The following is a 72,089-nucleotide window of genomic DNA, read 5'->3' as shown; positions in this document are numbered from 1 at the left end:
ACAGAAGTCACTATGGCTATAATTCACTGGACATCCCAATTTTCTGTAGTCTATCTACGAATATTCATCTTCAATTAACAATATTTGACATTTCATTCTATAGCTAAAATATATTTTATCTTAGTGATTTCTGCTGTAGTATGGTTAAAACAGTCAAATCTAAAGCAAAAATGTCCCTCATTCCACCCCCGCTTTTTTGCTTGATACTTTAGACCTAAAGTAGATACTTTTTACACACACTAATTGTTTCACACACCTGTTTATAATTGTTTAATTGTATAATTATATAACTGTATCTCAGTCAGTAATGACTCAAAACTTAAAAAAAAGATTTACCAGTAAAATAACTGTCTTTAATATTAACAAAGTCATTAATATTTTTTGATGTTTTATGATGAGGAATACTACAACAATAAGAAGAAAGCTAGTCAGTATAAGACAGTCTTTTTTCAGAATGCATCTACAAAAATTATAAAACTGTGCAATGCTGAAAAAGATGGAGAATTTAGCTTAAATTATATGGAGGAATTGTAGTATCGGGTAAAATAAATATATAAAAACATTACTGTGTGAAAAAAATCAATAAAATTAAATCTGAAATACATATTGGTCTAAATAAGTATTTGCTTTTATGATCAAAGTGTTTCTCCTCCCACCAAGACATTAACAAGTAATAACACTATATATTTATCACAAGATTTATCATCATGTTCCAGATCAGCTTTTGGAATAATATTTTCTCTCAATAATTGTTTAATGAGTCCTTGAATAAGGCAAATGTATTCAGGTAAACAATTACCTCTATTCAGAACGAAAATCTAGATGGTATTATATACTGTAAAACCCTGCAGGGATCAGCGGGGGGTCACACACCTTAATTTTATACTGCATGCAAACACACACATACATGCATGCATGTAGTCATTAGCTATGCAGCCAAACCTACATGATTCCTTATTTTATTAATTTGTAATAATAATTTCATAAAAAAACACAGCTAAACATGTAGTGCCTTTTTCAAAATAGATACAGTGTCTTCAATAGCAATAGTTTTTACAGTGGATATTTTCGGTATACATATATTTTTGTATATGTTTGACTTTTTTTTTATCACCCAGGATGTGTTCCTCAAAATACATGTATCAAGGACTATTACAAACCCAGAACTATTCTCAAACTACCAATAACCACGTGGTGCCTTTAGAAGGAGAGTAAAAACAAATTAAAAATATATTATAATTAAAAAAAACAGAAAATGTAAACAGTATGTTGATATGTTTAATATACTGTATTATAAATGAGAGTCTCAGCAGAAATTAAACTACTTACAAAAGGTAAGGTTTTAAGCAAATCTTTCCTGAACTTAAAACTGCATGCAGTACATAAGGCAGCTAATAAAGTCACTAATTTAACTCAACTTTTAAGTATACCACGTCTTTCTACTTCTCATCAGGCCATATAAAAAGGCCGTACTTCACCATAATGCAAAAACTGGTATTTAGTGCATGAATAATTTGTTTAATATTACATTAATATAATGTGAGTATATAGTATATCTTTTGCATTGGTACACATAGGCCTTTTTTTTAACTGTGAGCTGCAATACAAAGAAATATATTTCTTTTTTAGGGTGACACAGTTTCGCTTCCGTTCACATGTACTCTTATCTTCTGATTGAACATAAATATCCATTTTCTCTATTTTAAATAAGTTTATGCCTTTCCAGAGCATTTAAATCAATAAAATTGAGATCAGAAGATGGTAAACTTACAAAGTTGAAGTGGGTGTCTTTTAATTCCAGTAGGTCCACAGCAGTCTTCTGAATGAGTGTATCAACTAAACCTGCAGATCAGAGTGTCTCCTTTAAGTACACCTCAGGACAAAGTCACATGGTTGGCCAACAATAGGACATTTCACAGTCATTAGCCAACTATTACCACCAAATCATCGAGACTGGGGTGTGGTAGCTCAACATCTAGAACTATATTGTGAATGAATGATATGCAAAGTAGTCTGTGATTAGATGTATTGTTCCTCCATTAGGGTAGGGAAAGCAAAAAATGAGATATCTAATAAGATTAGATTTTCTTTATTACTATAAGATTCATTCAAATGTTGATATATATATATATATATATATATATATTAGTGCTGTCAAAATTAGTGCGTTAACGCATGCGATTAATTTGAAATATTTAACGCATTAAAAAAAATTAACGCAATTAACGCGGTTGCAGTTTTTTTATTTCCTGTTGTGGCCGACGTGTGTTCAACGTGCAAAGAAGTATGGATAAGACCAAGGAAGGACTTTTAGACGGAAAGTTTCAGTATAAAACTCTGCCGGATGGTTCTGTGGATAAAACAAAAGTAATCTGTACATTTTGCAAAGCCGAATTTAAATACCAGAGAAGTAATTCGTCTTTGACATATCACTTAAAAGCAAAACACCCCACCGAAACAATCTCTACAGGGCCTCGCCAATGTAAATTGCATTGATTGTTTTGAAATTCAAATGACACAAATGGCACATACCTGTGTTTTTATTTCTGTAATAAATATGGCTTTCAAGCCAACAGTTAATTTGGAGAATATTGATGGTTTATTGCAGGTATGTTGTTTACATGAGAAAATCTGTGTTACAAGTTAAACAAAAATTCCAATAAACAATCATATTTGAATTTAAATAGTTTAATTGTCTTGAGTTTACATTAATTATTTACATTTAAATATCCAAAAAGTTTCAGTCTTTTAATTGTGATTAATCGCGATTAATTGCAAAAAATTGTGCGATTAATTAGTTAATTTTTTTTAATCGATTGACAGCACTAATATATATATATATATATATATATATATTTTTTTTTTTTTTCACTTTTCAAATATTTGATTAAATGGAAAAAGATTTAAGAAAAATTAACTACACTGAAAAAAGTGAAATTGCTGTGTCATTGATACAAAGTATGTTTCTACATTGATCTTATGGAAATTTTTTATTTCCTATACAAAACTGATATTTTTACGTTGTTTAAAAGCAAACATCGCACCCTGGTTAAACTTAAATGTAATCCGTTCCCTTAAAGGACATTTCTACTTCAAACCAAAAGTTTGCCGTGTCACGTGACCTCATGACGTAGTATTATCACGGACTGAATCACATTCAAGTTGGCGGCCATAGTTTTTCAAGGAAAACTCTTTTAAACCAGGTAAGAAAGCAAACTCATGTAATTTCTATGTTAAATGTATCTTCTATGAGCAAATTTATGATTTATGTCAGGAACCACTACTTTTGCGTCCGTAATTACTAACTAAGTTTTTTTATTTTTAAAAACACCTACGCTAAGTCGGTTGTGCCAAATAACATGAAATTAATTATATTTAAGTACTGTAAAAATTAATAGGAAAGTGACCTAAACATAGAACAAGTCAATTAGGAGTGAGTGCTGTTTGTAGTGTACTTATAGTTATGCTTAAAACCTTTTGGACTTGCTAACGTGTAAGTAATGTAATATCGCTAAAACTATATTCCCTCGTATCTAACAGGGCATGACACTCTATGAGACGTTTTTAATGTTATCAGTATATAAACACTGGCAGCAATTTGACAACTTGATTCAATGTACTACAAGTAAAGGTACAATAGTCTACAAGTCGACCGATTAAATTAACCATGTAAATTAAATGTGAAACAAAACACAAAACCGTTAATTATTTATATATACAATTATTAATCAAACTTCCAATTTGCTTGGTAGTATAAGGTTGGATTAATGGACAGAGGACTGTCCCACTTTCAGCTAGTGTTTGCACAGACTAACAAGCTGAGGTTAGCCATTACTGTGTCATAAAGTTTAAAAGTAAACATGAAATCTTTATTCACTTTTGTGTTATGTTCTGTTAGCTTTTCTGAAAGGGCAGTACTTTACCCATACTGCAGAAATTAAGTCCCCATCATTGTGTGAAGCTGCTTTGAGACAATGACCATTGTTAAAAGCGCTATATAAATAAAATTTAATTTAATTAAACAAATAAAAACATTATGTGGATAAATTTTAAAATAGAAATGATACAATAGAATTGCCTTAAATTTAGTAAATGTCAGTGTAATCTATATATTCTAAAAAAAACTCCCTTGAAATGACGGAGCACAGAAAACTAGTAGTTGAATTATCTGATAATATGAGAGAATAATTTCAATTATCTTGCGAAACTGAATTATGCTCATGGGTTTACTGTATTATCAGTAGTAAGCACTTACAAAGCAACAAAATGCATTTATTTTAAAGGTGTGTGAGAGGTGGTGATTCTTTCTATACATAAGATCTGCTAAGAACTTGAGCCAGTCCATTTTTTTTTGTCTTTTATTTTTATTTTTTAGAAAAGTAATGAGTTTCTGAGAATTATAATTGCTCCACTTCAAACAAGATTGCTGGTTTCCTTGAACAAGCAACACTACAAACTCATTGAGATCATTAGAAACAAGGTAGGAACTGTCAGAGAGAAGACCAGAGATATAATCTTAATCTTTAAGTTCTTGATCTGGTATGTACTTGCTCAAAAAAATCAGAAATTAGCCTGGTGTCAAATGTAATATTGTGAATGGAAGCCACAGGAGCTGAGCAAAACAAACAATTAAAGTGCTGAGCATTAATTAAAACATAACTAGCAGAATAAAACATTTTAGTTTAACTGCTCTGGACATTGGTGGGGACCTATAAATCCACCACCCAAAACCCCCATTCCCTGTTTCTTCCAGCCTTTTCTGAGTCTTATTGTGCAAATCTTGAATCAATTCATTAATATTTGCCAAGTCAGTGAATGCATTTTTAAAAATAATTTGTGCAAAGTGGATTGTCTATTGGTGACCTGTCAACAAAATTCTAGCCATGGCAATATTAGTATGTAGCATATCAAAAACAAGACTGATTTCTGACAAATAGTTGTAATTAGATTAGGAGAATTGACAGGGATCATATTTATACCTTTACATTTTGCTGTTTATTCTGCTGTTAGTTTTAAGTCCGTATTTACAGACTATAGCCTGCCCTGCTATAATGTGCGTCAAAGCCACTAGCATTAACGTTAATGTTAACATTACTTTGATGGATTTACTAGCGAACTTGAAGTGACTTACACTTTTCTTTAAAAAAAAGGTCCTTATGTCCAGCTTCTTTTTTTTTGCTGCGGCCATCCTCATATGTATGTCACCCAACACACCTTCTTGCACGGGAAAAAAATCCACTGCATTTGGCGCTGCTTGTATTTGAACGCAGCCATAGCCTCTCACATGATAGCAGGGAAAAGCATAGCCAATCAAAATGTTCATATGTGTTTTGGGGGCGGGAGGACTCAAGGAGAGAACGTGATTTACCCCTTTCTGCATGTCTAGGTTCATGTTGACAGCACTTTTGGAAGTGGATTAAATTATTGGTGGGGACATTTCAATGGTCGGAGGATATTGGTGGGGACACATCCCCTCCGTCCACCCTAAATCTACGCCCCTGGTTTAACTTGTTCAGAGGTTAGTGTATGCTGTCTGCAGTGGCGGACTGGCCATCTGGAGCATCCTGGTGGGCCGCACAGTCAGTACGCAAAAATATAAAAAATGACGGTAACCATAATATTGCATCTCTTTCCTACTCATATGGATGAGTGCGTCGATCGCACGGACGCCGCCGACAAAGAGCGTGTTGTTGCGGGAGAGAGAGGTTGATTTACAGCAGCTGTTTATGGGAGTGTAGTCCAATGCGGGAGATGCATTGTGGATAATGAGGTCCGTTGTGTGTGAACGCAATGTAAGCTGGGATATAGAGCCTGAGTTTTGTTTTCTTATCAGTAGTTTTTAGTTGGATTTAAGTGCGGGATCCACCCGAAAGGTTGTACTATAACCTGACAATGCAGCAAATAAAAAAACGGGGGCATACACCAGTTTGTCCATCTTATCATTACACCAGCTTGAATTAACGGGCTGTTACGCTGCCGCGAGCAACATAAAAATAAAGCGGAGAAGCTAACAGTGTGTTCATGTTACCGAGCATACGGATGTATTGCCCTCCCTCAATATTTATTAGACACTTTCACTTTTTATTTACAGGGGGGAAGATATTAATCCTTTCTCGATGCAGCAAATTTCTTTGAGGATAATTAATAATAATTTTAATGAATAATAGAAGAGTTACGGAGAGAAGAAGAAAAGATCTCTTAGCCTTATTTCGAATTAATATTGACTACCATAATAACTGAAATAAGTAACTAGTTTACTAGTGTGAGCTAATGCTGCTACTGATTTTATTTCAGCCTACCTGTTCAGTTTTATTGCCATTCTTTTTAAAATATTGTCTTTATAGATTTATATGTTGTTTGTCTTGATGTTCTTTTCTTTGTTTCATTGTTTTACTAATATGACCCAATAAATGTGCATCGATACTTCAAATAATATTTTAAAAGCATTGATTTCTATGAGGCGCCGTATAGGGCTTAAATCAAACTTTACTCATGCACACACATATGAAACACTTGCATACACATATATGAAACACTCACACATACATATATACTACTAACTGCTCAAACAACTACATATGAAATGCGCGCGCACATACATACATACTTTCCGCGCACATACATACATACTTTCCGCGCATATACATACATACTTTCCGCGCACATACATACAAACTCTTCTCGCACATTCACCTATGAGATTCTCAGTGTAACCGGAAGGCATTTCAGTGTAACCGGAAGGCATTTCAGTGTAACCGGAAGGCATTTCAGTGTAACCGGAAGGCATTTCAGTGTAGACGGACTTGTCGCTTCATTCTCCCTGAATGGTAGTACTGGTTTGTATCATCACTGCTCAATCACATAGCATATTCAGAACTATCCACATAATGTCTGAATATTTCAGCGGAAGAAAACGCAGGTGATGATTTGCAAAAAGAAAATTGAAGCACGGAATCTGTGGCTAATATGTCGGATCCTACAACAGAAAGAAATACTGTTTTGTGTTTCCTCGCCTTCGCTAATATGAACAATAACTCATCGGAATCCCACGGGACAAACATTGTTCCGACCCCCCATATCACCCACTTTTGTGGTGATAAATAAATCACTCGTTGTCTTCTAAACTGTCCATTAATGGTCTATTTAAGAAACGCTACTACTAATCAGGGAGAATGAAGTTCATATACATTGAAATGACTACTCCCTACACCCTACTCCCTGCGCAGGAAATGTCTGAAAGGGGAACTTCACTCTACAAAATTCCCTCATTCAGAACACCATGCAACGTCACTTCCTCCTTGCGCTACCATGGTAACACAAGCACCTCGGATACCTGTCGCTGCTGCTGTGGAAATTTCACGCTACAGACATTAAATATAGATTATTTATTGAAACAAAAACTGATACCATAAAAAAATATAAAACGTATTGTTAATTTATTTATTTTTACAGATTACTAGCCTATATAATACGAATGGTTTCTTTATTAAATCAAAATGTAAATTATTGTGTCCTATTTATATGATGTCCTCGCCTCGATAATAATTATAATAAAAATATAAATTCTTTTTCGAGTAAAATTTTTTCACACTCCAGCGATATGTAATGACTTATAGGAAATTATCCATTCCATTTTTCGCTAAACTAAAGATCCGTTGTTCACTCGTTTCCTTACACCGCTACAGTTGGCTTTGTGCGCGTGCACAGAAAGTATGTATGTGTGTGTGCGTGCGTGTGCGCGGAAAGTATGTATGTATATGCGCGGAAAGTATGTATGTATATGCGCGGAAAGTATGTATGTATGTATGTGCGCGCGCATTTCATATGTAGTTGTTTGAGCAGTTAGTAGTATATATGTATGTGTGAGTGTTTCATATATGTGTATGCAAGTGTTTTATATGTAGTTGTTTGAGCAGTTAGTAGTATATATGTATATGTGAGTGTTTCATATATGTGTATGCAAGTGTCTCATATGTGTGTGCATGAGTAAAGTTTGATTTAAGCCCTATACGGCGCCTCATAGATTTCTGTATTGTGTTATATTTTCATACTTGTAACTGGTGTTAAAATTTTATCTATATTTTAATGAGCCAATGTATTATGATGTGGGCTGCTGTAGGCCAAAAAGTCCAGGGCCACTTTTTGGTCCCAGTCCGCCCCTGGTCCAATGCCTTAACCGCTGAGCTACCCTTGGCCCACCATATAAATAAATAAATCCGGGTCACATAAATAAATTCGCGTCTCTCTGTTTGTAACGAGCGGTGGGCGGAATTATAGGGAGCGTTAAAAAATGGCGGAGACCCAAAGTCCGTTAATGTGGAGCGAGGACGAAACAAACGTCCTTTTGGACATCCGCCGAGATTCAGCAGAAATTGGAAAGTGCTTTAAGAAAAAAGTGTATGAGTATGAGTTACTATTCATAATAGTCGCAGACATTACACGAACCAAATAGTGAATAAGCTAGTTGTCGATGTCGATCTCATTCAGCGGTTATAACACGTCGAATAAGCTGCCTTTGGATACTGAAATACATTTTCATAGTTTGGAGAATAACCAGTAAACTGACTTCAGAAACTTCCATGTTCGTTTCTGTTTAGTGGGCGTGACCTGTGACGTATTATCATGCAGCTCCCGCTGAGCTCCTGTCTAGTGTAAATGCGGCACCTATGGCAAGCCGTTTTAACATTTAATGGCAAAATTTTACTATCCGGAATAAACCTTACAGATATCAACAACATATTTTTGACAAGTTGTAATTGCATTCTGACAAGTCAAAATGACAGTTAGAGATATCTGTAATTCAGTTTTGGATAGTCACAATGAAAGTTATGGATATCTGCAATTAAGTTTTTAAGAGTCAAAACTGAATTATGGATATCTGCAATGACGTCACTGAAACTGATATTCGACTTGTCAGACATTCTAAATTACAATAACAGATATCTATAACTGAGTTTTACCTAGGCAGAATTAAAGTTAAAGATATCGTAAACGTCAGCATTGTTGTGTCCGACGTTGCTCGTGAAAGACTTCTCATTGGATATTTGCCCAGCAGACAAATTATTTGAACAGTTAGCAGAAGAAATGGCGGTCGCTGTTGTAGACAAATTATTAAGAATGCCATGCCATAGAACTTATATACAATCAAGGAATCTGTGGGGAACAAGAGCTTAGTTGTGGGAAAAATTTACGTCGTATTTGAACAGTAAGCCGCTCCCGCCAATATCAAACCCGTCCCGTCCTCCTATTTGCCGTAACTTGTGACACAATTACAGATATCTGCAACGTTATTTTGCCTAGTCAAAGCTCTATATTTAAGATATCTGTAATTACAATTTGACTAGGCAGAATGAAAGTTAAAGATATCTTTCATTTGAGATATCTCTAATCAAAATTCATTTAAAGATATCTAAAATTTAATAACAGATATCTGATTCTAAATTATGTCTATTCACAATTCCTGTTAAAGATATCTACAATTTCATTCTGACTAGTGACAATACCAGTTCAAGATATCTATAATCCAGTTTTGACTAGTTAAAGTAGATTTTAAGATATCTAAAAAGGACATTATAAATATCTTTAATTGAGGGGAGTTGATGATATCTTGAATTGGAATTGTGACTAGTCAGAATTAAATTGTAGATATCTCTAACAGGAATTATGGATAGTCATAATTTACTTGTAGATATCCACATTTCACAATGTGAATATCTACAACTGAGTTAAAGATATCTGTTAAGGAAAGCTCCATAGACATGAACGGTAAAAGTGACGTCATTCCTCCTAGGAAGAACGACGTTGTGGATATCTGGAATGGTCGTTGTTGATAGGAGGAATGCTATTGTGGATATCTAAAATTTTCATTTTGCCTAGGAAGAACTGAATTACGGATATCTGTAATACATATCCAGACTTGCCATTAAATGTTAAAACGGCTTGCCATAGGCACCTGGCACCAGCACCAGTGTAGTGGAAATTAGGTATTTTTGATCCCAGTCCGCCCCTGGTCCAATGCCTAAACCACTGATCTACCCCTGGTCACCATATAAATAAATAAAACCGCGTCTCTCTGTTTGTACCGAACGTAGTGATTTTAGTTTGGATTTGAATCCGGATTATAATGAACTCACCGGGTCAGCGCGTGTTTATATCCTCCGGGTCTGCAGTACAGTCTCCACCGTGTTTCTCAGGTTTAACTCAATCACTGGATTTGCGAGTCTCCGTCATATTATATCCCTTAAAGCAAGTGTGCACAAATCTACCAGGTTTCCCCGCCTTTAAGAGATTATTATTATTGTTGTTGTAGTAATTTTTAAATAAGTTTGGTTTGAAGAAGCAAACAGGAGTTTTAGCAGCGTGGCCCCGCCATGTTGGATCACGTGACCTCTCGCGAAGTTTAGGGTTCATCGCAGAAAAATCATCCGGTGAAATAAATTTCAGTAGTTTGTTACTTGAGATCTGTACATTAAAATAAAAAAAGTAATAATAATACTAATAATAAAATTTTTTTTAGTCCCATTAGAATTAAACACTATTTTATTAGACAGATGATTAAATATTAGAATTGTTCTGTTCCTCATTTGAGTGTGATGGTAGATATAACTTCGTCATTGCATAGTTCAGGTACTTCAGCCATGAAATACAGTTTAATATCTACTAGAAGTGCAAATAATAATGTATATACATCACCACCGTGCCACCAGTTAGCCAAAAAAAAAAAAAAATGTATATACACTTCAGAAAAATAGTATGATGTATATTATTTAATATATTAATAATATGATAATAATATTACCATATATATTCATATATAACATATAGAAATACATTAAGTATTAAAATATTGAAACATTGAAAAGTTAATCTAAATGTAAAACAAATAAATAGATTCATTACACACAGACTGATTTATTTCAAGTGGTTATTTTTTTTTATTTGGATGATGATTATGGCTTACAGCCAATTCAGTACTTCAGAAAATTTTAATATTACTTAAGACTAATTGAAAAATAAAAAGATGATCGACACAGAAATGTTGGACTTTTAAAAAGTATGAACCTGGACAGCACTGAAGTATTGAGTATACAAGTTCATACTTTTCAGCAGTCTGGACTGAATTAATGCAGCAATGCAGTGTGGCATGGAGGTCTGTGGCACAACTGAGGTATTATGGAAGTCCAGGTTTCTCTGGTTTCAGCCTTCAGCTCTTCTGCTTTGCTCTTCTGGTGTTTTGCATTTTCCTCTTCATAATACACAATAGATTATTCATAGGGTTTAGGTCTGGCGAGCATGCTGGTCAATCAAGGACAGGGATACCATGGTCCTTAACCCAGGTATTAGTACTTTTAGCAGTGTGGGCGGGTGCCCAGTGCTGCTGGAAAATGAAATCAGCATCTCCATAAAGCTGGTCAGCAGTGTGAAGCATGAAGAGCTCTAAAACTTCTGGGTAGATGGCTGTGCCGACCTCGGACCTGATAAAACAAACAGCAGGTGACATCACTCCAAAACCCACGAGTGACTGTGCAAACTTTACATTGAACCTTAAACAACTTTGATTCTGTGCCTCTGCTCTCTCTCTTCACAATCATTTGATTTTCAAATAAAATGCAAAATGTACTTTCATCTGAAAAGTGGACTTTGGCCCACTGAGCAGTCCATGAACAATGCATGAATTACTGTGCATTAAATTGATTTGTACATCCTAAATTTGTTCATGGCGACACCTGGAATTAGGAAAAATGGCTCAAGCTCGTGCTGTTTGCTGTATGAGTGGTCCTGAAAGCCTTCAGAGGGTTGGGGCAAAATAAGGAATTTGTCATGGGCACTAAAATACACTAGGCACCTAGACCATGTTTAAGTAAATGATCCATCTGTGGTTAATTGGTGTTCCCTTAACTGGATTTGCTGCATAAGGATGCTGCCTAACTAACATGTGATTTCATGCACTAGTTGATAATGTTTGTCTTTCGGCTGCTCCCGTCAAGGGGTCACCACAGGGGAAAATTTAATCTGCACAAAACTTTCCACATTACATCTTCCTGATGCAACCCTCCCATTTTATTGGGACCGGCACTGCATCCAGTGGCTAGGATTTGGGCATTGAATGTCCAAATGAAACCCAGGCCTTCTGCATGAGAGGGAAGTAACCTACCATTGTCCAATACACCAGTGTCACAATCTCTTAATTTTGTACAAGATGGACACAAGAAATGGAAACCAGAATAAAAAACAGAATAGGGAACCTTCTAATCAGTGACAAACGCTTGTTTGTGCCTAAATACTAAACTGTTCTTGGATGGTTGGGAGAACCTTTCAACCTTAGAACTGCACTGTAAAAAAACCCCATAAATTTTACGGTAAAAAAAATGGCAGCTGTGGTTGCCAGAAGTTTACCGAAAAAAAAATACGGTAGCAATGTTTTTAGTTGTATGGGATTGCACTCATTATACTGTATATTTTACAGATTTTTTTTTTTTTTTTTTACAGTTTATACCTTTCTAATTAACAGTTTATTCCCGTCAAATTTCAGGGTTTACATTGTAACAAATACAGATAATAACCATGTTTTTTTTTTACAGCTCATAACTGTCTAATTTATAGATTTAAGTTGTAATAATAATGGTTTATTTTCATCTTTTTTACAACTCAGAACTCACTCATTGTCTATACTTTGGGGGGGGGGGGGGGGGGCGGTGTATTGGTGTTCCTGGAGGTAACCCACCAAGAACAGGCAGAACATACAGTACAAACTTCATGCACACAGAGATGGGAATCGAACCCGGATCCTGGAGGTGGAAGGCGACAGTGCTACTACACTACACTCCCATGCTTGCTACACAAGCGCTATCGTTGTTGGACTATTTTTTAATTATGAATAACCACAATTAATTCATTCAGCAATTCTGTGAAAGCATCATTTTATCACACTAGCTGAGAGCTAAAAGAGATAGAAGTTACATTGCTAAGAAATTTGAATTTTACTATTAAGAAACTATTAAGAGTACTTTTATACTAATTGATAAATACAAACCTAAATTCAATGATCAAAACCCATCAAAATTTATTCAGGACTTAGAGCAAAACATCAGCATGGTCCCATGTATTTTTTTAATAAAGACAGCAAAACAATATTTAAATTCTCAAAATCAAATATACAAATGTCAGGGTGGACATTTTTAAGCATTTTGGGCAGACAATCTAAGCATATAATTTTATAGAAGGACTTTTATTACAATTTTACACAAAAAATGATTTAATCACACACATGCAAATACACAGTGCACTGGGGTGTTAAATACGTTCATGCATTTTGTAATGGGTTTGGCACAAGGGGGGCAACAACAAACATGGACGAGGTCTCACGGAAAGGGGGTAATTTTACTTAGGGAAGGAAAGGGATAAAGGAGGGAGGAAGGAAAAAAGAGAAGAAAAGTTGTGTACGTGCAGGTCTGGTAAATTTCTGGCAACCACAGCTGCCAGTTTTTACCGTAAAATTTACAGTTTATTTATAAACCGTAGAAAAAAATATTAAAATCCATAAAATATACAGTATAATGAGTGCAATCCCGTACAACCAATAATGTTGCTAGCGTATTTTTTATGGTAAATTTCTGGCAACCACAGCTGCCAGTTTTTTTACCATAAAATTTACGGTTTATTTTTTACAAAGTAGATTTTTTTTTTATTTTTAAACTATTTATCAACAAAAGTTAGAAAAATATAAACTGTAGTAATACATGATATTAGTAACATAAACCTTCTCTGAGAATTTCCTTTTTATAAATAGAGTATATCATAAATTTTACTGCAATAAACCATATTTTCATATGTTTTTAACTGTTAAATTCAAGGTCTTACTCTGAAAAACTAATTAAATTTTTTTTTACTGTAATTTCTACGGTTATTCCAAGTTTTGTAAAATACCGTTTGATTCTGTAGCATTTATATTGTATTTCCCTGTTAAAATTACGAAAAATTTTTACAGTGTAAGTGTATTTCTCGAACTGTCCCTTAGGAGTCTTCTTAAATCGCTGCCTCTTACGTCCGGCGTTACAAGGTGCTGTCTACAGTGAAAGTCCTGAATTAGCTGACATTGATTGCTTAGGAATCGATTTTTGACTCCTTTTGCATGACAGCGTTAAGAAAGACGGCACTTTCTATGCAATTAAACATTGCATTAAATTCTTTTAATAGCGTTTATTTCGACATGGGTTGAGTTATCAATAGCATGCGATAATAGACAAATATATAAATTAAATCACCAAACTGCTGCTAATATTTTCATGTAATCTGTAGTGGCGGTGAAACGAACCGGGTATACAATCATAGTTGACAAACAGCTGACAACACTCTTCGCCAGCTTCAGAAACAATGTGAAGCATGTCAGTTGTTGGGGTTGTAAAGCGCACTATGGAATAGTGAGTACAGAGTAGAGGTTTAATACCCCTATCTCACCTTCGCGGTTTCGCGCAGGGGCCGTGAATTTATCATGATTCAGCGCGTGTTTTTGTCATGTTTAATTTTAATTTACATTTTTCAAGCGGAAAGATGATGATGGCTAATGATCAATAAATCATGTTTTAAACAAAAAGCAGCAAGCAGCTGGACATCAGTAGAGCATAAGTCCGACGCGTTGGCCTGGCAAGCGCAGGTCTGAGCAGGTCAAGAAGCTCCATAATCTGCTGCCTTGGTAGGCAAAACCTTTTTTAAAATGCAAAATATGAAAAGGGCTGAAGTTTTGCCTAAAAGAAAAAATTACATGAACCACACGGCTCCACTGACGGCGCCGTCTTTGGTTTTGCACAACAACATGCTGTATTGCTGCCAAATTGTTTGCCACCTGTTTAATATTTAAAGTGATTGCCAATTTTAATGCATTAGTCACATTATTAAATAGGCTAATTAAAAGTCACTCTATTTGTTCTGCTATCAAATAAAATTAAATTCTTAAAAAGGCCTACAGTATATTGCATCATTAATACGACTTTGATAACGTGCCATAATGTGCTTGCAAGCACCTCCAGGGTCCGGTTTCAATTCCCGGCCAGACGCGATTTCCATCTCTTTGTGCATCGAGTTTGCTTGTTCTCCCCGTGCTCGGTGGGTTTTCTCCTGTTTTCACCCACAGTCCAAAGACCTGCAGATTAGGCAAATTGGCGTTCCCAAATTGCCCAGAGTGTGTGTGTGTGCCGTGCCATGGATTGGCACCCTGTCCAGTGATGTCTCCTGAGATAGGTTCATCCCGTGACCCTGAATACAGGATAAAGCGGTATAAACGATGAGTGAGTGAGTGAGTCAGTGAGTGAGTGAGTAAGTGAATAAATAGAATTTTTTTTGCCTTCTCCCAATATCCAAGATACATTGCACGGTGATTTATCAACAAGAACTAACCCTGAGACGGAAAGAAAATTCAACCTCTTCTCGGTAACATGGAACAGTAATAACAACTAACATACCTACATTCAGCATGAGCATAATGTAAATCAGACTTCAGTCATAAGCACAATACAATATTATCACAAAACCAAGAACAATAATACAATAAAAACTAACATCAATAAATCTCTAGAAGAATATTATATTTACCAGCATCCTATAGTTGTGTAGACAAACAAGGCTTATCCTGTGTCCCTATCTTAAACTAGGCATACGTTCAGAAAAATCGGTATTTTATTAATGATTAATGACTAAAAAAGTTTTTATCAAACAATTTTTATCAACTCTTAACTATTAGTGAACATTTTATCCAAAACCACATAAACCACATGAAATGTGATTAGAATAGCTAATCAAATAAGACCCCATAATTCAGTTATGTTGTGCCTCTGCCATGCGTGATTAGGAGCTAGTCTTTAAGCAGTGTAATGGCATGTGTTTACTCCTCCAGTAGTGTGTGTTAATTTATGTTGTTGCATGTATATAGCACAGCACCTTGGTCCTGGAGGAAGGTTGAAATGAAAATAAAAGCCTACTTGATCTGACCTGATGTGTAATCCTATGTGTGTTTGAGCTGATGGCATTTAAATTGACTACTTAGAGGAAATCTAACAGATGCTAAGCAGAAATACAGCTTCTTTCCTGTGTAAATGATTATTTAATTTAAGATTAAAGCTTATATTAAAACATGAGACTTGTCACCTATATGAATTAGTGAGTGTTCTATACAGCCCTTTCCATAGTGCGAAGAGTAATATGGCAATTTTTTGTGTAAAGTTCATCATGACTTTTTAAGCTACTTTTATGTTTGAAGCTCTTCCAACAGTGTGAGCAGAAATGCCGCTATCCTTTGCAAATATGCTCATGTTTATTGAGAGAAGAACTATCCGTAAAACTTTTCATACACTCTGAGCATTGATATGGTTTCTCTCCTGTGTGAATCCGTTCGTGTCTTGTGAGATGACTCTGCCGGGCAAAACTCTTCCCACATTGGGTACAGAAATATGGTTTTTCTCCTGTGTGAATCCGTTCGTGTTTTGTGAGATGACTTTGCTGGGAAAAACTCTTCCCACATTGTGAACAGAAATATGGTTTCTCTCCTGTGTGAATGCGTTTGTGATTTGTGAAAGTACTCTTCCGGGAAAAACTCTTCCCACATTGTGAACAGTAATATGGTTTCTCTCCTGTGTGAATCTTTTTGTGTTCTATGAGACAATTATGCTGGGCAAAACTCTTGCCACATAGTGAACAGAAATATGGTTTCTCTCCTGTGTGAATCCGTTCGTGTTTTATGAGAACACACTTCTCGGAAAAACTTTTTCCACATTGTGAACAGTAATATGGTTTCTCTCCTGTGTGAATCCGTTTGTGTTTTGTGAAAGAACTCTTCTGGGCAAAACTCTTTCCACATTGTAAACAGTAATATGGTTTCTCTCCTGTGTGAATCCGTTTGTGTTCTTTGAAAGTACTCTTCTGGGCAAAACTCTTTCCACATTGTAAACAGTGATACGGTTTCTCTCCTGTGTGAATCCGTTTGTGTTCTGTGAGAGTGCGCTTCTGGGCAAAACTCTTTCCACATTGTGAACAGTAATATGGTTTCTCTCCTGTGTGAATCCGTTTGTGTTGTCTGAGATTACTTGGGTGGGTAAAACTCTTCCCACATTGTGAGCAGCAATATGTTTTTTCTTTAATGGGAATGTGCTGGTGATCTTGAATATTATTCTGCATAGCAAAACTTTCCCCCTCCAGTGAGCAGTGAATTTTATTCTTGTCCATTTCTGAAGTACTTGCTCTGCAATGGTTTTTAGCGTGAAGAGAACCAGATGATGACATTTTAGTCTGTAACAGAGCAGTAAACAAAAGGAACATTACATCTGCACACATGAAGTTTATCTATTTATATTAAGTCATTGGAATTAAATTGATCAGCTCGGATAGATAGCCGGTTGTACTTGTCGTAAATACATTGGCTCTGACCTCTTACAATTACATTTCCTGAGTACTATGCTAATATCAAAACTCAAATGATAGATTGTATATATTGAGACATTAACCCTGGTTTTCTGTATAAAGAATTGGGTGATTTGGGTCGGTTTATTCATAAATTCCAGGGAGGAAAAAACAAAAATAGACAAGTAAATAACCATAATAGACACACAGATATATTCTTAAAATTTCGTCTTAACTGTGAATCTCAATTTATTTGCTTTATAGTGTTTCTCATTTTCTATAACTAATTGAACTTTTAACTTTTAAAGGTTATAACTGCTTCAAATATAGTGACATTGATAGTTTTGAGCTCATGTCTGGTTATTCATTTGTTGCACTTAGAATGGCTGGTTTAATATAACTTTCTTTGGTAACGTGTAATAACATTTCTCACCTATTTTTCCATGTAATTTCCATAAGTAATTAAAAAGAAAAAACAGAGGAAGAAAAGCATACAGAGAGTCATTTCTTACTTCTAGACACAAGCATGTCTGGAGTATATAAAACAGCATGTGAAGCAAACAAACAGATTAGTTTTGGAAGAAGATGATGTGATCTGATTAATTCCGATATTAAAAAGAAAACAATGATAAACTATTGTCACAGCCAAACATGGTGGAGGATCTGATGTTTCAGGGCTAATATGCCTGCATCAGTCACTGGAATGGAAGGATAAAATAATACGTGTGTAGCGGAACGCTGAGGGGTTTAAGATAAGGTCGGATTACGCCTTGATTAAATAAAATTTCGTTGTAGGAAACACGAGTCAGTTCATGGAGAAATAGCAGGAAACGTAGGTATCAAAAAGTCGAAGTTTTATCACAAACATAACATTAAAAAATTATTTATTACAAAAAGTAAAGAAGATAAAATAAGTAATCACTGGGAGCAACAATTCACATATGACTCATGACTCAGACATAGAAATTAGTAACCTTGAACATCCAGAGCTCAAGGTCCTGGAACCGAGGCTTGACAGCAGGGCATAATGGCACAATCAACTTACACAGCAAAACAATTATGCCTGTAGCACACATTCACGAAGAAGCACCAGCAACAGGAATCCACCCCCTCCTCCACCCTCGAATGATCCACTTGAACAGATGCAATCGCTCACAGATAAGAAACGATACAGGTTGCCCACCCACACCACTGACCCACAACAACAAACACAATATTAAAATAATTATATTGGCTGGCTACCTGTTCAATTTAGAATTAATTACAAAATAGTACTACTTACATACAAGGCTTTAAATGGTTTAGCTCCCTCATACCTAACCAGTCTTTTGATACGCTATAATCCACCACGCTCCTTAAGATCACAAAACTCCGGACTTCTGGTAATTCCCAGAATTTTAAAATCTACAAAAGGGGGCAGGGCATTTTCATATTTGGCTCCAAAGCTTTGGAATAGCCTTCCAGACACTGTTCGGGGAGCAGACACGGTTTCCCAATTCAAAAGTAGGCTCAAGACGCATCTCTTTAATCTGGCATACGCGTAACTCAACCCATAACCTCATACTCCATTACACTTATCCTGAATGGCAACTACGCTAATTCTCTCCATCTTTTCTGTATTTTTCTACCCATCCTGAGACATCTGGAGATTGTGCCAGCTTCAGTAGACAAAGGCCAACCCTGCGAGGTTTCTAAAGCATCTTGAGAAGGACCTGCTCCAGCTAGATTCTGCTTTATGATGGCTGGAGCTACACATCCTGCTCCTGTGCTTCCAGTGATCTGACCCCATCTGCCCTCTGCACCTACTGCTGAACTGAATCTACACAACTTCTGATATATTGAACTTTCACCTGCACAACACACTTGATGTTATTTCTATCTGTTATCACCCAGATGAGGATGGGTTCCCTGTTGAGTCTGGTTCCTCTCAAGGTTTCTTCCTATTGCCATCTCAGGGAGTTTTTCCTTGCCACTGTCGCCGTCACCCTTGGCTTGCTCATCAGAGACATTTCATTCATCATTCATTCATTTAATTATTATCTAGACACATTTTTCTCACACATACACACTTCCAAATATTTTCTTTTCTTTTCTTTCTTAAAAAAAAAAAAAAAAAAAAAAAAATCTTTAATTTTTTTTCTTGTGAAGCTGCTTTGGGACAATGACCATTGTTAAAAGCGCTATATAAATAAAATTGAATTGAATTGAATTAATTAAGAAATCAAAATAAACAACTCTTGGTAAGTATTGTACCTAAAAACAGTATGCATCCACCCAGATCCATCCAGCTACAGCTGGAATAACTAGGCCTCTTCTGAGACTATGAGCTATACTACAAGAAATGAGAGCAGCACCTTCCCGAGTGGAATGGACACCGTTCAGCCCTAACAGGCCAGTTTTGCCCTTGAAGGTCTTACAATTGTCTATGAAGCCTACATTTTTTTCAGAGCACCACCTGGACATCCAGCGGTTCAGAACTACAGGAACCGTTTGACCTCAGGCTTCTGTACCAAAAAACAATATTTTTTGGCTCAAGTGATCAAATACTTATTTGACACAGTAATTTACAAATAAATTGTTTAAAAAAATCATACAATTTGATTTCCGTTTTTTTTTTTTTGGAAATGCAGCTATGCTGAAAACTGTAGACCCCTCCATGTTTTCCGAGTAAGAGAACTTGCAAAATCACAGGGTGATCAAATACTTATTGACCTCACTGTATTTGAAATCTATTTGAACGCATCAGTTATAAATGTATTAAATATATATTACTATATATTAAATGTGTTATAAATGTATTTTACATTGTTAGTGCAATACAGATAGAATATAATATGAATTAAAACTGGGAATACAATATAATTAACATGCTAGGTTATGAAACATGGGAATTTTATGTTTGATCTTTACCACCAACTTTTGAATAAAAAAAAAAAATAAAATATTCAATATCTAAAATTATAACGTTTAAGATACACCTTTAATTTTCAGTTCTTTGAAAGACTAAATTTAAATTAAATAACAACAATGTTATCCCTTTTAAGTGTGTAGTTATCCTCTTGTTCTCCCTACTTTTCTTTTGCTTTTGTCTATTTTCTCTATTTGCAGTGCATTACCAAGACAAATTCCCTGTGTGTGTTAACTGTACTTCTCAATTATCCTAATCCTAATAATCCTAAGAAAAAATGGCAAGAGAGGAAATTTACCAAACTGAAGTCAGATGAGGCCTTTAAATCCCAGTATGTTTATATATAGCAGTCTTCTCTCCAAGTGTGTCAACTTTAGAATCTGTATAAATTAAAGATATCTGTACATTGGCCAGAACTCACTATATCAATTATATCTTAATGTTTCACACATTGGAGGACCCGAAAAAAGATTTAGGGATTTTTCCGAACCACCAGAATTTGTCACAGCATCACGTAAAACTGGTGGGACATAATGTAATGAAACTTTGGCAGTAGTTTGGTATTTGCTAAACCTGTTATGTGCCGGATTAAAAACCATAAGTTTTACCGTACATGCGTCAAATTGTGGGCACATATTAAATCAAGCACTGAACAGAATTTATATCTACCTGAAGTTTAACCTGCACCATAAGAGAAATCTAAATGTTGAATAAATGCAATATTATAATACACTTATGTGCCATATGATGTAATAATCTACTTTAAAAAAGCTTTTAATGAGCTTCTTGACAAACACCTGCACCAAGAGATAATAATTAGAAAATCCAAACTGAATACTTCTGAAGTGATATAAGTGAATTTTAACACGCTGGAGTCATTTTAAAACAAAGCTTAATCTTTATCCGATCTACTGTTTCGATTTCTCATCATGGAATTCACTTTTTGATTACCAACCAAGAAGTTTATTCGGTGACAACGAAAGAAGTACAACTTAACGCAAACAAGGCGTAAGATACTCAACCTTAAAGTTAAAACTACATGGATTACTTTCTGATTTTTTAGCAAATTTATATGTTCCTTGATAGCAGATGTAACAGTTTTATTTATATTTTGTTATGTCCCTGTTCTATGTCTCACGTTGTCTATTGTTATGGTTAATCCCCCCCTTGGTTGTTCACGTTACTGTGGTTTCGAGGTAAAACTCCTGGGAAATCCCAATGAACAGCAGTGCTAACCACAACACCACTGTGCCATCTAAACAGCAATTAATAAAACAAAATCAACAATTAGTGTGGTGAGCCTTTGCTTCAAATATAGTTTTAGGTTCAATTTGTGCAGTTTTATAAGTAAATGAGCTGGGCCCGGTTTCTCGAAAGCTTCTTATCGATAAGTAGTTCTTAAATTGTACCTTAACCTCTCTCTTAACGCTATGGTGCATTTCTCAAAACTTTTGTACTCTAAGTATCTCTTAGGGTCTGAACCAACCTTAACTCACTCTTAGCGTAGTTTCAGCACAAGACGATAGTCGCCACCACTGTGCAGCAGTCTTTAAAAATCAGCAGTGTATGCAAGCACATTATGGCACGGTATCAAAGTCGTATTAATTATTAAATATACTGATTCCATAATTAATACGCAAGCGTGTTTAAGAACTTAATTTTTTTCTACATCAGTCCTGATAGAGTGACTTTTAATTAGCCCATTTTATAATGTGACTAATGCGTTACAATTGGCAATCACTTTTAATATTAAACAGGTGGCAAACAATTTGGCAGCGATACATCGTGTTGTTGTGCTTAACTAAAGGCGGTGCTGTCCGCGGAGCCGTGTGGTTCATGTAAATTATTTCTTTAGGCAAAACTTTAGCCTTTCATATTATGCCTGAGGTGGCTATTAAAAAAAAGGTTTCAAGGCAACAGATTATGGAGCTTCTTGACCTGACCAGACCTGCGCTTGCCAACGCGTCGTACTTACGCTCCAGGTCCCGATGTCCAGCCGCTTGCTGATTTTTGTTTTAAATAAGTTTCATTGATCATTAGCCATCATTCTTAATTGGATGGACTTTTCTTTTGACAGTTTTATTTTATGATGATATTTGATTTAGTTAAATGAGAAAATAAACTTGGGAGTTTCAAACCCCGCATCTATTCATTTTTCTGAGTGATTGTAATGCTTAATACACCTCTCACCAATGCGATTCGACTCGCTGTGAGATGCGGTGTTATACCCCTATCCAACTGTAAAGTTTTTCTAAAGTTACGTAGTAGGAGAGGCGAGTTGCTCGGTCTGTCCGCTGTGCTTCGGTAAGCTTCTCTGGCGCCAGGAGAGACTCAGTCAAACACACACACGTTGTCTGTTAGAAAGGTCTCTCTTTATTAACAGCAAAAGATGGGGTTTATATATGTTTGACCAAACGCCTGTGCCATAGACATATGTTACTACAAAGAACATGAGCCATTGTAAATGTCCTGGTGAGATCCTGAAGAATCAAAGTAGAGGATGATAGAGAGGTGTCCGTCCAGAGACAGATCACAAGATATTGGCTCGAGTTAGGGGGAGAGGGGGAAGGAGACAGAGGGGGAGAGAGAGAGGGGGAGAGAGACATAAAGCGAAAATGAGAAGGTGAGCAGGGGAGCGTTCACACCTTAAAAAGCAAATGTAAGAGGAGACAGGAAGATAGCAGCAGGAAAGATTTACCACGTTAATATTAGATCTATGAGGAAGAGAGCAAGAGAGTGGAAATTACTCCTTTATATATAAAATTATTCTAACACCCACCTACGCGGTTTCGCGTGGTAGCCGTAAGGTTCATCATGATTCACCGCGAGTTTTTTGTGTTTTTGTTTAATTTTTTTGCCGGTCCTCGCGGAAGCTTGCGGACCTTGCAGAACTTCGCGGAACATCAGCAGAATGTTGGCGGGCAATCGCGGCAGCTCACAGTGCCTAACATCGCATCTCACCCTGAGTCAAAACGCATAGGTTAGATAGGGGTATGAGACACCATAAGCCGCCTCGAGTGACCGCCCGACGTTTTACGAAGATCTGCAAGGTCCGCGAGCTTCCGCGTGTTAAACGTTTAATTGTTTGCGTGGTAGATGGAAACGTAATCACGGCACCAAAACTTGCGCTGAATCATGATGAACAATACTTACCGCCACCACGCGAAACCGCATAGGTGAGATAGGGGTATTAAACCTCTACTCTGTCATCTCATCGTATCCATTCCATGAGTGCGCTATACAACCCCAACCACTGACATACTTCACATTGTTCCTGAAGCTGGAGAAGAGTGTTGACAGCTGTTTGTCAATCAACTATGATTGTATACCCAGAAATGCAATTTCACCGCCACTACAGGTTACATAAAAATATTTGTGACAGTTTGGTGATTTAATTTATATATTTGCCTATTATGACATGCTATTAATAAAGTAATCACTTTACATAAGATATATCTAAGAGTCTTCTTAGCGCGCTAAGAGTCTGCGTTATCGGGAAACCGGGCCCTGCTTAGTTTTACTGAGAAATTGCGTCTTTTGCTGCTTTTTTCCTGGCCAGATATTTCTTTTTTTTTTCTCCCTTGTTTTGTGTGAACCCTTGATATTTCTAAATGACTCAATCCTAATGATCTGAGTGGTCTGTCAGGTCTATATTTAGTGAGCAGGGGCCGGTTTCTCTATACCTACCTACCTCTCTCTGCAATTTGCTCTGCCATTGAATCAATCAATTTCTGGGCCAAAAAAGTGATCAAGTGACAACAAGGTCATGGGCTCCCCATGAATACTGCCCGATCTTGTTTAATCACACAAAAAAACTGAAAGCTGAGCTTTATTAGCTGAAAAACTTGCATTGCTATCACAGTGCATTTCTGTGTACTGATGGCATAGCTGCAGACCAGTCAGTGTACCTATGCTAGTCCCTGTCATACGTATCAGTTCACACTGGAAAATAGTTCAGGAACTGTTTGAAGGACATGACAACAAGATCAAGCTACTTATCTGATTTTTTCATAATGTTACAAATGATTATTGGTTAAACAATGCATAAATAATAAAGTTAATTTGGAATAAATTACTTCTACATAAATTGAATAAGTTTTCTTAATTAGAATGGAATTTCAATCATTCACAGATTTTTGCACACAACCACATTTACACATTCTTTAATTGTCTACCTTGTGATGTGCCTGCATAAGTTTGATTCAGAAAATTTAAAATGTTGAAATGCTGGTAGGAACAAACATGCAAAGAGTATGCAAGAATCTGTTAAAACAGAAATTTAAAGCAAAAATGTCCCTCATGCCATTTCCCCCTTTTTTGTTTAATACTTTAGATTACCTAATTTTACATACACTGGTTTAATTTTACATAAATCTGTTTATAATTGTTTAATTTCATTACATATAAGCTGCATCTCAGTCAGTCATGACTCAAAACTTGAAAAAGGATTTACCAGTAAAATAACTATCCCTATAATAATTATTTTACAATTAAGCATTGTATATACTATTTACATTTTCTATTTAAAACACAAAGTTATTGTATTATTGTGTGCTTAAAATGTAAGCATAACTGAGGACAAAGACAAAGGACAGTCCAACAAGAGGGCATTTGAGTGTCAATAGCCTTTTATCAACACCTCATTAAGTCAGAATCGGGTGTGGGTAGTGGACATCAAGAACGATCTGTTAAACATATGCAAAGAAGTCTGTGACTGGGTGAAATATTCTAACTTTAGGGTGACAAGTCCCCAAAATTGTTGTTCACACTGCAAAGTCATTAATATTTCAGTATTTGTCATTAGCATATAACAAAGATTTCTGATGATTTATGATGAGTACAATAATAGGAAAAAAGCTAGTCAGTATACGACAGCCTTTTTTTTCAGAATCCATCTACAAAAATTGTAAAACTGTGTAATGTTGAAAAAGATGGAGAAGTTAGCTTAAATCATACGGAGGAATTGTAGCATCGGGTTAAATAAATATATAAAAACATTTATGTGTAAATAAAATCACTAAAATAAAATCTGAAATACATATTGTATTTACATTACATGTATTGAAATACATACACCAAACCTGGAACTACTGTCCATCATGTGTCGTCCTTTTTATCTACATCGGTCATAATCAGTGCCGTTTATATTCCACCACAAGCGGCCACGGATACTGCCCAACAGAATGACTCTAGGAGCCTGTGGCAGGGATTAAGGACAATAACGGATTATAAAGCACCAACATCCGGTATGATAAATGCAGACGTGTCTCTGGCAGACGAGCTGAACACTTTCTATGCTCGCTTCGAGGCTGCAGCTAAAGACGCTAGCGATGCTAATGCTAGCGGCGCTAACGGCTGCAGACAGGAAGTCACTGCCAGCACCGGAAGCGCGTTCATCATCACAGAGCATGACGTGAGGAGAGCCTTAAGAGAGTGAACACCAGGAAAGCAGCAGGACCAGACGGCATCTCAGGCCGCATTCCCAGAGCCTGCGCAGACCAGCTAGCACCTGTGTTCACTGAGATATTCAACATCTCTTTATCTCAGTCGGTGATCCCCACATGCCTTAAAGAGTCCATCATTGTTCCTGTCCCAAAGAAACCTCATCCTGCTTCCCTCAATGACTATCGCCCTGTAGCCCTCACCTCAGTAGTGATGAAGTGCTTTGAACGCCTGGTCAGAGACTTCATCATCTCTTCACTACCAGACACACTGGACCCACTACAGTTCGCTTATCGTCCAAACCGTTCCACGGACGATGCAATCTCTCATCTCCTCCATACATCTCTCACTCACCTGGACACTCGGAGGGGAAATTATGTGAAAATGCTCTTCATCGACTACAGCTCTGCATTTAATACCATAATTCCCTCCACACTTACCACCAAGCTGGAGCACCTGGGACTCAGCTCATCAATGTGTCAGTGGATCTCCAATTTTCTGACTGGCAGACCACAGGCAGTAAGGATGGGCGGACATGTCTCAGCCTCCCTTACTCTCAGCACTGGAGCCCCCCAGGGTTGTGTTCTAAATCCCCTGCTGTACTCTCTGTACACCCACGACTGCGTGGCCACTACCAACTCCACCACCATCATCAAGTTTGCTGACGACACTGTTGTGGTGGGCCTGATCACGAACAACGATGAGACGGCCTACCTGGAGGAGGTTGGAAATCTATAGAACTGTTGCCAGAGAAACAATCTCCTGAACGTCAGTAAGACAAAGGAGCTGATAGTGGACTTCAGTACAAAGCAGGTGAGGAACTACCAGACCCCCGACATCAACAGGAGCCCAGTGGAGAGAGTGGACAGCTTCAGATACCTCGGTGTTCACATCACGCAGGACCTGGCATGGTCCTGTCACATCAACACCGTGGTAAAAAAGGCCGGGCAGCGTCTCTACCACCTCAGACGCTTGAGAGACTTTAGACTGCCCTCCAAGGTGCTCAGGAATTTCTACTCCTGCACCATAGAGAGCATCCTGACGGGAAATATCACGACCTAGTTCGGGAACAGCACCATGCAGGACAGACGAGCTCTACAGAGGGTGGTGCGATCAGCTGAGCGCATCATCCGCATCGAGCTCCCTGACCTGCACTCGATCTACAGCAAGCGGTGCTTGACCAAGGCCAGGAAGATCGTGAAGGACCTCAGCCACCCCAATAACGGACTGTTTACTCTGTTGCGGTCTGGGAAGCGATTCCGCTCCCTGAAGGCTAACACGGAGAGACTGAGGAGGAGCTTCTTCCCGCAGGCGATAAGGTCTCTCAACCACAACCACACCACTATGCAGAACTAACACAATCTTTTCATAATTGACCAAATTAATCAATCTTTTTACATCCATGGACACTATGGACAATTACACGCACACCTTCCTTCATATCTACACTACATGTTGTACGTTTACATCCTGGACCATTGCACAAAGACACTTTAATAACTTTGCACTCCTACCTTCACAACTACACTACATGTTTACGTTTACATCCTGGACCAGTGCACAAAGACACTTTGTTCTATGCATATTTGCACACCTAGTACAGTATATTTCAAATTGTACAGTATATTTCTATTTTTATGTACATCATATTTCTATTTTTATTTTTAGTTCTATTTTTCCTAGCACATTTCTATTTTTATTTTTAGTTCTATTTTTCCTAGTTTAATTTAATTTTTCTATTTAATTTTCTATCGTATTTCTTTTATTCATATTTATTTCTTATTTGTAAACTTTAATTCTCTTTTAGGGTCAATGGCAGTCGTATAAGCATTTCACTACATTTCGTACTGTGTATGACTGTGTATGTGACAAATAAAATTTGAATTTGAATTTGGTCTAAATAAGTATTTGCTTTTACGATTAAAGGTTTCTCCTTCCACCCAGACATTAACAATTGAGAACACTATATTTGATTTATCATTATGTTCCAGATCAGCTTTTGGATATATATAATATTTTCTTTCAAGAATTGTTTAATGAGTCCTTGAATAAGGCAATTGTATTCAGGTAAACAATTACCTCTGTTCAGAACGAAAATGTATACGGTTTTATATACTGTAAGACCCTGCAGGGATTAACAAGGGGGGGGGTCATATAACCCAATTTTATACTGCATGCATACACACACATACATGTCATTAGCTATGCAGCCGAACCTAAATTTAAATTCCTCATGTAACATAACAGATTCAGTGTCCTCAAAACTAATGCAAGTGGATATTTTCAGTACACATATTATCCTCATATATCTTTATCTGACTTCTTTTATCACGCAGGATGTGTTTTAAGAAACACATGTATCAAGGACTATTACAAACCCAAAACTATTCTTGAACTACCAATAACCATGTGGTGCCTTTAGAAGCAGTCCAAAAAAAAAAAAAAGAAATTATAATTTAAAAAAATGTAAACAGTATGTTGATATTGATATGTTTAATATATTGTGAATGAGAGTCTCAGCAAGAATTAAACTGCTTACAAAAAGTAAGGTTTTAAGCAAACCTTTCCTGAACTTGAAATTGCATGCGGTACATAAGGCAGCTATTAAAATTACTAAAGTCAAGAATTTAATTCAACTTTTGAGTATACCACGTCTCTCTACTTTTCATCAGGCCATATAAACACTTCACCACAATGCAAAGACTTTCTTTAAAAAACTGGTATTTAGTACATAAATAAATTGAATGTTTATTAATATACTGTGAGTATATAGTATATCTTTTGCATTGGTAGACATAGGCCTTTTTATAACTGTGAGCTGTAATACAAAGAAACATATGATTGTTGGCAGTTTTAGGATGGGTGAAAGTTTCTTCTCCCTTTACATATACTCTTATCTTCTGATTGTACATAAATAACTAATGATCTTATCATAATGTGAGCAGCAATACCGTTTTCTCTATTTTAAATAAGTTCATGCCTTTCCAGGGCATTTAATCAGTGAAATTGAGATCAGAAGATGGTAAACTTACAAAGTTGAAGTAAGCGTTTTTAAATTCCAGTAGGTTCACAGCAGACTTCTGAATGAGTGTATCAACTAAACCCGCAGATCAGAGTGTCTCCTTTAAGTACACCTCAGGACAAAGTCACATGATCGTCCAACAATAGGACATTTCACAGTCATTAGCCAACTATTACCACCAAATCATCTGAGTCTGGGGTGTGGTAGCTCAACATCTAGAACTATATTGTGAATGAATGATATGCAAAGTAGTCTGTGATTAGGTGGATTGTTCCTCCATTAGGGTAGGGGAAGTAAAAAAATGAGATATCTAAGATGATTAGATTTTGTTTATTTCTATAAGATTTATACAAATCTTGTAGAAAGATTTCTTTAATTTTATAAGATTCATACAAATGTACTTTTTTTTTACTTTTCAAATATTTTATTAAATGGAACAAGATTTAAGGAGGATTAACTAGTATACTAGTACATCACAAATTTTTATCGAAAAATACAGCCAATGACAACTGAGAAATAACTGCATTATTTCATAAAAACAAACGAACATCTTCTGACACTGCTGCGCACACACAGACAAATGTGTCAATATATTAATCCATTACATAAGATGTTATTGGTGATTCATTAGTTGAAGATTACTTGGATTATAAAGATCATATAAGATCAACTTAAATATTTACTAGAAAATTGTATTGTGAAAATCAGTAAAGTGAATTTGAAATATCTATTATTATAAATAATTGAAATATACCTCAAATATAGATTGTAATTGGGCTTGTAAATTCACCACAAATAACATTTCTTTTAACTCTTTACCGCATTCTCATTAGGCTTTATGTCATTTTTTTAGTTGCAATGCTTTTTGCTCTGCTAGAGGAAACTGTGACTGCTAGAGAAGCAGTTTTGCAATAATTGTTTAAGTAGTTGATGATTGAAACTATTTTTAGTTTTATCTCTTTTCCTGGGTTGGTTTCTGCAGTATTCCTTGTAGGGTTTTACACCAAAGCTCATATTCTCATGTAATAGGGAATAATATGAATTTTATCTGTCACTGCATTAGAAATGTAGCTAAATTTATTTTCATTTATATTTATTAGTTTTTTTTATTGTAATGACATATAGAGCTAGACAAAATGTACATAAGATGATACTTAATATGATAATTAATACATTCATAATTATTTAATGAGTAATAATGATTTTCAAGCCTGTCTGCACTTGTATTTTACATATGTTTACCTTGCCCTGATATGACCTAATGACTAATATGCCCCAAGTGTTATTGCAATACTCAATAACATAAATATCTCGTATCTTAAAATTCTGGGGGGCACAGTGATGTAGTGGTTAGCACTTACTAGTTCACAACTGTTGATAACAAGTGAATAGTGTAATTTGCAGTTTGTATTTATTTGTGGTGTTGTTAGCAACAAGATAACTTAGGACTTAACTGATCCGGGTAAATGAAGAGAAGAATTCATGAGTCATATAAAGGATTGGGTTATGTAACCCGAATTTATATATTTGCTCTATAATATAATTTTATTAACACCAAACATAATTGTTACATGTTGTAGATGTATATTATGACAAACTGGGATGATGAAACGGTTCTGGCATTTCTATCACATCAGGCTGGTTTCCAACTTCACAACACAACTTCACCAGAATGTTAATGCTAACGGTGTGACACTTTAGTTTAATGTATATAATGACTGTATACATTTACTGTACATTAACTTTACTGTGGATTTACTGTATATTTAAATCCTGTCTTTACCACCTGAACTTTTTTTTAGCTATCTAAAACTTTAAAAATGAACTATACTCGATATCCTATTCGTTTTAACCCATAAAAATTAAAATAAAATGTACTGCTGATATATTTATAATTATTTTATTCATTTTCTTTTAATTTAAATAAAAGGATATATATTTTTATTTTCATATTTAACATATTCATATTATCCTACAAGCCAGATTATGAGTGACCTATACTTTTACATTTTGTTATATTGTCTAACTTATTTCTATGTACATTTGTCATTAAAATAAAAATGTTTCATTCATAATTATTGATCCTCAGTCATTTACAATTTATGGTCAGAAACAACAAAAGACTCAACGTACTATACGTGTCCTGGCTGATTTATCGGTAGCTAAATATATATAGCTAAAAGCGAATTCCCCTTGTTTTGTGTGAACCCTTGATATTTCTAACTGACTCAATTCTAACGATCTGAGAGTCAGTTAGGTTTATAATAAGCAGTGGTGTAAAGTATTTGAGTAAATGGACTATGTTACTGTACTTAAGTATTTTTTGGCCACTTTGTACTTGTACTAAGTATCAAAAATATAAGCAACTTTTACTCTCTACTCGACTACATTTCTGATTGAATTTATGTACTCTTTACTCCACTACATTTGAACGGACACTTACCGTTACTCATTACATTGTGATTGTGCTCGACAAGTCGGCATCTTTATCCAAGAACTTTGAGAACCAGCTTTTCTTGAAGTTGAATAAAAATATTGCCGCCTTCTGAGGCTGAGAGGTAAATCAAATCAAAGTTCGCTCTGAATTTTTTTTTTGTCCATTGTAGACTAAAAATACCTTTTTTTTTGGGGGGGGGGGATCTTTTACTTGTGCCTTTTTTGATCATTTGAGTTTGACTGAGACTGACTTTTGTTCTGTCATTTTTAAATATTGAAGTGTTCAATTTCATTTCTATATTAGGTAATAAAACCTCATAAATAAACGGTTTATAAACCTTATAGATAAACAGAATGTTTTTCACATTTCTTGGTGTTCTTTAAACCTACATTCAGTACGAATAAAATACTTAAGTTCTTTTAAAATCTGATACTTTAGGACTTTTACTCAAGTCTTATTGGAATTGGTGACTTGTAACTTGTAATGGAGTCATTTCCACAGTAAGGTATCTGTATTTAACTCAAGTATGGTTTTCAGGTACTCTTTACACATCTGATATTCAGTGAGCATATCTGCAATGTATGGTCTTCTTGGGAAGGCTGTTAAGGACACCATTACAATAATCCACCCTGCTGGTGATAAAGGCATGGACAAGTTTCTTTAAGTCTTCATTGGAAACAAAACATCTAATTGCTGATTTAGTTACTGCTTTGACATGACTACTAAAACTAAAGTCTGTCTTCAGAATCACCCCAAGATTCTTGACTTGATTTTTAGTTGTTTGACCCCTAGGTATACATTCATCTTCAGAGTTTCATCTTTGTTTTCAAATGCAATGACCTTGTTTTGAAACATCCAACTGATAATTTCATTTTAATTTGAAAATCTGGGTATCATCAGCAAAGGTGTGGTATGCAATTTGGTTCTTTCTCAATTTCTGACTTTGTGGAAGCATATACAGGTTAAACAGAAGCAGCGGAAGAATTGAGCCTCGTAAGACCCTGCATGTCATAACCTCTTCCTTCTAAGTATGACCTAAACCATCTGAGTACCATCCCAGAAAACCAGACCCAGTTTTCCAGTCATTTTATTAGTGTGTTATGATCAACAGTTTTAAACGCAGCACTAAGATCTAGCAGTACCAGCACTGATATTTTGCCAGAATCAGGATTTAAAACTAATATAATCCATGATCACCTGAGCACTCCCGTTCCATGTTTCCAATCATTCCTTTCATTTCACCGCCTCACTCTCTGCATACCTGTACGCCATCACTGATTACCTCCCATGCCTATATAAACCATGCTCTGACACCACCACGTCACCAGTTTATTGTGTGCCTACTAGCCAATATTTCAGCAGTTTTCTTGTCTCAGCCTGCCAGATACCGACCACAGTGGTTTTTTTTTCATTGACTTTGTCTGTCGTTTTGGACCCCAGCCCTTTTGGATATTTCACGGACTTTTTCTCGTCTCCTGTTCTACGACCACGATTAATCCTCACGCAGCTTTCACCAACAGGCTTACAGCCCTGGTCAGCTTTCATCACAGAGCCTTCTCTCTTCCCCCAACGTGTCTGTGTGCTTCCGCATTCCCGCAAGAAAAGCGTCATACACACCGCTACTGAAGGGACGTACTGTGCCGATGCTTCGAAACCATGTCGAGAAATCCAAAAACTATTTAGTAAAGCACGTTTCGAGGCTTGTATTGTTTACGGTGACTGATGTCATGAATGACACATATAGCAGTTCAGGAAATGGTGCCATGTATCTTGCTGCCATGTATCGGCATAATGCCCAAGCTCTGTTTTTTTTTTTAGGTGCTCTACTCGAAATGTTATTCCTGGTGTATATTTTCTTTATTATACAGTGAAACCTCGGATTACGAGTAACGCAGTACAAGTGTTCCGCAAGTCAAGCAAAGATTTTGACTTGAAAAATGAGCGGTCTTGGTTTACGAGCACCGAGTATCATGTATTACGCATGCGCTTCTTGTTTTGCCACCGAGCGTCACGTCATCACAACTGAGCCAACGGTTTTATTCTCTCTTGCACTGCGGAATTGTAGGTAATCGTCTCCCCTGCTGGGTGAATACACACACACACACACACACACACAGACCCAGCAGGGGAGTTTCTCTCTGTAAGGCAGAGTGTGTGTGTGTGTTTGGGAACCTGAGAGGAGGGAGGCTATAAAGGCAAGTGTATGTGTGTGTGTGTGTGTGAGGGAGAGTGCGCTTATTCACTTACACCAACACACACACTCTCTCTCAACTTTCCAGTCCCCCCTTCTCTCAGGTTCCCAAACAAACACACAAAAACTCTGCTCTGTCGTGGTAAGGTGCTGGTTAATTTGTTTTTGTTGTTGTTGTTTTACTTTTCAGCAGTAATTCTGTTAGTATGCGCTCACGCGAGTGTGACTAGCGATGTTCCTTGCTAATTTTTAAACAGTTAATTTTTAAACGGTTTTAAAAAAACGTCTCTGTTAATGTGTGTGTGTGCACGCACATCACACACACACACACACACACACACACAGAGCGCCTGCATGCACAAATGGAAACACCAATCTGTCTGGATTTTATTTTATATTGGACATTTATTTTTAAGTTTTTTTTTTTAAAGGTAAAGTGTAGGTTAATTTGTTTTTTTTTACTTAGTGTTAACTATTTTTACGTATTTATTTTTTGGGGCTGTAGAATGAATAATTTGAGTTTACATAATTTCCTATGGGAAAATTAAATTTGGTTTACGAGTGTTTTGGAATACGAGCCCAGTTCCGGAACGGATTATGCTCATAAACCGAGGTTCCACTGTAGGTATTTTGCTTTTTTTCTGAATCTCTGCAGAATTCATGGGTAGTATTTTTTTAAATAAAAATTAATAAAGGGTTGCCCCCCAACAACCACCAGTTGCACATGCACTGCCCTTTTCATCTTTCCTCTTTTCAGTAACACTGCTTCAGTATTTCCTTTATTCAGTGACATTGCTTCAGTTTGAAAAGTTAATCACATCCTACCAGACTCACATTAAGTAAGCACCTACAATGTCTTACTATTCCATCTACTTTGTAACATTGCCCTAGTAAGAAAACCTCTCTTTCATATAACAGAAATTATGAAATATTTATTTAATGGAGGAGGGTCACTTTGGTATGTGTGCTACTGCCATGGAACATTAATCAAGATGTCACAGGCACAGAAATCCCATAAATACTATTTACAAAAACACAAGCATGTGAATAGGAGGAGAGAACAACAGATGGTTTAAATGGGCTATTAGCTTGTGCTCACAATAAACAAAAATGCATAGTTTAATGACAATTATGGCCAACCAGGGCAAGATGGGTTTGAGAGGATCACATACAGTACTGGTAAATGACTGCGAACACATCTGCTCATCTTACATGTTTTGACTAGCAGGGTGGTTTGTGCCTCGAGAAATTAACCCTTTTGTGAACCAACTGGCTGGAAGGCTTTAGAGCTTCATGAAGCTTCATCTCAGCATAACTACACACCACCCCTCGCTTCGGTGCACTCGTGCCGGCACTTCCGGCTTCTTCATTCCAGCGGGGCTTCTCCTGCTCACAAGGCAGTGCTGAGCTTAACCCACGCCTGGTATTAAAACCACCACTCGGCCGACTAAGTCACGACACAAGGATTCATAAACATCATGCATCTCTACCCGGGATCATCTCTCACCATCTCCACTTGGATCCACCACACTTTCTACCGAGCCTGACATGTGGCTAGTTTCACATTGAAAGCATGAAGGCCCCCTTTATGGACACTATAGTGAATTTCAAGTTTCGTTTTCCATCACATCCGCTTAGCTTTTCTTCGTTGTCTTTTCATATGTTGGACTGCTGTTGATTTTCTCCATGGTGATTTCTTTTTGCCCGTCTTTTAGACTTTTGCTGAAGCAATATCATTTATAACATTCTTAACTTTTGAGTTAAAGGAATCAAGGAAATCAACAGAGTCTGCAGAAATGCTTGATGTTAAAGATACAACATAGATAGACATCTTTAAATAAAGCAGCTACACCTTCACCTCTCCTACCAGTTCTGCAGACACTTATGAAAGTAAAGTTAGGAGGTGCTGTTTCATTAAGGACTGTTGTGCAGCTATCTTCTAAAAATTTTTATTTAAAAACATAAAATCCAATTTGTTTGTGGAGATCAAATTATTAAATTAAAAATTTATGTTTTACGAGTGAATGTTTAAAAATGCTTATTATTGCTTAAATGCTTATATTAAAAAATAACTTTTTGTAAAAGGTTCACATGCCAAAACCCTCTCAAAAAGCACAAACTGATTTACACAAAGGAAGCACAATATCAGTGTAGAACAAGTTTTGCACAACAAAGTACGTTGAAAAACCACTTGTGCAGTCATACAGGAGAGGAGCCATATTACTGCTCACAGTGTGGAAAGGGAAGGTTTTACTTGAAAGTGTCATCTTAAAATACATCTACTTACTCAAACAAGAAATGCTATGTCAGTGTTCATGGTATGGCAAAAGTTTATCCAAATAGTGATGAAACACATCAGGACAGTCACACAGATAGAAAGCCATATTGCTCAGAGTGAGGAAAATATTATACACGACTGAATACTATCGAAACACACCAGCACATTCACAAGGGGAAAAGATGGTTATAGTCTGAAAAGAATTTAATTAATTAAAAAGTACTGTAAAAGTCATCATCTCAGTCACACAGGAGAAATCTGCATTGTCACACTGCATTTGTTTGCTTGAAGTGCACAAAGTTATAGTGTAACACTTGGATTTATTAAAATCTCTAGTTACTTTGCTACGGGGTCGAGAATCAAAATATGGGCTTGTAAATTGCACTTCCGGTATTGCGCAACCGAGGCGGGACAATATAAGACGCGACACAAAACTAGATGTAAACCAAACCAAAGTGTATTAAACAAAACAAACCAACAACCAAACAAACAAGGTGCACCAAAAACCAATATGTACAAAATATATATACAAATATAAACAAAGGGGTGGAGTGTAAGCGTGTGTGTGTGTGTGTATGATAGGCCAGAGTCAATGATATTGTTGTGTGTGAAATGGTGTACGGGAGAGATGGCTCGGCCTCACCGGTATATGATGGTAAATCCGGGAGCACGAGAAAACGGAAGGAGATGGGAATTGATGTGAGTCCAAGGAAAGTAATCCACGGTAAACAACAACCAATCGCTCTCTCTCTATTCCACCTGCAGCGCGCTGTCTTCATCTCTCCGTGCCGAGCCGCTTGCCGGTTCCGGCTTTATACCGGCCCACGTGACCTGACACCGCTTCCGGGTTCTCTCGCGCTGCGATCGCGCATGCTCGCGAGAGCTTACCCTGTGACCAACACTGTCTATGGGGACAAATAAAACCAGATCAGGCACATTTCATTGCGCAGGTGAGCCGCATTAGCTCCGTAACCCTTTCCCTGCTACTTAAAATGCCCCTTTATGTGGCCGCGCTACATAGACCCCCCCCCCCCCCCCCCCCCCAAGCCTCCGGCGTCTGAGGAGAACGTCCGTAAAAGCGCTTCAGATTCACCACATTCCATAAATTAGTTTTTTGAGGATTGCCCCAAGACCCTGTGTAGTTAAGTGGTCGTTTTCTTTTCTTTAATTCTGCTGGTCCCTCCCACTTGGGCGCTAGCTGTACAGAAAATCTCTTTGCTGGGGAGGCGAGTGAGTGAGTTCTTAGCCCAACCAGTTCTTCCGGGAGAAAGTGCGCTTCTTTCCTTCAGGTATTCTGATATCTGGCTTGTTGGGCTTTCAGATGTTTTACTCTGTGTTTCACTTCCTCCGAGATGAATCGTTGTCTGTCCAGTGATGAGTAGTTTGTAAGAATGGGTGTTGACGGGGTATTGGTGAGCCTTGCTAGTGGTCGGCTAGGCTTAGGGTTGTCTGTTCTGTGTCGCTGACAAACGCTGCATGTTCTCAAGTAGTGCCAGAGGTCCTTTCGCACCGTCGGCCACCATGCCACATCTAGCAACCTCAGCAGGGTTTTTAGTTGCCCCTGGTGTCCTCCCCTGGGATTGTCGTGGTAGAAACGTAGAAAGGTTTTAATTAATACCTGGGGAACCACCAGCTGGAACTTCTCTCCGCGTTTTACTGGTACCCGGCGATATAATGCCCCTTGATGATGCTCGAATGAGACCCTCGGATCTAGTGTGCTTCTTGGATGGTCCGTAAAAAGCAGCTTTAAGATAGTAGGGTCCTCCTGTTGGGCTTGGATTATCTCACTTATGTCGCTGGGTAGGTCGGCGGAGGCGTTAGTGTTCGTGCTGACTAGACATGGTTCGTCATCGCTTTTTAGTGATGGGGGCTCTTGGGAAATGGTATCTGGACCCAGATTTAAACAGTCCTCGCAGTCTTTCTCTACCCTGGAACCTCTCTTCACCAGCTGTTCCACCGTGTTCACCGTTCCTCTTAGACATCCGGCCACTTTTGGGTTGATGATCAGCAGGATTCGCCCCACTAGCTCTTCCTCGGAGATATCCGGCTTCCACTTTAGACAGAGGGCGCGGTAGTCATATGCAAAGTCCCTCAGGCATTCTCCCGGCTGCTGTACCCGAGACCTTAAGTTGACTTCAACTTCTGTAAGGTAGTCCTCAGGTAAAAACGCCGCCATGAATGCCTGTTTAAAAGACTTCCAATCCTTCACCTTGCCTTTCTCCGCCTTCCACCAACTTAGAGCAGGTCCTCGTAGAACCGAGCCGAGGGTTCCTAGCAGCTCTGGGCTGGTCAGTGGTCTGATATCCAGATAATTCTCGGCTTGCTCAAGGAAGTTGAACACATCAGCTGTCTCTGAGGCGTTGCCAAAGGCAGGAAACTCCACGCATATGGATGGTCGAGCATGAAGAGAAGCAGAAGGGGGTGAGACTGAGGAGGTGGACTGAGCAGAAGAGTGTGGTTGAACACAAGGAGGAATGTCGTAGATATCCGGACTGCTAGGGTGCTTTACCTTGGCCGTAGCTGTAGTGATTGAAGTGCTGGGGGAATGTGGATCCTGAAATTGTTGTGCAGGGGAGCAGGCCTGTAACCTGTGGCTGGTGGGCATACGAGTGAGACGCAGTCTCTTTATCTGGTTTTCCCAGATGACGTCACGTCGTAGAAAACAGTCAACGATGGCTCTCTCCATTTTCTCGAGAGCCTCCTGGCAGTAGCGCTTCAGCCCTTCCAAGCTTGCGTCCACTGCGTCACGAAGACTGATTTCCCGGTTGACGCTGCTGTCTAAGGATTGTTTAAAATCCCGCTCTACTGAGCTCACTTTATCTGTAAGCGCCACCATATCCACCTTGCATTGATTTAGTTCATTTTGTAGTGTGTGCACCACATCAATATCAGAAACATGAGTAACATTATCATCATGTCTATCAGATATATATAGAGAACTAATCAATGAAGCTATTTCAACTGTAGGGTTACGGCATGTTAAAAATGACTCATCCACATCATCCAGCACATAACTATCAACAGCAAAGTCGGCTTGGCTACCATTAGCATTAGCATTATTAGCGTCCATTTTGTTCAGCCACGACACACAAAACCGGAAAAATACCCAAAAATACAGATTCCCCGTACGGGCCACCACTATGTAACACTTGGATTCATTAAAATCTCTAGTTACTTTGCTACGGGGTCGAGAATCAAAATATGGGCTTGTAAATTGCACTTCCGGTATTGCGCAACCGAGGCGGGACAATATAAGACGCGACACAAAACTAGAAACCAAACCAAAGTGTATTAAACAAAACAAACCAACAACCAAACAAACAAGGTGCACCAAAAACCAATATGTACAAAATATATATACAAATATAAACAAAGGGGTGGAGTGTAAGCGTGTGTGTGTGTGTGTGTGTGTGTGTGTGTATGATAGGCCAGAGTCAATGATATTGTTGTGTGTGAAATGGTGTACGGGAGAGATGGCTCGGCCTCACCGGTATATGATGGTAAATCCGGGAGCACGAGAAAACGGAAGGAGATGGGAATTGATGTGAGTCCAAGGAAAGTAATCCACGGTAAACAACAACCAATCGCTCTCTCTCTATTCCACCAGCAGCGCGCTGTCTTCATCTCTCCGTGCCGAGCCGCTTGCCGGTTCCGGCTTTATACCGGCCCACGTGACCCGACGCCGCTTCCGGGTTCTCTCGCGCTGCGATCGCGCATGCTCGCGAGAGCTTACCCTGTGACCAACACTGTCTATGGGGACAAATAAAACCAGATCGGGCACATTTCATTGCGCAGGTGAGCCGCATTAGCTCCGTAACCCTTTCCCTGCTACTTAAAATGCCCCTTTATGTGGCCGCGCTACATAGAGTTGGACATAATCTCAAATAACTCAATGAAGTATGCCGCAGGAGCAATAAATGGCAGAGACACAACTGAATTAGTCAGTCTAATTTGCTGAGCTACAGTAATTATCTTTCATACTGATATATTTTACTGTTACATGTTATATATAGGTCTAATAAAGTTTTCGGCAGAAAATAAGATTTTGAATTGCACTGCATTGCATTGACATGTATCTCTTTGAATAAAAAATTTTTTTTAATCGTTTTTCACCAGCTATTAATTTACTCCGCGGTCAAAATTCTCCCGCATTTCTCCCGAGTTATAACAATATTTTACATCTTTCCCCCTTTGGCGAGTAAGCTAATATTTCACCATTAACTGCTGCATGTAAGCTAACCTCAGTCTGCACGCCAACTACAGGAAAAGTACCACAGGTGGACAGATAACTACCAGATGGAAGTATTAATATTTGGGTGACTGTAATATGCCAGTATGACACCAGCTATGACAATGCATTTTCTCTGTAATTGGCTTAAAATCAACACAGACCTGCGGAAGCAGTGGACTGAGTCTGGAGTAGAAACATCCAGAGCCACCGTGTGCAGGAAATGTGCAGGAAATGGGCTACAGGTGCCGCTTTCCCCAGGTCAAGTCACTTTTGAACCAGAAACAGCGGCAGAACGCCTGACCTGGGCTACAGTGAAGCAGCACTGGACTGTTGCTTAGTGGTCCAAAGTACTTTGTTCGGATGAAAACAAATTTTGCATGTCATTCGGAAATCAAGGTGCCAGAGTCTGGAGGAAGACTGGGGAGAGGAAAATGCCAAAATGCCCAAAGTCTAGTGTCAAGTACCCACAGTCAGTGATGGTCTGGGGTGCCATGTCAGCTGCTGGTGTTGGTCCACTGTGTTTTATCAAGGGCAGGGTCAATGCAGCTAGCTATCAGGTGATTTTGGAGCACTTCATGCTTCCATCTGCTGAAAAGCTTTATGGAGATGAAGTTTTCATTTTTCAGCACAACCTGGCACCTGCTCACAGTGCCAAAAACACTGGTAAATGGTTTACTGACCATGGTATTACTGTGCTCAATTGGCCTGCCAACTCTCCTGACCTGAACCCCATAGAGAATCTGTGGGATATTGTGAAGAGAAAGTTGAGAGACGCAAGACCTAACACTCTGGATGAGCTTAAGGCCACTATCGAAGCATCCTGGGCCTCCATAACACCTCAGCAGTGCCACAGGCTAATTGCCTCCATGCCGCGCCGCATTGAAGAGGTCATTTCTGCAAAAGGATTCCTGACCAAGTATTGAGTGCATAACTGAACATAATGATTTGAAGGTTGATTTTTTTTTGTATTAAAAACACTTTTCTTTTATTGGTCGGATGAAATATGTTAATTTTTTGAGATAGGAATTTTGGGTTTTCATGAGCTGTATGCCCAAATCATCAATATTAAAACAATAAATGGCTTGAACTACTTCAGTTGTGTGTAATGAATCTAAAATATATCAAAGTCTAATGTTTATCAGTACATTACAGAAAATAATGAACTTTATCACAATATGCAATTTTTTTTAGAAGGACCTGTATATACACACACTTACCTAAAGAATTATTAGGAACACCTGTTCAATTTCTCATTAATGCAATTATCTAATCAATCAATCACATGGCAGTTGCTTCAATGCATTCAGGGGTGTGGTCCTGGTCAAGACAATCTCCTGAACTCCAAACTTAATGTCAGAATGGGAAAGAAAGGTGATTTAGGCAATTTTGAGCGTGGCATGGTTGTTGGTGCCAGACGAGCCGGTCTGAGTATTTCACAGTCTGCTCAGTTACTGGGATTTTCACGTACCACCATTTCTAGGGTTTACAAAGAATGGTGTGAAAAGGGAAAAACATCCAGTATGCGGCAGTCCTGTGGGCAAAAATGCCTTGTTGATGGTAGAGGTCAGAGGAGAATGGGCGAACTGATTCAAGCTGATAGAAGAGCAACTTTGACTGAAATAACCGTTACAACCGAGGTATGCAGCAAAACATTTGTGAAGCCATAACATGCACAAACTTGAGGCGGATGGGCTACAACAGCAAAAGACCCCACCGGGTACCACTCATCTCCACTAAAAATAAGAAAAAGAGGCTAACTTTTTGCATGAGCAATTTGCACGAGCTTACCAAAATTGGACAGTTGAAGACTGGAAAAATGTTGCCTGGTCTGATGAGTTTCGGTTTCTGTTGAAACATTCAAATGGTAGAGTCAGAATTTGGCGTAAACAGAATAAGAACATGGATCTATCATGCCTTGTTACCACTGTGCAGGCTGCTGGTGGTGGTGTAATGGTATGGGTGATGTTTTCTTGGCACACTTTAGGTTCCTTGGTGCCACTTGAGCATCATTTAAATGCCACAGGCTACCTGAGCATTGTTTCTGACCATGTCCATCCCTTTATGACCACCATGTACCCATCCTCTGATGGCTACTTCCAGCAGGATAATGCACCATGTCACAAAGCTCGAATTCTTTCAAATTGGTTTCTTGAACATGACAATGAGTTCACTGTACTAAAATGCCCCCCACAGTCAACAGATCTCAACCCAATAGAGCATCTTTAAGATGCTATCCTATCAATATGGGCCAACATTTCTAAAGAATGCTTTCAGCACCTTGTTAAATCAATGCCACGTAGAATTAAGGCAGTTCTGAAGGCGAAAGGGGTTTTTCCTAATAATCCTTTAGGTGAGTATATATATAAGTCCAGGCCAAAAGTTTGGACACACCATCTCATCTATCTGTCAATGTGTTCTCTTTATTTTCATGACCATTTACATTGGTAGATTCTCACTAAAGGCATCAAAACTATGAAAGAACACATGTGGAGTTATGTACTTACCAAAAAAAGGTTTCCACAGTCACCGGACCTGAACCCAATCGAGATAGTTTGGGGTGACCTGGACCGCAGTCCAAGAAAAGGGGCTGAAAGGGACCGAGTGAAGGCAAAGGGGCCAACAAGTGCTAAACACCTCTGGGAACTACTTCAAGACTGTTGGAAAACCATTTCAGGTGACTATCTCTTGAAGCTCATCGAGAGAATCACGAGTGTGCAAAGCAGTAATCAGAGCAAAGGGTGGCTATTTTGAAGAAACTAGAATATAAAACATGTTTTCAGTTATTTCACCTTTTTTTTGTTAAGTACATAACTCCATATGTGTTCATTCATAGTTTTGATGTCTTCAGTGAGAATCTACCAATGTAAATAGTCATGAAAATAAAGAAAACACATTAAATGAGTGAAGGTGTGTCCAAACTTTTGGTCTACTCTATATATATATATATATATATATATATATATATATATATATATATATATATATATATATATATATATATATATATATATATACACACTCAGCAAAAAAAGAAACGTTCCTTTTTCAGGACTGTGTATTTCAACGATAATGTTTTAAAAATCCAAAACAATTTACAGATCTTCATTGTAAAGGGTTTAAACAATGTTTTCCATGCATGTTCAATTAAACATAATCAATTAATTAACCTGCAAATAAGAAAAAGAGGCTAACTTGGAATGGTCATTAAGACCTTAACAGCTTACAGAAAGTAGGCATTTAAGGTTACAGTTCTAAAAACGCAGGACACTAATAAGACTTGTGTACCGTCTGTAAAAAAAAACACCCAAAGAAAGATGCCCAGTGTCCCTGCTCATCTGTGTGAATGTGCATTAGGAATGCTGCAGGGAGGCATGAGGACTGCTGATGTGGCTAGGGCAAAAAATTGCCATGTCCGCACTGTGAGACACCTAAGACAGCGCCACAGGGAGACAGGAAGGACAGCTGATCATCCTCGCAGTGGAAGACCAGGTGTAACAACACCTGCACAAGATCGGTACATCCGAATATCACACCTGCGTGACAGGTACAGGATGGCCACAACAACTGCCCGAGTCACAGCAGGAACACACAATCCCTTCATCAGTGCTCAGACTGTCCGCAATAGGCAGTCCATGAGGAGGAGATGCACTGCAGTACTTTAAGCAGCTGGTGGCCACACCAGATACTGACTGGTACTTTTGATTTTAAGCCTCCCTTCATTCAGGGACACATTGTGAAACATTTTTAGTTTATGTCTTATGGGGTTGACTCTTAGTGTTCATACAAATATTTACACATTACGTTTACTGAAAGTAAAAACAGTTGAAAGTCAGAGGATGTATATATATATATATATATATATATATATATATATATATATATATATATATATATACACACACACACACACACACACATAGGTATCACATATCCTGTATAAAAGAATTCTCTGAGGATCTGAAAGAAAAAATTATTGCTCTACACAAAGATGGCCTAAAAGGCTATAAGAAGATTGCTAACACCCTGAAACTGAGCTGCAACACGGTGGCTAAGACCATACAGCGGTTTAAAAGAACAAGTTCCACTCAGAACAGGCCCCACCATGATAGACCATATGCCGCACACTGCATCAAATTGGTCTGCATGGCTGTCATCCCAGAAGAACGCCTCTTCTAAAGATGGTCCACAAGAAAGCCCTCAAACAGTTTGCTGAAGCAGACTAAGGACATGGAATACTGGAACCACATCCTGTGGTCTGATGAGACCAAGATAAACTTATTTGGTTCAGATGGTGTCAAGCGTGTGTGGCGGCGACCAGGTGAGGAGTACAAAGACAGATGTGTCTTGCCTACAGTCAAGCATGGTGGTGGGAGTGTCATGGTTTGGGACTGTGAAATTGAACTCAGGTGTGACCAAGTGCTGCCGGCACTGGGGAACTACAGTTCATTGAGGGAACCATGAATGCTAACATGTACTGTGCCATACTAAAGAAGAGCATGATCTCCTGCCTTTGAAAACCGGGCCGTAGAGCAGTATTCCAACATGATAATGACCCCAAACACACTTCCAAAACAACCACTGCCTTGCTGAAGAAACTGAGGGTAAAGGTGCTGGACTGGCCAAGTCCAGACCTGAGCATCTGTGGGGCATCCTCAAACGGAAGGGGGAGAAGCACAAGGTGTTTAACATCCACCAGCTTCGTGACATGATCAAGGAGGAGTGGAAGAGGATTACCGTGGCAACCTGTAAAGCTCTAGTGAACTCCATGCCCAAGAGAGTTAAGGCATTGCTGGAAAATAATGGTGGCCACACAAAATATTGCCACTGGGCACAGTTTGAACTGTACTCGTTGCCAGTAGTTCAGACATTAATGGCTGTGTGTTGAGTTATTTTGAGGGGACATCAACTTAACACCATTATACAAGCTGTATACTGATTACTTTACATTCTATCAGAGTTTCATATCTTTAGCGTTGTCCCTTGAAAAGATATAATAAAATATTTACAAAAATGTGAGGGGTGTACTCACTGTTGTGAGATACTGTATATATATACCATTTTCATGTCCTTACTATAAATTTATCCTACTGTATCTGTGGATCTGTCCTACATATGCTCACTGCGCATGCGCAAACAAAAGTTTCCGCTTCTTTGATTTTGCGGAACGCGCATAAATCCATACTGCTACTAGTGGGATCTTGTGTACAATCTTGCGGTGAGTACAGAAAGTTTTTTTCATTTTGGTGATTATAGGTTAACTTTAAGTGTACATATAAGGTTACTTTAACAGTCTAGGAATATATAAGTATATTTCAGTACAGAATTATTTGTCAACGCATGTAAATTCTTATGCATCCCAAAAATTATAATGCATCATATACATACGGCATCATATACAAAGCATGTTTCGCTTGCAAAAGAACAGCTTCATACTGCGGTCTTCTCTATCTGCCAAAACAGACTAACACTTCAGCATACACTATACACTGTGCACACACACAAACACACACAGCATATACACGGTGTATTAAAATTTCACAAAAAAAAAAATGGACATTACAATTGAAACAGTTACTCAGTACTTGAGTAGTCGTTTCACTAAATACTTTTTTACTCTTACTTGAGTAATATTTTGGATGACTACTTTTTACTTCTACTTGACTGATATTTAGAAGTATAGCTTCTAAATAAGTACATTTTTTGGCTACTCTACTGACCTCTGCTTATGAATTTGTTTCCATCATTAACGGCTGGATAGGGGGTCACTAAGCCGAACTGGCTCTCTACCAAACTGGTAGAGACCACAAGGACTCAGTGGCAATACAGGCCACATAGGCAATGTAGCAAAGATACAACATGATCTCTTGGTTTTTAGTTCTTTCTATGAACATGATTTATAATAATAAGAGCATTTGGTGAGTTTGACATTTTTGTGACATTATTCCTGTCTTCCAGGAGCTGTAAAATTTATGCTTTTTAAAAGTAATGATAATTTTGGTTCTACATGACATGTCTGACTGCCGGCATGGATCAGTGCCGATTGAGTTTTAAGGGTTTCAGCAAAAGCGAAAATAAATAAAACAAAGGCAAGGGGAAATAGGAATATGAAAAGATAAATATGAATTAAATAGGATGCCATTTAGAATTTGCCAGACAGATAATTTTATTTTTATTAAAATTCATTTCATTTATTTCAGTGGTTAGCAATGTCGCCTTGCACCTCCAGGGTCCGGTTTCGATTCCCGGCCAGACTCGATTCCCATCTTTGTGTGCATCGAGTTTGCATGTTCTCCCCGTGCTCGGTGGGTTTCCTCCTGTTTCCACCCACAGTCCAAAGACCTGCAGATAAGGCTAATTGGCGTTCCCAAATTGCCCAGAGTGTGTGTGTGCCATGCGATGGATTGGCACCCTGTCCAGGGTGTACCCCGTCTCGTGCCCTAAGTCTCCTGGGATAGATTCCTCCCGTGACCCTGAATACACGATAAAGCGGTATGAATGATGAGTAATTAAGTGAGTAAATAGAACATTATTGGCCTTCTCCCAATATCCAAGATACATTGCACGGTGATTTATCAACAAGAACTAACCCTGAGACAGAAAGAAAACTCAACCTCTTCTTGGTAACATTAACAACTAACATAACATACATTCAGGATGAGCATTATGTAAATTAGACTTCAGTCATTAGCACAATACAATATTATCACAGGAACAAGAACAACAATACAATAAAAACTAACATCAATAAATTTTATAGTTGTGTAGACAAACAAGGCTTATCCTGTGTCCCTATCTTAAACTAGGCGTACGTTCAGAAAAATCGGTATTTTATCAATGATTAATGGCTAAAAATATATTTTCTACATATTAAACAATTTTTTTTATCAACTCTTAACTATTAGTGAACATGTTATCCAAAAACCACATAAACCACATGAAATGTAATTAGAAAAGCTAATCAAATAAGACCCCATAATTCAGTTACAGTGGTGTGAAAAACTATTTGCCCCCTTCCTGATTTCTTATTCTTTTGCATGTTTGTCACACAAAATGTTTCAGATCATCAAACACATTTAACTATGAGTCAAAGATAACACAAGTAAACACAAAATGCAGTTTTTAAATGATGGGTTTTATTTTTTATGGAGAAAAAAAATCCAAACCTACATGGCCCTGTGTGAAAAAGTAATTGCCCCCTGAACCTAATAACTGGTTGGGCTACCCTTAGCAGCAATAACTGCAATCAAGCGTTTGCAATAACTTGCAACGAGTCTTTTACAGCGCTCTGAAGGAATTTTGGCCCACTCATCTTTGCAGAATTGTTGTAATTCAGCTTTATTTGAGGGTTTTCTAGCATGAACTGCCTTTTTAAGGTCATGCCACATCTCAATAGGATTCAGGTCAGGACTTTGACTAGGCCACTTCAAAGTCTTTATTTTGTTTTTCTTAAGCCATTCAGAGGTGGATTTGCTGGTGTGTTTTGGGTCATTGTCCTGCTGCAGCAACCAAGATTGCAACCAAGAAAGCTTGAGTTGACGAACAGATGGCCGAACATTCTCCTTCAGGATTTTTTGGTAGACAGTAGAATTCATGGTTCCATCTATTACAGCAAACCTTCCAGGTCCTGAAGCAGCAAAACAACCCCAGACCATCACACTACCACCACCATATTTTATTGTTGGTATGATGTTCTTTTTCTGAAATGCTGTGTTACTTTTACGCCTGATGTAACGGGACACGCACCTTCCAAAAAGTTTAACTTTTGTCTCGTCCGTCCACAAGGTATTTTACCAAAAGTCTTGGCGATCATTGAGATGTTTTTTTTGACGAGCCTTAATGTTCTTTTTGCTTAAAAGTGGTTTGCGCCTTGGAAATCTGCCATGCAGGCCGTTTTTGCCCAGTCTCTTTCTCATGGTGGAGTCGTGAACACTGACCTTAATTGAGGCAAGTGAGGCCTGCAGTTCTTTAGATGTTGTCCTGGGGTCTTTTGTGGCCTCTCGGATGAGTTGTCTCTGCGCTCTTGGGGTAATTTTGGTTGGTCAGCCACTCCTGTTCCATGTTTTTGCCATTTGTGGATAATGGCTCTCACTGTGGTTCACTGGAGTCCCAAAGCTTTAGAAATGGCTTTATAACCTTTACCAGACTGACAGATCTCAATTACTTCTGTTCTCATTTGTTCCTAAATTTCTTTGGATCTTGGCATGATGTCTAGCTTTTGAGGTGCTTTTGGTCTACTTCTCTGTGTCAGTTAGATCCTATTTAAGTGATTTCTTGATTGAAACAGGTGTGGCAGTAATCAGGCCTGGGGGTGACTACAGAAATTGAACTCAGGTGTGATAAACCACAGTTAAGTTGTTTTTTAACAAGGGGGGCAATCACTTTTTCACACAGGGCCATGTAGGTTTGGATTTTTTCTCTCCCTAAATTATAAAAACCATCATTTAAAAACTGCATTTTGTGTTCAATTATGTTATCTTTGACTAATAGTTAATGGTTTTTGATGAGCAGAATCAGGAATCGGGTAAATAGTTTTTCACACCACTGTATGTTGTGCCTCTGCCATGTGTGATTATTTGTGAGCATAAATGCCGCTATCCTTTGTGAATATGCTCATGTTTTTTGAGGGAAGAACTATCCGTAAAACTTTTCTTACACTCTGAGCATTGGTACGGTTTCTTTACCGTGTGAATCCGTTCGTGTGCTGTGAGATTACTCTGCTGGGCAAAACTCTTCCCACATTGTGAACAGTAATACGGTCTCTCTCCTGTGTGAATCCGTGTGTGTTCTGTGAGATGACCCTTCTGGGCAAAACTCTTCCCACATTGTGAACAGCAATACGGTTTCTCTCCTGTGTGAATCCGCTTGTGGTTAATGAGAGTATACTTCCGTGAAAAACTCTTCCCACATTGTGAACAGCAATACGGTTTCTCTCCTGTGTGAATCCGTTTGTGGCTCATGAGAGTACACTTCCCGGAAAAACTCTTTCCACATTGTGAACAGTTATACGGTTTCTCTCCTGTGTGAATCCGTTTATGTTTTGTGAAAGAACTCTTCTGGGAAAAACTCTTTCCACATTGTGAACAGTAATACGGTTTCTCTTCTGTGTGAATCTTTTTATGTTCTGTGAGAGTATGCTTCTGGGCAAAACTCTTCCCACATTGTGAACAGTAATATGGTTTCTCTCCTGTGTGAATCCGTTTGTGTTTTGTCAAAGTACTCTTCCGGGCAAAACTCTTTCCACATTGTGAACAGTAATACGGTTTCTCTCCTGTGTGAATCCGTTTATGGTCTGTGAGAGTATGCTTCTGGGCAAAACTCCTCCCACAATGTGAACAGTAATATGGTTTCTCTCCTGTGTGAATCTGTTTGTGTTTTCTGAGATTATCTAGGCGGGAAAAACTCTTCCCACATAGTAAGCAGCAATATGTCTTTTCTTTAATGTGAACGCGCTGGTGATCTGGAATATTATTCTGCATAGCAATATTTTCCCCCTCCAGTGAGCAGTGAATTTTATTCTTGTCCATTTCTGTAGTACTTCCTCTGCAATGGTTTTTATCGTGAAGAGAAACAGATGATGACATTTTAGTCTGTAACAGAGCAGTGAACAAAAGAAACATTACATCTGCATACATGAAATCGGTTTATCTGTTTATATTAAGTAATTGGAATTAAACTTAACTCTGATAGATAGCCGGTTGTACTTACCGTAAATACATTGGTTCTGACCTCTTATAATTACATTTCCTGAGGACTAGGTTAGTATCAAAACCTAAATAATAAATTGTATATATTGAAACATTAACCCTGGTTTTCTTTAAAAAGAATTGGGTGATTTAGGTCAGTTTGTTCATAAATTCCAGGGAGGGAAAAAAACTAAATAAACAAGTAAATAACCATAATAGACACACATATATATTCTTAAAATTTAAAGTCTTAACTTTGAATCTCAATTTATTTGCTTTATAATGTTTCTTATTTTATATAACTGATCAAACTTTTAACTTTTAAAAGGTTATAACTGCTTCAAATATAGTGACAGTTTTGAGCTCATGTCGGGTTATTCATTTGTTGCATGGTTTTATTTAGAATGGCAGGTTAAATATAACTTTCTTTGGCAACGTGCAATAACATTTCTCACCTATTTTTCCATGTAATTTCCATAAGTAATTAATAAAAAAAAAACAGAGGGAGAAAAGCATACAGAGAGTCATTGCTTACTTTTAGACACAAGCATGTCTGGAGTATATAAAACAGCATGTGAAGCAAACAAACAAGATTAGTTTTGGAACAAGATGATGTGATCTGATTCATTCCGATATTAAAAAGAAAATAATAATAAACTATTGTCACAGCCAAACATGGTGGAGGATCTGATGTTTCAGGGCTAATATGCCTGCATCAGTCACTGGACTGAAAGGGTAAAATAATACGTGAATAGCGGAAGGCTGAGGGGTTTAAGATGAAGTCCGATTACGCCTTGATTAAATTAAATTTCGTTGTAGGAAACACGAGTCAGTTAATAGAGAAATAGCAGGTAACGTAGGTATTAAAAAGTCAAAGTTTTATCACAAACATAATATAAAATTTATTACAAAAAGTAAAGAAAAGAAAATAAGCAATCACTGGCAGCAACAATTTACATATGACAGACGTAGAAATTAGTTACCTTAAACATCCAGCTCAAGGTCCTGCAACCGAGGCTTGACAGCAGGGCATAATGGCACAATCAACTTACACAGCAAAACAATTATACCTGACACACACTCACGAAGAAGCACCAGAAACAGGAATCCACCCCCTCCTCCACCCTCGAATTATCTACTTGAACAGATGCAATCGCTCACAGATACTAAACGATACAGAAGGTTGCCCACCCTCACCACTGACCCACAACAACAAACACAATATTAAAATACTTAACAAATCAAAATAAACAACTCTTGGTAAGTATTGTACCTAAAAACCGTATGCATCCACCCAGATCCATCCTGCTACAGCTGGAATAACTTTGAGAGCCACTGGGGTGTTTTCACTCTTCTCATACGCTTACTCACACACTCACACACACAAAATAAACACGCTGTGATCCTGGCGCGTGCACAGGCGCACACACACGCACACGCACACACACGCACACACACGCACACACACGCACACACACGCACACACACGCGCACACACACGCACACATTCATTCACAAACTTTGAGGGTACACACACTTATTCACAACCTCCAAATGAACACAACAAGGAGAAGCTTTAAGGCAACATAACAGAAAAATAAAACAAAACAATAAGTACAGCTTTAAAGCAAAAAAAGCTCTGAAGGGAGGCTTTAAAGCAAAGCAGAGCAGCAGCAAAGCCGTTGACATACAAATATTTTTCCAAATTATTTAATAAACAGAGATTTGGATCATATAATTTTGCTACTTACACTTTACTGTATACTTTTGACCATTCTGTTACTTTTGATTACAGACTAACAGTCGGAAAACCAGAATATTGATTAAAATAATTTCAAATCTTTGAAATATTTGAAATCTATTTGAATGCATCAGTTCAGTTTTTAATTCATATTATATTCTATCTATATTGCACCTATATTAACAATGTAAAATACATTTATAACACAGAATGGAATACAATATAATTAACATGCTAGATTATGAAACTTGGGAATTTTTATGTTTGATCTTCACCACCAACTTATTTTAATTCAAACAAACCAAAAAAACAAACATTTTTTAAATCAATATCTAAAATTATAATGTTTAAGATACAACTGTAACTTTTAGTAAATTTAAATTGACCAACAGCAATGTTGTCCCTTTTAAGTGTATCCTCTTGTTCTTTCTCCTTTTCTCTTGCTTTTGTCTATTTTCTCTATTTGCACTGCATTACCAAGACAAATTCCCTGTGTGTGTAACTGTACTTCTCAATAATCCTAATTCTGAAGAAAAATGTCAAGAAAGGAAATTTACCAAACTGAAGTGAGATGAGGCCTTTAAATCCCAGTTTGTTTACAGCAGTCTTCTCTCCAAGTGTGTCAACTTCAGAATCTGTATAAATTAAAGATACATTAAGTGTTATCTGTACATTGGTCAGAACTCGCTATTTAAATTATATCTTAATGTTTCACACACTGTAGGACACGAAAAAAGGTTTATGGATTTTTCTAAACAGCCAGAATTTGTCATAGCATACCGTAAGACTGGCGGGACAAAATGTAATGAAACTTTGGCAGTAGTTTGGTATTTGCCTGAAGTTAAACCTGTTATCTGTCGGATTAGAAACCATAAATTTTACCGTATATGCGTCAATCTGTGGGTACTTCTTAAATCAAGCGCTGGACAGAATGCATTAACACTTTTGCAGTACTTGCATATCTACCTGAAGTTTAACCTGCATAATCTACTTTAAAAAAGCTTCTAATAGGCTTCTTGATCAAAGTAAACAAACACCTGAAGCAAGAGATATTGATTAGAAAATCCAAACTGAATACTGAATTTTAACACGCTGGAGTCATTTTAAGACAAAACTTAATCTTTATCCGATCTACTGTTTCGATTTCTCATCATAGAATTCACTTTCCGATTACCGAACAGGGAGTTTATTTGGCGACAACAAAAGAAGTACAACAAGGCGGAAACAAGGCGCAAGATACTCAACCTTACAGTTAAAACTACATGGGTTACTTTCTGATCTTTTAGCAAATTTATTTGATATATTTTCCTTGCTAGCAGGTGTAACATTTATTTTATTTTACTTATATTTTGTTATGTCTCTGTTCTATGTCTCACGTTGTCTATTGTTATAGTTATTGTCCCCCTCGGTTGTTCACGTTACTGTGGTTGAAGTAAAACTCCTGGGGAATCGCAATGAACGGCAGTGCTAACCACTACACCTCTGTGTCGCCTAAACAGCAATTAATAAAACAACATCAACAATTAGTGTGGTGAGCCTTTGCTTAAAATATAAGTTAGGTTTATATTCAGAGAGCATATCTGCAATGTATTTAAGTCCTGAGCCATTGAGTGATTTATAAATGAGTACTTTAAAATCTATCCTAAATATTACAGGAAGCCAGAACCTGAGAACTGATATTACTAAAGTCACTAATTTAATTAAACTTGTAAGGATACCATGTCTTTCTACTCCTCATCAGGCAGTAGAAATACTTTACCATCATGCAAAAACTATCTTTAAAAAAAAAGATTGAGTGAGGAAGCATTTAGTGCATAAATAAATAAATATATTTAATAATATACTGTGAGTATATAGTATATCTTTTGCATTGGTACACATGGGCCTTTTTTGTTTACTAAAAGTTTTCAATCACTGTGAGCTGTAATACAAAGAAATATTATATGATTGTTCTGACATTTTTAGGATGAGTGACACAGTTTCTCTTTTGTTTACATGAACACTTCTTATTGTACATAAATAAAGAATGATCTTATCATAATGTGAGCAGCAGAAACATTTTCTCTATTTTAAATAAGATTACGCCTTTCCAAAGTATGTAAATCAGTGAAATTGAGAAAACTCTTTCTTTAAATTCTAGTAGGTTCACAGCAGACTTCTGAATGAGTGTATCAACTAAACCTGCAGATCAGAGTGTCTTCTTTAAATATACCTCAGGACAAAGTCACATGATCGTCCAACAATAGGACATTTCACAGTCATTAGCCAACTATTACCACCCTATCATCTGAGTTTAAAATGTTTAAAATTATTTTACCAGTATTCCTATCCTTATTATTATTATTAATTTTTTATTATACATTAAAATTGCTATTAATGTTCCTTTATCATATGTGTGACTTATATAAAAATAATAATTGATTAATTAAGCATATGGTGATTAATTTTACAAGTTTAGTGCTGTACCCAGAAATAGCCCTTTCCCATTGTGCACCTATCCAAAAATATTTATATTTTTTTCGTTGCGAGCAGTTTGTTTTGTCTGCCATTCTTTTAACCGGACATCCCAATTTTCTGTAGTCTATCTACTAATATTCATCCTCATTCAACAATATTTGACATTTCATTCTATATAATACAAATTTATCTTAGTGATTTCTCTTTTGCACATCAATCTAACGTTTTTTCTTTCTCACTATACAGCAATAAAACTTTTTGTATTACAGAAAGGATTCGTTTTAGACGAGAAAAATTATCCAATGGGTATAACAATTCATTTCATTGTTAGTTTCCGGTCGGAGCTATATATCTCTTTTTGCCCAAACCCTGACTCAAACGCGCGAGGATGACGTCAGTAACCCGAGCCAACGCAGTAGAATGTTTAGAAAGGAATATTTGTAATATCAATATTTCACAGAAAAATTAATAATATAGAGGTTTATGTTGGCTGCACTACTTAAACGCATTAGAAATAACAATAGCGTTTAATATTAGCCTTTAAACAGGCAACTTGTGCAACCAATCATGAAGAGCTTTCGACACGCCCCCTACCTTTTGGCACGCCCCAACCTTTCGACACGCCCATTACTCCGATCTGCAGCTACCCCTGTCTCCATCTGAAAGCTAAGCCTTATTAGCTGAAAATGTTACATTGCTATCACAGTGCATAACAGCCTTTCTGTGTACTGCTGGCATAGCTGCTTTATAACTGCTTTTATAACTTTATAAATGATTATTGGTTACACAATGCAAAAAAAATGAAGTTAATTCTAAATAATTTACTAAATAAATTTCATAAGTTTTCTTAAATAAAATGGAATTTTAATCATTAACAGATTTTTGCACACAAACACATTTATACATTCTTTAATCGTCTACCTTGTGATGTGCCTGCCGAGGTTTGATTCAGGTAATTAAAAATGTTAAAATGCTGGGAGGTACAAGCATGCAAAAAGTACGCAAAAATCTGTTAATGCAGTCAAATCTAAAGCAAAAATGTCCCTCATGCCACCCCCCCTTTTTTGTTTAATACTTTAGATAACCTAATTTTACATACACTTGTTAAATTTTTTCACACACCTGTGTATAATTGTTTAATTTCGTTAATTACATATAAGCTGTATCTCAGTCAGTCATGACTCAAAACTTGAAAAAAGATTTACCAGTAAAATAACTATGCCTATAATTTTTATTTTACAATGAAGCATGGCATATATTATTTAAATTTTTTTATTTAAAACACAAAGTTGTTGTATTATTTTGTGTGTTTAAAATGTAAGCATACCTGAGGAAAAAGACAAAGGACAGTCCAACGAGAGGGCATTTGAGCCTCAATAGCTTTTATCAAGACCTCATTAAGTCAGAATCGGGTGTGGGCAGTGGACATCAAGAACGATCTGTTAAACATATGCAAACAAGCCTGTGACTGGGTGAAATGTTCTAACTTTAGGGTGATAAGCTTGTTGTTCACACTGCAAAGTCATTAATATTTGAGTATTTTTCATTAGCATATAACAAAGATTTATGATGTTTTATGATAAGGAATACTAAAATAATAAGAAGAAAGCTCGTCAGTATACGACAGCCTTTTTTTCAGAACGCATCTACAAAAATTATAAAACTGTGCAATGTTGAAAAAGATGCCTTGAAGCATATGAAAGAATTGTAGCATCGGGTTAAATAAATACAGTATGTAAAAACATTACTATGTAAAGTTAATCATACTTAATATAATTAATGAATAATAATGATTTTCAAGCCTGTCTGCACTTGTATTTTACATATATTTGCTCTATAATATTATTTTATTAACACCAAACATAATTGTTACATGTTGTAGATGTGTATTAGACAAACTGGGATGATGAAACGGCTCTGGCATTTGTATCACATCAGGCCAGTTTCCAACCCCACAACACAACTCCACCAGAATGTTAATGCTAACGGTGTGACGCTTTAGCTCAATGTATATAATGACTGTATTAATTTACTGTACATTGACTTTACTGTGGATTTACTGTATATTTAAATCCAGTCTTTACCACCTAAACTTTTTTTTAACTATCTAAAATTTTTTAATTAACTATACTCCTATATACCTAGGGCTGGGCGATAAAACGATAACGATATGTATCGCGATAGACACGTGATCGATATCAATAAAAAATGTGTTCGATAAAACGTTCGATAATTTTTAGGAAGGAAAAGAAAATCAAGACAAACAACATATAAATCTATGAAGACAATATTTTAAAAAGAATGGCAATAAAACTGAACCGGCACTAGGATACTGAAGTAGTACGGTCACGATTCAGGAGACAAGATGGCGGAGACAAGATGGCGCTGATGGAAAAGACAAACGAGTCGATGCATGTCCATTCTTTTTTTTACTGCGTTGTCAGGCGATATTACAAACTTCCGGTTGGAATCCGTACTTAAATCAAACCAAAAACTACTAAAAGAAAACAGGTTCAGGCTCTATATTTCAGCTCATCTCTCATTTCCGTGTTAACGCACATTGGACTGCATTACCCACAAAGCATTGCCTGCACTGGACTACACTTACATAAACAGCTGCCGTAAAATCAACCTTTCTCCCACAACAGTGGGTATAATTGTGTAAACTCTTGCTCTCGGCGTGAGAGAGTTCTTACAATGACTCGCGTGGTTATCCTGCCTGTTCGCGCTATTTCCGCGTTTGGATTTACCGTCCACTCTACAAGGGCTAACTGCTAGTCTTCTGGTCCGCTTCCGGTTCCCTGTGACAGTTGCATTAACAAAGGCACTCGCTCTCTGGTAACCTAGCAACGTAGGGAGTGATACACTAACGTCAATTATGTAACAATATCACGTTTGGTTGCGCCATGTCATTGTCTCATACTGGTCTGCTGGATTCCTCTTCAAAAGCAGAAAATGCACATATTTTATTACACTTTATTAAGCATTTCTTACATTTTCTTTCATTTTGCACCGATAATTGTTAAGTGATCATTGTGACTTTAGACTTATGTTTACATTGTAATTATTTGATTTTTCCATGGTTATTGACATTTCTGTCTTAATAACAGAGGAAGGTTAAGTTTAAAATAAAAATGTTTAAATGTAATATATTTCTCTCCTGGTCCTTATTTTAAATGGGTCATAAAAATATCAATAATTATCGATATAGACCAATATGAAACACTTATATCGTGATAGTTTTCAGCCATATCGCCCAGCCCTACGATTGCCTATCCATTTTAACCCCAAAAAAATAAAAAAAATAACATGTACCGCTGATATATTTATCATTATTTTATTCATTTTCTTTTGATTTAAATGAAAGGTAATATCTTTATTTTCATATTGTACATATTTATATTATCCTTTTTACATTTTGTTATATTGTCTACACTTATTTCTATTTACATTTGTCATTAAAATAAAAAAAATTCATTCATAATTCTTGATTTTCAGTCATTTACAATTTATGGTCAGAAACAAAAGACTTAAAATACTACACGTGTCCTGGCGGATTTATCTAAACCGGGGGATTCAGCAGATCTGTCAGATGTAGCACAGAGTGAAATAGCCGGATCCTTGGACTCAAAGTGGCTAATGTTTTAGCACATCTGATCTCTTCCGGAAGCTGGTTCCAACTGCGGGCGGCATAATAGCTAAAAGCGGACTTCCCTTATTTTATGTGAACCCTTGATATTTCTAACTGACTCAACCCTAACAATCTGAGAGTCAGTTAGGTTTATATACAGTGAGCATATCTGCAATTTATTTAGGTCCTAGGCCATTGAGTGATTTATAAACTAGCAAAAGTACTTTAAAATCTATCCTAAATTTTACAGGAAGCCAATGTAAGGACCTAAGGACTGGTGTGATGTGCTCAGATTTTCTGGTTCTAATTAGAAGTAAGGTCGGTAAGGAGACCATTACAATAATCCATCCTGCTGGTGATACAGGCATGGACAAGTTTCTCCAAGTCTTATTGGAAACAAAACATCTAATTGCTGATTTAGTTACTGCTTTGACATGACTACTGAAACTAAAGTCTGACTTCAGAATCACCCTAAAATTCTCGACTTGATTTTTAGTTGTTTGACCCCTAGGTACGCAATCACCTTCAGAATCGACTGGGCTATAAGCATTTGGAGATAGGGCTAGGTAAATCTGGGTATCAACAGCAAAGGTGTGACATGCAATCTGGTTCTTTCTTGCTTTCTGAGTTTATGGGAGCATATACAGGCTAAAAAGGAGCGGTGCAAAAATTGGCCCCCTTGTGGAACTCCACATGTCATGGACATTTATTTAGACTCTCTATACTCACATAATAACCGCTTCCTGCTAAGTATGACCTGAAACATCTGAGTACCATCCTAGAAAGCCCGACCCAGTTTTCCAATCTTTTTATTAGTATGTTATGATCAACAGTTTCAAACGCAGCACTAAGTTCTAGCAATACCAACATTTGGACAGTATCAGAATTTAAACGAATATCATTTATTATCTTTATGAGCGCCGTCTCTGTACTGTGATGGGCGCAGAAACCAGACTGAAAACTGTCCAAGAATCATTTTCAATAATCTTGCCTATAAAAGAAAGATTGGTCTGTAATTATTCAATATGGTATTATCTAAATTGCTCTTTTTTAGAAGTGGCTTGACAACTGCAGTTTTCAGAAAGTTTGAAAGAGTGTGAATGTTGTTTAAGCTACTGTTATTATTTTAAGAAGAGGGTCTGTCTAGCTTTTGTGTCAACCCACAGCCCCGCCATGATCATCTGAGCACTCCTTTTCCATATTTCCACCCTTTATTTCACCGCCTCACTCCCCACACACATGTACGCTATCACTGATTACCTCTCATGCCTATATAAACAGTGGCGGACAGGCCATCTGGAGGACCAGGGGTTTTCCTGGTGGGCAGGCCCAGTCAGTATGCAAATATATAAAAAATTACGAAAGCCATAATATTGCATCTCTTTTCTACGCATAGGGATGAACGTCGATTGCACGGGCACCACAGAGCGTGTTGTCAAAAACAGTTTGACAGCAAAATTAGACATTTTTATTGATTTATTTATTTCAAAAGATACAAAACAATACTGCCAAAATGTATCACTTACAGACTGTTAGAAAATATGCTGTGCATTGTCTCTTATTGAGTCACATGGGCATTTAAAAGCATTCATCATTCAAAGTTATTTAGATAAGTGCAAAGTTAGTATGATTTTGTAAGTGCTATTACTTCACCTGCCACAGTTTCATCCCAGTGGAACAATCTGACTACATGTGCAGTGCCATGAAAAAGTATTTGCCCCTTTCTGATTTTTTTTCTTTGCATATTTGTTACACTTGTATGGGTGGAATTTTACCTAAACACATTATGAGTTAAAGACAAATTGGCCTTTTTGTTTGTGAGATATCATGAACATTTCGCAGGGAGTATCATCGTGATGCAGTGTAAGATATACCACTCATTAGTGTAAGCTGCAAGTGCAGCAGGGTCATTGATGATAAACCAGTGCCTGCTGATGATGACCAACACCTCTCCCCTGATCTACCAGAGCCGAGTGAAAAGGATGGCAATCAAACTGAACAGGTAAGCTGGAACAAAATCAGTAGCAGCATTAACTTGTGTTAATAATTATTATGGTAGTCAACATTAATTCAAAATAACATTTCTCAGCATTATTTCGAATTAATATTGACTACAATAATAATTAAAATAACTAACTAGTTTACTAACTTAAGCTAATGCTGCTACTGATTTTATTTCAGCTTACCTGTTCAGTTTTATTGCCATTCTTTTAAAAATATTGTCTTTATAGATTTATATGTTGTTTGTCTTGATGTTCTTTTCCTTTCTTTGTTTTGTTTACTGATATGACCTAATTGATGTGCAGTGATACAGTCTCTTGTGTTGCCCACTAGCCCAATATCTCAGCGAGTTATCGTCTCAGCCTGCCAGATACCGACCACGTTTTTTTGTTTTTTTTTTACCCCAGCCCTAATGGATATTTCCCGTTATCGACCCCTTACCTGTTACCGACCACGAGCTTGGATCACGGACTTTCTCTCGTCTTTCCGGCTTCGACCCTCGCCTGTTCTACGACCACGATTAATCCTCACGCTGCTTTTACCAACCGGCCTCCAGCCCTGGTCAGCTTTTTCACGGAGCTCTCTCTCTCTCTAGCTCGCTCTTCTTACGCCGTGTCGGCGCGCTTCCGCATTCCCGCAAGCCAAGCGTCATACGTCATAAACCGCCACAGATGGGACGACTGTGCCGATGCTTCGAAGCCCGTGTCGAGAAATACAAGAGCTGTTTAGTGAAGCGCGCATGAATGAGGCTTGAAGCCTCGCTGCGATTGGCGGTTCAGAAAATGGTTCGAATCTTGCCGCCATGTATCGACAGATAAAGCCCAAGCTCTTTTTTTTTAGGCGCTCTGAATGTTACGGAGCCCCTAAAGGGACATGGGTGAGAAGGAAAAAAATAATTAAACGAAAAAAAAAGTTTTGGGGAAAAAAAAAGCTAAGGGAGAAAAAATGACATGGCGCGTAAAATAAAACAGGACTTGGAACGCAAAAAAATGGCGAGAAAAAAATATATAAGGAAGGAAAAAAACGGGACATGGGGGCGGAGGGAATCGGGACCACGTGACTTATATATACGCGTCAGTCTTCCAGCGCCAAAATACAGAAAAAACACCTATGTCCGTGCATTTAGCCCACAATGTGTTAAAGTACCGTTAGCGCTATCCACTGCCTGCCATGGAGGGGGACATAGAAATACTCCTGAGGTCAAGAGGCATACCCCATGAAACCATATTGCTCATGAAACAGGACAAGTAACGGTGAAATGTATTAGAATTTATAAGCACAAGTTTGTCTACAAGACTCTACCATTAACCGGTTACTTACAGAGGATTTCTGTCATCCACTTTTTAAGAAAACGTTTAATACTATTTATTAGTCATAATTACAGTAAAGTTATGGTTACTGTTTTGATATGGCTGTATAGAAGACCTGTTGTCAAACTAAACAGCAGATAAACTGTAATGTAGAAAGAAGGTAGAAACCAAACAATATACATCACTGTGAGCAATGCCATCAGAAATTGTGACGAAAAGATGCCAACGAAAAAAAGTCAACAATTTCTGATGATATTGCTTACAGTGATGTACTGTATATTGTTGGGTTTCTACATTATTCCTAGATTACAGTACTATAATCCTATTTTACTTTCAGAGAATGGCAGAAGATAGCTGCTCACAATGTGCAATACTGCACAGTACATCCTTATATTACCATCTTAAAATTGGCAAGTTTAATGAATACCTTTTTCACAAAGTATTTATATTTTACAAAATTATGATCTATTGTAAGGTTTGTTTTTTTTTCCATTGTTTGGTTGTACCTATTGTAGTATACTGTATAATATGTACATTGTTTTCTTTTCATCACTTTTACATGACATCATGTTAGTGAGACATAATCAGATGTGTATCCCTTATAATTTATCTTTGCAGATTGACAAGTCTGTTTTGTCTGTTATGAAAGATAAGCAAATGGCAAACTACCCCAAATGTTATGGTGACCGAGTGACAGTTGTGTCATTCTGTCCTCAAACACAAACCAAGAGGCTGTGTTGCAAAGAGTAAGGGATAAAATTAAAACCAGAAAACTAGGATCATCACCTTGAATGTTGCGTTTAAAGTCATCTTTAAATCCTAGGCAGAGGAGTTTGTTGTCACGGCCCAAAAATCATCACGCTGAGAAAACCACCAGAAAGATTGAAATTGGTTAGCCTAATTTTTGTAGCAAAGGATACCAACAAGTTAGGACCAGAAATGGTGGTGGAACAAGACATGTCACTGTGAAAAAAAAGCACAACAGTACAAAAGATACTGGCAATGGGAATAGTCCTATTTTTTCCAAATGGCCTCTCAAAAAAATGGATCTGCAGAAGATTTTAACTTTCATGTTTGTGACTTTAAAAGTCACCACATGAGAGAGTGGAAACAAGTAAACAGAAAGCTTGTGTTTTTAATTTCATTAGCCTACAGTGTAAGGTCCAGAGATATTTTCAGGCACTATGCCAGAGTCTCCTCTCAATTCTGCTAGTCATAAGCTGTTTGGACATGAACATGTTGTAAACAAACAACTTTACAATAGCTTCAATCACTTGACATTAATCTTTTTACTGATAAAATTGACATACTTCTACAGCACAACCTTACAACAAAGTTCCACATTCCACAGAGACTGCCCTTCTGTCAGTCACTGAGAAGCTCCATGCTGCTGGATCTGCTAAACTGCCATCTGATCTCATCCTCCTGGACCAGTCAGCTGCATTTGACACGGTGAACCACAAGATTCTATTATCTATTCTTACAAGCCTTGGAATTTGTGGAACAGCGTGGCAATGGTTTGCTTCTTACCTAAAAGTTAGGTCATGTGAAGTAACATGGAGGGGATCTACATCTGCCCCACGTAGACTCTCTACTGGTGTCCCGCAGGGATCAGTACTTGGTCCTCTTCTGTTCTCCCTCTATACCCGGTCTCTTGGTAAGGTCATATCATTGCATGGATTTTCATACCATTGTTATGCAGATGACACCCAACTTACTCTTTCCTTTCCTCTTTCTGACACACAGGTTTCCACCTGGATCTCAGCATGTCTGGCAGACATCTCATCCTGGATGGCTGCTCATCAGCTGAAGCTCAATCTTAGTAAAACCGAACTGTTGGTCATCCCTTGTGACTCATCCCCCAGTCAAGACCTTGTGATATCCCTGGATAACAACCAAATCACTCCTTCAGCCACCGCCTGCAATCTTGGGGTAACCGTGGACAATCATCTGTCATTTTCCCCACACATCGCTAACCTTACTTGCTCTTGTAGATTTCTTCTTTACAATATCAGAAGAATTCGCCAATTTCTTTCTTCACAGGCTACTCAGGTGCTTGTTCAGTCCCTTGTTATTTCAAGACTGAACTACTGCAACTAACTCCTTGCAGGCCTGCTTCTGTACAAGATTAGTCCTCTGCAAGTGATCCAGAATGCAGCAGCATGTCTCGTTTTTAACCTTCCCAAGTTCTCCCACACCACCCCATTCCTCTGCTCCCTGCACTGGCTTCCTGTAGCTGCCTGTATCACCACGCTGATGCTTGCCTACAAAGCTAAAAAGCCCCGTAAAAAAAAAAAAAAACTCTTCCCAGTTGTGTTGGACTAATGGCACTTAGTTATTAACCTAGTTAACCCAGTGTAAGTGTGTATCCAGTGATGTAAACTTTAAAGCACTATTCGTAAGGCCTCTGGAGAAGAGCATCTGCCAAATGCCTAAATGTAAATAGGGATGCACCAACACCGGTATCTGGTATCGGCCTCGATACCACATTTTCTAAAGTACTCGTACTTGTTAAAAGTCCCCCGATACCGGATGCTCAGAGCGGGAAGAAGGCAATGCGCTTCCACGTGTCAGCCATGTGGAACTATTTCAAAATGAATGAAGACGACAAAACAAAGGCGGACTGCAAATTGTGCTCAGCAAAATTGTCCAGAGGAGGCTCAAAAGGTAGCGCATTTAACAGAAGTAATTTAAACAAGCACCTAAAATCCCAACACGACAACAAGTACAAAGAGTTTACCCACGCTTCTAAACCAACGCCACCCACACTGCAGCAAACTCTTGCAAGACGAGAGAAAATGTCTAGCGACAAAAAGCTGACTAAAGCTGTTACCTGTAAATTTAAATCATGTTTTAATTAAGTACTCGGTATTGGTATTCGTACTCGTACTCGTTTTCCAAAAAAGGGTATCGGTGCATCCCTAAATGTAAATGTTGTAGCTTTTAACATCATCTACTGCATGTTCATCAGTGCTGTGATATGTTTTGAATGATCTTAATCAATATAAGAATTACATTCACAGCCTGCTAATAACTCAAGTTATCCTTTAATTGTTATATAAATATTTGTTAGCTGATGACTACCACTGTACACATTGTCTTTTTAGTTTTAACCGATATGTCAAACTCTTAATTTCTTTTCATTTCAGTCCAACAGTGAAATACTTCCTGGAGATTTTGCTTCAGAATCAGAAAACTATAGCAACTCTTCAACCACCAATGGTGACTTGGCAAATTTAAGAGCTGGGCGTTATGTGTCCGTTCATAGGATTACTATTTTAAAAGATCGTATTGTTGCTTACTTAGACCCAAACATATTGCAGTGTACTTTAAAAATGGAATTTGTTAACGAAAAGGCCATTGATGATTCTGGAGTTTCGAGAGATATTTACACTGCATACTGGGAGCAGTTCCTTGAACAGTGTAAAGGTGAAGAAAAACATATTCCAAGATTGAGGGCAGACTTTTCTGAGGATAAATGACAGGCAGTGGGTAGGATTACTAGACAAAATGTTATAAAAAATTTGGTGTACTACCAATAGCGCTTTCAAAGTCTTTCATATTGGCATCTATTCATGGAATTGATGCAGTTGATGTACATGTCCTGATGTCCTCTTTCTTACCTGACTTTTTTACAACAGTGGGTTCCCAATGCCTCCCTCCAAAAGATATCATGGAATCTGCCATCCACACAATGGCTAATAAGCCATACTGCAAGAACCTATTTAGATTGCTTCTTCAAGGCCATGTCATGTGTACAGCTAAACTTATCTGACAAAAAAAGTGTGCCGTCTTTATATGAAATAAAAAAGGCTACTGGCAAAAAAGTGTCATAGTTGCTTCAAACTACCAAGGAAATGCTTACTCGGCAAGAGCAGGCAACCTTTAACCATCTTCAGCGTCTTCAACGCAGACCAAAAAAAGCAGAACAGTTTCTGCGTTTTTGCACAGGGTCTTCGGTCATGTGTGTTGACAAAATTGATGCATGTTTCAATGCAGAGTCTGGCCTCAGCCGACGGCCTGTTGCTCACACCTGTGGAGCTACCCTTGAAGTGTCTTACACTTATAGCTCTTACCCACAGTTTCGTACAGAGTTTGATAACATTTTGTCTAGTAAATACTTGACAATGGACATAATTTAAACTTGATAGGTGACAACTTATAAAGTATCTGTCCTTTCACTACTCCTGACATACTTTAAGTTAATTTTTGTAAAAAGAAACGTTCTGTCTGTTCATTGCCGTTCTTTGTTTGTGAAAGCTGTTTAAACATTTATTTGTACTTAAAGCAGTTTTCAGCTTTCACTTTCTTACAAGAAACAGAGAACCAATTATTATGCACTTTTCCATTACACCATTTTTAGAAAAGCTAACTGACACTTATTACAGAAATTACAAAAGTTTTATTAACCAAAATTTGCATTGGCTTAAACTCTTATTATGGTGTGTCATTGTGGCTTCTTTTCATATGGGAGTTTATAAGGATGCAGTGATCTTTTTTTTCTAAGCAGAAGATAAAGGTTTATAGCTTGATAAGGGTCTGTTGGAAGATTAAGATTACTTTTAGCCATAATAATATTACACAGCTCATAAACATCTTCATCACATGGTGTGGGACGTCAAAAGATGCACTCATTCTTGCACAGCTCAAACTGTTCATTTTTTGCTGGTGCAAGCAAGTCTCTTGTTCCATAGAGTTCAGGCAGTGAGTACATGACATTTATCTGACCACTGGGGACATTCGGGTTGCGAGAAGGCCTGATGGTGTGCGGCGATGTCCAGCTCATCCTGTGAAAACATTTAATTATCAATATTTTAAATATGTAATTTAGTTTTGTCTATTAGCACAAAGTTACCATCCAAACCAATAGAATCCAAAGACAAATACACTATATACCTATGTTAGGAACACCAGTGAATGAAATATGAATAATATGTTTATAAAAACATGCTTTTTTGCAGAACCATAACAGAAAATTTAATGACAAATTACAGTAGTAAGTTTAAAAATCCAAGAAAAAAGGTTTTTGAGAAGCATTTTTCTAAAATAATAATAAGTAAAATAAAAAGAATACGTCTTATCAATAAGGTGGGATCAAATGAACACACAAACCAAGTTCAGCCAAAGTTCAGCATATTAACTAAGATACATGAGAAACAAAAAAACGCTACAAAATTTTAATTCGATTCGACAGTGTATGATCTCTCATGCATATTATTATAACATATTAACTTATTTGAAGGCTTCCCAAGCAGCAAAACTGAAGCAGACTTTTGTCCAGAAATCCTCCATTAAAGAGTCCGTTGTCTCTAAGATTTACAAACAAACATATTCAAAACTCCATGCATTCTTTGCGCAAAAATCCTCACCAGTTTTCTATTCTTTGATTTGCTGTGCTGGCTCCTTCTAGATGACTGTCCAGGGTTTCATCTGGGTGATTAATACATAGGACACGCTGAAAGACTTTAACATTAGTATTTTTGGGTTCCAAGATCGCCCCTTAGTACTCTTGAACAGCCTGTTAAATGCTGCACCGCTTCAATGTAATAACCTAGTCTTGGGGCACTGGTGATGTAGGCATTAAGCCATATAATTTTTTTGGAAAAGCCGTCAAAGCATTCATTAATGCATATACCAAAGGGTTTAAGCTTGTCGTATAAATCTAAAATTGTTCAAAAGGTTCAGGGATCAAAAAGTTCGCGAGATCTTGCAAAGAGGGTTAGGGTTTCGGAAAAAAAAATTTCCTAGCTTAATTTTTTTTCCATCCATATCATTTTTTTTTTGCCTCACATTTTTTTCCTCCAAAGTTAATTTTTTTTCACCCATGTCTCCATAGGAATGTTATTCCTGGTATATATATATACACACAGAATTTATGGGTAGTATTGTTTTTAAATAAAAATAAATAAAGGGTCGCCCCTACAACCACCAGTTGCACCATGCACTGCCATTTTATTCTTTCCTCTTTTCAGTAACACTGCTTCAGTTTAAATAGTTAATCACATCCTGCCAGACTCGCATCAAGTAAGCACCTACAATGTATTATTATTTCATCTTCTTTGTAACATTGCCCTACAGTAGTTAGAAACCCTAACTGCCCCGCTTTTCTACAGTGTCTTTTATACTCTGAACTGCTGTTGATTTTCTCCATGGTGATTTATTTCTGCCCATCTTACAGACTTTTGTCGGAGCAATATCATAATTAATAACATTTTTAACTTTTGAGTTAAAGGAATAAAGGAAAGCAACAGTCTGTTAATGATATTATGATGTTAAAGATACATTCCAAGATGGCGCCGGTGAGGTCAGCTGCCGTCACGACTGCTCTGACCTACTTTTTGTTATTTTTGTATTTATGCGTAATTTCCAGTAACTTTAAACCGGCATACTCATTACCATTGAGTACATTAGGTACGATAGAGACACTCTTTTTTCTATTAGTATACAATGTACTCACAATTCGACATTTTTAACTCCGGATCTGAGCTGGCCGATCTAAGCGGCGGCCCCGAGGGAAACGAGCCGGTGTCAGGAACAGGCTGAGAGCCCGCGCACGCCTCTTCCTAGCATCCTGCTCGTCCAGTCACTGGAGAACAAGCTCGATGACCTCAGGGCCAGGGTAAAGTTCCAGAGAGACATTCAGGACTGCAGTCTTCTCTGCTTTAACGAGACATGGCTGAACCCAGCGGTGCCGGACCATGCCATCCAGCCGGCGAATTTTTCTCGCATGGACAGGACACGGGACTGGTCACATCAACACCGTGGTGAAAAAGGCCTGGCAGGCCTTTGATGATCCTAACAGTTCTGCAGACACTTATGAAAGTAAAGTGAAGATCAAATTATTGATTAAAAATTTGTTTGTTTGCGAGTGAACGTTTAAAAATGCTAACTTAATGGCATTACATTTTGTAAAAGGTTTACATGCCAAAACCATCTCAAAAAGCACAAGGTGATTTACATTAAGGAAGATTAGTATAGGGCAAGTTTTGCACAGCAAAGTACAAAATAAATCTACTCATTCAAACAAGAAATGCTTTGTCAGTGCTCAAGGTATGGCAAATCTTTGACACACACCGAATTAGTGATAACACACAGATAAGAAGCCATATTGCTCAGAGGAAGGAAAATACTTTGAATACTATCAAAACACACCAGCACATTCACAAGGGGGAAAGATGGTTACAATCTAGAAAGAATTTCATTAAAAAGTAAAAGTTATCATCTCAGTTACGTAGGAGAAATCCGCATTCACACTGCATTTGTTTGCTTGTAGTGCAGGAAGTTATAGTGTTGAACATAATCTCAAATAACTAGATGAAGAGGCTAACAAAGAGATATGTACCTAACAAGCACTTGAAACTTGATTCATTAAATGCTCATACTTAACATCCTTTAATACAAACTTAGTACTGTTTGCATTTTCTACTATTGTACAAATGCATAAAGTAGTTATTAGTTTTTCCACTATCTAAAGTGACTTGGAAATTAAGATGTTGTCTTTTGACTGTAGTTGCTGTTAATGTTTTGTTTCAGTATGCAGAGCATCTGTGATATTTGGACAAAATCAAGAACCAGTTTATTTATTTATTTTTTCAGCTATGACTATTGACTATTGCAGTGAAACTCATATTAATGATGAAAGGCACATATAATAAATACAGTGAAACCTTGGATTGCAAGCATAATTCGTTCCTGAAGTGTGCTTTTCTATCAAATTGGACAAATCAAAGCAAATTTCCCCCAAATAAGTTGTGCTCAGATATGAAAGCTCAGATTATTCATTCCACAACCAAAAAAGTTGCGGGAGAGAGCAAAACCATTGGTTCAGTTGTGATCACATGACGATACACAGTACAAGTACACACAAGTATTAAAAGAAACCACGCTCTTTGCATGTATAAACATTATAACAGCATATCTTTTTATGACTTCTTTTATCACTTAGGATGCATTACAAATACAGATCAAGTACAGTTATAAAATTATTCTTATGGTATAACTGGTAAAGGTATGGATTTAAAGTAACAAGTACAAGAATAAATCTGACTTTTCCTGAACAAGAAATTACATGCGGTGTGTGAGACAGTATATGGTACATAAAGCAGCTAATAAAATTACTAAGAATTACTAAGGGTAAAAGTCACTAATTTAAATACATTAAAATGTAATAAAACTCATTAAGCACATAAATTAATTTTGAATTGAATGTTTTATTTAATATATTGTGTGCATTAACATTTGAATGGTAAAACAATATTTCATTTACTTTGATATAGCATGCAATTTACAAAACTGTTCTTGAGAAAATTTAATGATTATCAGAATATATTGGCTATAACCTGACACGATACAAGTTATAGAATTTTTTATGTGCAATGCTTGGGAAATGTCAATATATACAGAGGCATTTCGATGAGATGAAGTTGTATACTATAAATTTTTTTTAATAATTCTCTGCATGATATGTGAATAAAATGTAATAGTACAAATGTTTAACCAAAGAAAGAAAATGCAATTTATAGTGAATAAACCTATTTGAAATGTACTACACAACAAATAAGAATAAATAAAACAAATACTTATGAAATAACTAAAGACTTCTGTCTAGTATGGGTTAGCTACAGTAAAGTGTTACTGTGCAATGTGTATGGATGACTTTTGATAACCATGGTTGTTTTCTTGAGACATAAGAAAATTGTTAAAATGTAAAATTCACAGAAAGCAGATAAGTAGAAAAAGAAGAATGGAAAAAAAAGGAACCGTCTTTCAATATGCTGCAGCAGAAATTTCTATCTGTAGTAGGTGACGGTGGTGTTTACCATCTGCAGAAATATGTTCCTCTGTATTGTGAATAATCTGGTGTCTTTTCAAACCAGCTAAATATGTGAAATTCTTCCCACAGTGTGAGCAGTTATAAGGCTTCTCTCCTGTGTGAATGCGCTGGTGAGTTTTTAAAACAGCTGTATATGTAAAACTCTTCCCACACTCAGAGCAGCAATAAGGCCTCTCTCCTGTGTGGATGCGCTCATGCTTTTTGAGATTGCAACTCTGAGAAAAACTTTTTTTACACTCTGAGCACTGATATGGCTTCTCTCCTGTGTGAGCGCGTTGGTGCACTTTTAAAGCACTTGAATTTGTAAAACCCTTGTCACAGACTGAGCACTGATACGGTTTCACACCAGTGTGATGGCGCTGGTGTGTGATAAAATGACTTTGCTGGGTAAAACTCTTTTCACACTGTGTGCAGAAATACGGTTTCACTCCTGTGTGAATGCGCTCATGTTTTTTAAAATCGCCTTGACCTGCAAAACTCTTCCCACAGTCTGTGCAGCAGTAAGGCTTCTCTCCTCTGTGACTGCGCTCATGTCTTCTGAGATTAGTAATCTGAGTAAAACTCTTTTCACACACTGAGCACTTATACAACCTTAATCCCAAGTGAATGCGCTGGTGTCTTATTAAAGTCTCTATTGCTGTAAAACTCTTCCCACAATCTGAACAGCGATGTGGCTTTTCTCCGGTGTGAATGCGCATGTGCACTTGGAGATCATGCTTGTGTGCGAAAGTCTTTCCACACTGTGAGCAGTGGTGTGGCTTCTCTCCTGTGTGAAAACGCTGGTGTGTGTTGAAATTACTCCGCTGTGTAAAACTCTTTCCACACAGTGTGCAGGAATAAGGTTTCTCTCCTGTGTGAATGCGCTGGTGGTTTTTGAGAGCAGACTGCTGGGTGAAACTTTTCCCACATCGTGAACAGGAATAAGGTTTCTCTCCCGTGTGAATGCGCTGGTGTTTTTTTAGATTACTTTGCGTAGAAAAAGTCTTTCCACACTGTGAGCACATGTGAATTCTCTCCTTGCCCATTTCTGCACAAATTCCTTTTTTGCTATGTTTAGTGAAGGTGTTTTTTCCTCTGTAACAGAACAGAAGACAGTAAAAAATCATAGAAAGCCTCTTAGCAATGCATATTTAGATCACTTTTTTATATGTCTCACAGCATCATGGCTAACTGATCTTATAATCAGTGATTACTAGCACAACATTAATGAAGAATGAGGATTTATTTCAGTATATTTACTCAACTTCACACGCACAGTATAAATTAAAAAGATTGGAAGATAGAAAACTTACAAAGTTCCAGTGGCCTTCTTAAATTCCAGTAAGTTCACAGCAGACTTGCATTAACTGAACCCTCACAGCTGAGTGTCTTCTTTAAATACACCTCAGGACAAAGTCACTTGATCGTCCAACAACAGGACATTTCACAGTCATTAGCCAACTATTACCACCTCATCATCTGAGACTGGGGTCTGATAGCTTGACAGTTAGAACTCTATTGTAAATAAATTATATGCAAAGTAATCTCTGATTGGGTGGATTGTTCCTTGAGGAGCAAACAATTAGATATCTAATAAGTAACTTCTTATTTTTATAAGATGTATAAAAAAATCTTCTTTCTAATATTTGATGAAATTGAACAAGATTATAACAGGATTAACTAAGACACTAGCACATAACACCTCTTTAAGTAATATAGAATCTTCTGACATTGCTGCACACACTGCAAAACACAGACAAATTCATCAATACATTAATCCATTACATAAAATGTCATTTGTAATTAATCAGATGAAGGAGATTAAATTATTTAGTAAATAAATATGAAATATCATAAATAACAATTTAATTATAACTAAATATTGATTCTAAATTGGGCTTGTAAATTCACTATAAAGAATTTAAAAAATTGAATCGTTTACCTCTCACTAAGTATGACGCCCTTTTCACAGATGTTTAATATGCTCAATAACATGGTAGAACTAAATAAACAGGACAAAAATAACAGACATCAGTTAAACATTAAATCACACAGAAAACATGCATACAACATTAAACTTAGAAATTATCAAAAAATATCTTTGCATACCACTTTTGCCTGCTTGTAAGATAAGAGAGGGGGTTTATGTTAAAGTTTCTTGGTTGGATGGCTTACATTCATTAAGAGAAATTTCTCTACCCCTGCGCACAACACCATCGCTCGTCTCCTCATGCAGATGACAAAATAGGAAGTGGCATAGAAAATGCAATATGAGAAAAAAATAAAACATGACCACAGTTCTTTATTTTGTTCAAACAAACGATGACTGAATAAAAAAAAATCACAAGTAACATTATAAAATTATGCTAATTAAACTAATCAACATTTGTTGAAACAAGCAAGCGTTCAAGTACACAAACGCCATCTGGTGGAAAGGAAACAAAACTTTGTGTCAGCAAATACATTAAACTTGATGGAGGTTTTTAATTAAAATGCTTTTTGCTCCACTAGAGAAGCAGTCCCGACCAGAAACTTTATCAACAGCAATTTTGTGATA

General features: G+C 37.3%; 3 protein-coding genes across 7 annotated transcripts in view; all 3 read right to left on the bottom strand.

The window, feature by feature from the left end:
• Positions 1-15,955: 15,955 nt before the first annotated feature.
• On the bottom strand, positions 15,956-51,954 carry LOC128528669 (zinc finger protein 501-like). Its single transcript, XM_053501688.1, has 2 exons — positions 51,879-51,954; positions 15,956-17,277 (listed from the first exon to the last, which is right to left on the bottom strand). Exon 2 carries the CDS (start codon positions 17,269-17,271, stop codon positions 16,282-16,284), a length of 990 nt encoding a protein of 329 aa, XP_053357663.1. The 5' UTR covers positions 17,272-17,277; positions 51,879-51,954; the 3' UTR covers positions 15,956-16,281.
• LOC128528668 (gastrula zinc finger protein XlCGF8.2DB-like) lies at positions 46,094-59,980 on the bottom strand. Of its 5 annotated transcripts, XM_053501686.1 has the most exons (4): positions 59,852-59,928; positions 55,106-55,217; positions 51,879-51,956; positions 48,403-49,484 (listed from the first exon to the last, which is right to left on the bottom strand). In XM_053501686.1, exon 4 carries the CDS (start codon positions 49,476-49,478, stop codon positions 48,489-48,491), a length of 990 nt encoding a protein of 329 aa, XP_053357661.1. In that variant the 5' UTR covers positions 49,479-49,484; positions 51,879-51,956; positions 55,106-55,217; positions 59,852-59,928; the 3' UTR covers positions 48,403-48,488. The 5 variants fall into 5 exon arrangements, 4 of the variants coding, with proteins under 4 accessions (XP_053357662.1, XP_053357661.1, XP_053357660.1 ...); XR_008360974.1 differs by lacking the exons at positions 48,403-49,484; positions 55,106-55,217 and adding an exon at positions 46,094-46,367 and having other exon boundaries at positions 59,852-59,980; XM_053501687.1 differs by lacking the exons at positions 51,879-51,956; positions 55,106-55,217; positions 59,852-59,928 and adding exons at positions 46,094-46,367; positions 50,564-50,688 and having other exon boundaries at positions 48,579-49,484.
• A 9,468-nt stretch (positions 59,981-69,448) lies between these two features.
• The window catches only part of LOC128528825 (zinc finger protein 850-like), an 11,254-nt gene continuing 8,613 nt past the window's right edge, over positions 69,449-72,089 (bottom strand). The window contains exons 4-5 of the mRNA XM_053501976.1: positions 70,846-70,889; positions 69,449-70,627 (exon numbers count right to left, since the gene is read on the bottom strand). Of these exons, the coding sequence (XP_053357951.1) occupies positions 69,487-70,627; positions 70,846-70,889 (1,185 nt within the window). The 3' untranslated portion in view covers positions 69,449-69,486. The remainder of the gene's footprint in view (positions 70,628-70,845; positions 70,890-72,089) is intronic.

The sequence above is a fragment of the Clarias gariepinus genome, chromosome 8 (genome assembly GCF_024256425.1).
Source record: "Clarias gariepinus isolate MV-2021 ecotype Netherlands chromosome 8, CGAR_prim_01v2, whole genome shotgun sequence".
In the NCBI taxonomy this organism is placed as follows: Eukaryota; Metazoa; Chordata; class Actinopteri; order Siluriformes; family Clariidae; genus Clarias; species Clarias gariepinus.
Note: the sequence above shows the minus strand (reverse complement) of the source record. Positions and strands in the feature narration are given on the sequence as shown.

What these genes read in the sequence shown, in the direction of transcription:
- LOC128528669 (XM_053501688.1), bottom strand. Translation starts at nt 17,271, where the DNA reads ATGTCATCATCTGGTTCTCTTCACGCTAAAAACCATTGCAGAGCAAGT.